This window comes from Halichoerus grypus, chromosome 5 (assembly GCF_964656455.1).
Source record: "Halichoerus grypus chromosome 5, mHalGry1.hap1.1, whole genome shotgun sequence".
In the NCBI taxonomy this organism is placed as follows: domain Eukaryota; kingdom Metazoa; phylum Chordata; class Mammalia; order Carnivora; family Phocidae; genus Halichoerus; species Halichoerus grypus.
In genome coordinates, this window is record NC_135716.1 from 170,099,530 (window position 1) to 170,170,799 (window position 71,270).

The following is a 71,270-nucleotide window of genomic DNA, read 5'->3' on the forward strand; positions in this document are numbered from 1 at the left end:
TGCCCCCCAGCTTCTGGCACTGGGGCCGCTGGGCCCACTTCAATTACTTCCAGCTCTGAAGGCACTGAAGTATGCTCCCCCTCGATTGGAGATTTAATGGGATCCACTCTCAGGGACAGAATCCAGAGACTGGGGTTACCAACTCTGCAACAGGGCCAGGAACTGCAGCCAGAGGCAATCTCTTCAGCAAGATATTTACATACTGTTAGCCCAAATTCTTACAACCCTGCAGGAAACAGAGGCTCAGAGAAGTGAAATTTGCTCAATGAATGGCAAAGCTGGAATGCAAACTCAGGAATCTGACGCTAATACTGATTCTGCAAATTCATAGGCTTTAAGCACCGTTAAGAGTTGTGCATGAATTACATCATTTAATTCTCACTTCAACCCTGTGAGATAGGGACAGTCATGATCTTCATTTGACTTGTGAGAAAATGAAGCCACAGAAGGGCAGTGACTTGTCAAAGGTCACCTAGATAGTAAGAAGAACTGGGACCGAGCCACACGGCCTCAATGTAGAGCCCGAATCTCAGGGCGACATGAGCAGGCCTCAGGAGTTTCCGGGGATCAAGTCCCTGCCTCCCGAATCTCACCAGTTCACTCTTCGTGATCACCACTGTTCACACGTCAGTGCCTCCCTTTCAAGATATAGACATTTTGTGTTTGCCTTTAATACCAAAAGGGGACACCACATACCATCCTGCTAGGGCTGTCTGCCATAACAACATACTACGGAGCACTTTCCATATCAACATTGGTCCATTTCCATGGACACACTGTAATTTATTTAACTTAGCTCCTGATAAGCACTTAGGTTGTCTCCAGTGTCTTCTTGTTTTACTAAAAATTGATGTATTAAAACACCCTGTTCATCTAAATTTGTGTGCACTTGAACATTTATTTTTGTAGGATAATTCTAAGTAGAATTATGGGGTAAAGGTCATGCATATATACGATTTGGGCAGATTTTGTCAAGTTGCCCTCCAGAAAGGCACTACCAACGTAAGTTCATTCCCACCAACAACGTGGGAGAGCCTGCTTTCCACGCTCTTGTCTCCACTGGGTATAGCTCTCCATTGTTTTCTCTGCACCGCACTCAAGCTACCTCTCTACAGCTGCCTTGTCCTTTTTATAATCAGTTCAGTGTCACCAGTATGATTACAACTGTAAAAGGAACAAAACAGAATCATCTATGTGTAGTGAAGCAGGGGAGGGGCACAGGAAACACACCAACACGACTGTGGCGACTGGATTTATATGGGCCTGAACTGATTAAACTTTTTTTTCAGTGTTTCCCAAATGTTCTTACATGAGTGTTGCTTAGATAACAATAGGGGAAAACTTCTCCCTGCTGCCCCCCTATTCTTGTACCTCTTTTATTTATTACTTTTTATTTATTACTTTTTTTAAAACAGGCCCAAAGTGTGTCTTTGGGATGGCATGGAGGAGAGGAGCTAGAGACTGTTACCTGTGAGCCGGATTTTGTGGAAAAAGTGTCATCCCCTCTCCCCGAGTGGATAGAATGGGTAGTGATGGTGGTGAAGAAGAAAAGGAAGTAGCTGGAGCTATCCTCAGGGCCTGAGGCTAGGGGGAGGGGATTAGGGAAAGCCAAAGTTTAACAGCCACTCAATGAATGTTAAGTCACACTTAACATTATTCACCTAAATGGCCCAAGCCTGAGGTCAGGGGGGCCTCCCTAGATTCTTACCCAACCACCCCCAGTCACCAGATCCTGTTGATACTATCTTCCTAGACTCTCTCTAAATCCACTTGCTTCTCCATCTCCTTGAGTTGAGGCTCTCATCCTCTCTCACCTGGATCACCAAAATAAACTCTCAACAACCACCACCTTAGCACACAGCCCCATTCTCTTCCCGTAGTGTTGTCAATTCAGAGCATTTCTAACATGCAAATCTGATTTGGAGTAAAACCCTTCCATGGCCTCCTGTGGCCTGCAGCCCTGATTATCAGCCCTGGCTGCACATTAGAATCACCTAGGGAGTTTTTAAGATGATCCCAAGGAACCAAGTCCCCATATGCTGAGATTCAGACTAAACTGGTTTGGGGTGCACCCAGATTTTTAGTTTTGAAAACCTCTCCCAGGTGATTCTAATGTGCAGCCAGGATTGAGAACCACCAGTCTCCGGGATATAGAGCACAGCTTCCTCGGCATGGTTTTCAGGAACTCCATGTCACTCAATCTTTCAGCAAATATTTATTTTTTAAAAAAGATTTTATTTATTAAAAAATAAATAAGTAAAAGTAAAGATTTTATTTATTTATTTGTCAGAGAGGAAAGGACAGCACAAGCATGGGGAGCTGCAGGCAGAGGGAGAAGCAGACTCCCGGCTGAGCAAGGAGCCCGATGCGGGACTCGATCCCAGGACCCTGAGATCATGACCTGAGCTGAAGGCAGCTGCTTAGCCGACTGAGCCACCCAGGCGTCCCTCAGCAGATATTTATTAAGCACCTGCTACACACCAGACACCGTGCTGACACAGAGACTAAGCGAAGAGTAACATTTAGGGCTATGGTCTATCAGGGTCAATCCAGCTCTTAGTATTTTAAGCCTTATTTCTGCCTCCTCTTACCCCCCCCCTCTGTTCTATGATCATGACCCAAAACTTGCCGTTCTGCAGCCCTATGAACATGCCACTCTCTCAACCCAAATTCCAGCCCTCAGCCTCCTGGCCTAGACAAGACTCAGCTTGAGAACCACTTTCTCTGAAAAGGTTTGACCTAACCCCAGCCCTGGATCTGCCCTGATGATCATCACACCTGCCACTATAACTACTGTTGTCCCTGTCCATTTCGTTGTCTGGTGCCCTCGCTAGACTCTTAGCTCCTTGGGAACAGGGATAGTGACTAAACCATCTCCCGATCCCCAGTGGAGGTGCCAATTGTCGGGTCTGTATAAGAGGTACTCACATGGGGCAATAAATGGTATGAGCAGCCTGGAAACTAGTTAGAGAACTGCAGCCTCAGGAGCTTCACAAAGCCAAGCTCTGAATGGGAGATTCAAAAACAGGCAGCCCTGTAACCACCAGGGAGGTAGAGAGATAAACACAGTATTACAAATGAGTAAAACAGGGGCGCCTGGGTGGCTCAGTGGTTAAGCATCTGCCTTTGGCTCAGGTCATGATCCCAGGGTCCTGGGATCGAGCCCCGCGTTGGGCTCCCTGCTCAGCGGGGACTCTGCTTCTCGCTCTCCCTCTGCCCCTCCCCTTGCTCATGCTCTCTCTCTCAAATAAATAAATTCTTAAAAAAAAAAAACAAAAAACTGCGTAAAACAGTGGTAGCAACCTGTTGCCTTCCTTCTCTTTGTGTGGTGGAAGTCTGTGTTCTAACTCGTACACTTGCCATGTGACTTTAGGTTAGGTCTCCCCCTACTATATGCAGGGCTGGTGGCAAGAGTGCAAATGGAGACCCATACGCTGTATGTCCAAAGAGCTAAAAATTATAAACTAACAAACCATTACATATAGTTTCTATTCTATTCTCCTACTTTAATAAATACACCTTCATAATGACCTGGAAGGCTAGGTTTGAATTTGGACTTCTCGGAGTTGTTGGGATTATGGTGCACAAGGAAAATTAGTCCCTGACCTAGCCACTTCTCTTCCCACCCGTGGTAGGCAGAATAATACCCCCTTTGCCCGAGATATCCACAGCCAAATCCCTGAAGACTATGAGTATGTTATTTCACACAGCAAAGGGGAATTAAGATTGCTAATCACCTGACCTTGAGATAGGGAGATGATCTTGGATTATCCGGGTGGGCCCTGTGCAATCACAAGGATCCTAACAATTGAGAGAGGGAAGCAGAAGAATCAGAGTCAGGGAAGATGTGACGCACAGGCAGGCTGGAGTGATGAGATTACTGACTTTGAGGAAAGGGGCCACAAGCCAAGAAACATCGGTGGCCTCTAGACACTGGAAAAAGCAAGTAAATGGATTCTCCCGTAAAGCCTCCAGGAAGGAGTAGAGCCCTGGCAGCACCTGGATGATAACCCACCAAGCCCCAGTTCTGACTTCTGACCCCCAGAAATGTAAGAGGGTAAGTCTAGGAGACTAGTAAACTGCCCTAGGCTCTGCCCTGCATGAGGGCCTCAGGCTCACCTGTGGGGCCATTTCAGCCACAAATCCAAAGTCACACTCCCCCAAATAACTGCCCCTTTGCCACCCCTTGGGCCTGGGGGTACACATACTAGTGTTCTTGGGAGAAGGGATGCACGGAAGAAGGTCTGGAAGAGGGCTGAGGCTATTTGAGCAAGGAAAAGTGGGGTTTTGGCACTTATAGTATGATCTGGAAGAGGTACGGGCTCTGGGTTGGTACAATTTCTGGGCCGCTTGGCTTTCTCAGCCTGTAGGGAAGAGCACAGCTCCTAGAGGAGGTCCAGGGAAGGACCCTGTAATGCACACAGCCCAGGATCCCACACGCAGCACTGTCAGGGGTCAAAAGGCTTTACCTCCCCAAGCCTCATCTGTATGGCCAACCATCCGCATCGTTACTGAGTACCTCCTCTGTGCCAAGTGTAATGCTTAGTGACAGCTGAATGGTAGGTAAAGCAGCTAGCTGATACAGAGTAATCCCTTGATAACATTAATTTGCTTCCCTTCCTGCTTAATCTCAACTAAATCAATGGGCTTGCAAATTAGAAATAAAAATCCCTTGCTCAAACTTTTCGGAGGACTCCGTCGGCTCCTGGGAGGAAACTAAAATCCTTTGCAAGGCCCTGCAAACCCAATCTGCCCTCCCCACCCCACTTCCTCCTGTACTCCACTGCACAGACCTTGCGTCCCCAATGGCACCAAGGGCCTTTCCTGCTCCTGGCCTTCCCTTGCTGTTCCTTCTGTCTGCAAGGTTGTGCCCTCCACACATACCCACTCCTCTTCCACCAAGCTAACTCTTTCAGGGCTTAGTTTAAACACCATTCTCTTGAGGAAGCCCTTCTGTTTCCCCAACCCCACTAACCAGAGCAGGTTTACCTGCTATCTTCTCTTCCAGCTCCAGGGAGTGCCCTCTCTGGCCCTTACCATGATGGCTATCAGATGAACATCTGGGTTACTTTTTTTTGGTTAAATATAAGATGAATCTATTTTTGTAACTTTTCATTTTTTTCAAGACAGAGTCCCAAATGTATTACTTTTTTTTATTGTGGCAAAATAGACACAACATAACATTTACCATTTTAACCATTTTTAAGTGTCCAGTTCAATGGCATTAAGTACACTCATTGTCCAGGGACCAGCCCCTCTAGCCATTTCCAGAACTTTTCCACCATCCCCAACTGAAACTCAACTCCCATTAAACAATAACTCCCCAATCTCCCCTCCCCTCAGTTCCTGGGAACCACTGTTCCACTTTGTCTCCATGAATCTGACTACCCTAGGGACCTCGTATACATGAAATCATACAATACTTGTCCTTTTGTCACTGGCTTGTTTCACTTGGCGTAATGCCTTCAACGTTCCTCCAGCTTGTCACCTGTGTCAGAACTTTGCTCTATTATGTTATTTTATTTTACTTTATTTTACTTTATTTATTTTTCACTCCTTCTTAAGGCTGAAGACTGTTCTGTCGTTAACGGATGTACCGCATTTGTTTGTATGCTCATCCATCGATGGGACACTTGGGTTGCTTGACCTGTTGACGCCTGTGGATAGTGCTGCCATGAACACGGGCGTACAGACATCTGTTCTCTTGTTTTCAATTCTTTTGTGTCTATGCCTGGAAGTGGAATTGCTGTATTGAATGGTAATTCTATGATTAATATAAATTGCTTTTTATCCATTCTTCTACACTCTCACAGCTCCCTTCCTCCATCACAGCCTTTAGCCCCATGAGGGGAAGAACCATGTCTGTCTTTTGGGACGGGCACGAGCCGGTGCTTCAGTCAAATGTTTGTTAAGTGAATGAACAAAAGGCAACTTAGCTGATTTGGGGGAAGGGGAACCCCGAAGCAGATGGAAACAGAAGAAAAGGGGCAGCGGTCCCTGACAGGTTTTCTGTCCCAGAGGGTGCCCACAAGGGGGTCTTGTTTGCCCCAGTTTTTTTTTTTTAAGTTTTCATGCCTTTTTGTGGGGCTCACCCTCCCTCTGGTCTCCTTAAAGCTATTAGGAGGAATCATATAAAAGGGAGTCCAAGTATCTTTGTCTCTCTTTTCTTCTGGAGGCAACAGGGCACAATGTGAAAGTTGTTTTTTTGTTTTTTTTTTTTTAAGATTTTATTTATTTATTTGAGAGACAGAGAGCACAAAGCAGGGGGAGAGGGAGAAGCAGGCCCCCGACTGACAGGGAGCCCGATGCAGGGCTCGATCCCAGGACCCTGGGATCACGACCCGAGCCGAAGGCAGACGCTTAACCGACTGAGCCACCCAGGCGCCCCATCAAAGTTGTTTTGAGTCAGAGGAATGAGGTCAGAATTCAAGCTCCCGCACTTCCTGGTAGTGACTCTGAGCCTGTCTTTCATCATCTGTAAAATGGTAACATTATACAATTCATAGTGCAACTGTGAAGATTATCTCAAATACGTAAACGGCCTGGAACAAAGGAAGTGCTGTCAATAAAATGTTGGTTCTTCCTTATCTCCCTTTCTAAGCACCACCACACACATCCTGTGTGCTCAGCTGACAGGCATGATAAGCCCTATTTGAAAGCCATTATGGTTTTGATCACCATGGGGCAATTTCTAAAACAGAGACCAAAGGAACGTATTCTGGAGCACAGAGGGCTCATTATACACCATGTGTTCTCTCCACGGAGGCTGAGCCCACAATTAGAGCTGAGCGAGTCCTTACTATTCTCAGGCCAGCAATGTGAGGCACGTTGACAAACACTGAACACATCTGAAACGATGACGGTGAGAACAGCTCTCAAGGATGCACCGTGCTGGAGTTGCGTGGCACTTTCACACAGGTTATCTCTTTTGAGCCTGGCAGGAAACAGACGGGGAGCTGGAGGATGTGTCTCAGGTCACACTGCCTGCACATGGGCAGCGGGGTATGATGCACAGCTTTCAAAAGATCTGGGTTCAAATTCTGACTCTGCCCTTCATTCGTGTTGTGATTTTAGGCAAGATAAAGTAAATGAGACTCAGCTCAGAAATAATCATTACCAAGGCATATGACTTTCAATCATTTGTCCTCCAAAGTCTGGTATTTTGCTTCTTGGAGAGACAGGAAGGAAAAACTGAACACACAGGGGGAAAGGCGAGCATCAAGTTCTACCCAAAGTATGTTTGGAAGTCCAGCAGCATCAGCATCACCTGTGAAAGGCAAAGTCTCAACACCACCCCAAATCTACTGAATCAGAATCCTTGGGAAGTCCAGGGATCTATGTTTTCATAAGCCCTAGGAAATCTGCAAGCCTGCTAATGGTGTGAGAAGCGCTTTGCTATACACAATGCATAAATGAATTCATTTTGTATCCTGGTAACTCCCAACTTTATATTTATTTCCTCCACTTATCTAACTGCTTACCTGACATCTTCATTTAGACATCTCAAATCTAATGTGTCTAAAACCAAACTCTTTTTTTTTTTTTTTAAGATTTTATTTATTTGACAGAGAGACACAGCGAGAGAGGGAACACAAGCAGGGAGAGTGGGAGTGGGACAAGCAGGCTTCCCAGAGCAGGGAGCCCGATGCGGGGCTCGATCCCAGGACCCTGGGATCATGACCTGAGCCGAAGGCAGACGCTTAACGACTGAGCCACCCAGGCGCCCCTATAACCAAACTCTTGATTTCTCTCTTTACACCTGTCCCTTTTGCAGTCTTTCCCCACTGGGAACCGGCATGGCGGTCACCCAGCTGTTTAAACCAAGAACCCAGATGCTAATCTTGATGACACCCTCTCTCCAGGGCTCCTTTATCCAATCCAATTCGTCAACAAATCCCGTCAATCATTTTCAAATAGATGCAGAATGAAATATCCAGAATCCTTCCCTGCTCTCCATGGCTTCACCACTACCAAGCTAGTCCAAGTCGCTCACACTCACTGAAGGGTCTCCAATCCATCCTCTGCCCCTACAACCTGGGCTCCTCACTGCTAATCTTGTAAAAAATGCATGATGATGTTGGCTCAATCTTGAGACCCTGAGAGCCTGACCTGAGCCAAAATCAAGAGTCGGACACTTAACCGATTGAGCCACCCAGGCGCCCCGCTCTCTACTATTTTTTAATCAAAAATTTTATTGAGATAATTGAAGACTCACACACAGTTGTAAGAAAATAATACAGAGATGCCTTGTACATTTTGCCCAGTTTCCCCCAGTGGTAACAGTTTGCAAAATTATAGTGTAACATCACATCAGGATACTAACATTGATACAATCTACCCATCTTCCTCATTTCACTTCTAATCATTTGTGTGTGTATGACTTCTACTTTTTGCAACTCTGTAAATCTAAATTTATTCCAAAATAAAAAGTTAAAGGGGTGCCTGGCTGGCTCAGTCAGAGAAGCATGCAACTCTTGGTCTCAGGTTGTGAGTTCAAGGTCCACACTGGGGGAAGAGATTGCTAAAACAAAAAATAAACAAACTTTAAAAAATAATAAAAAGTTAAAGAAAAAAGGTAGTTCATGAAATGTTACAGTGGGGGTACCTACATCAGACCTCTTCAATCCCCTTTCCAGACCCACCCTCTGACACCCTCCCACCACACAGCAAATCCAAAGTCTTTTCTATTTATTTTTTTTTTAAGATTTTATTTATTTATTTGTCAGAGAGAGAGCACAAGCAGGGGGAGCAGCCAGCAGAGGGAGAGAGAGAAGCAGGTTCCCTGATGAGCAGGGAGCCTAATCTGGGGCTTAATGCCCAGACCCTGGGATCATGACCTGAGCTGAAGGCAGACACTTTTTTTTTTTTTTTTAAGATTTTATTTATTTATTTGACAGAGAAACACAGAGAGAGGGGGAACACAAGCAGGGGGAGTGGGAGAGGGAGAAGCAGGCTCCCCACTGAGCAGGGAGCCCGATGCGAGGCTCGATCCCAGGACCCTGGGATCATGACCTGAGCCGAAGGCAGACACTTAACCGACTGAGCCACCCAGGCGCCCTCCAAAGTCTTTTCAACCACAGCCTCTTTTCCTTCCATTCTCTCACTCCCTTGCTGTGCTTAGCATACTAGCCTCCTTGCTGTTTCTCAAAGCAGCCAAGTCCTTTCCCATATCAAGGTCTTTGCCAGTTCCCCCAGTCGAGAATTAGCGCTTCCCCTGGATATTCACAAGGCTGCTTCCTTCATGTCCTCCCTCTGCTGGAATGTAACTCCCCTAACTTCCAAACACCTTCCATCATTCTCTACCCAGTTACCTTTCATACCGCTTCATCAATGTTGGATGTTATACATTTGTTTACTAAACGTAAGCTCCACAAGAATATGTATACCCGGAGCTTAAACAGTGCCTGAAATATAGCAGCCTATGATAAATATTTGTTAGATGAGTAACTAGATAGATGTTATCTGTTCTGTTCTATTCGACTGAATTTGATTCTAAACAAAGGCTGTTTAGAAGTTGCTGATGCAGGGCGCCTGGGTGGCTCAGTCTGTTAAGGTCTGCCTTTGGCTCAGGTCATGATCACAGGTACCTGGGATCGAGTCCTGCATCAGGCTCCCCGCACAGCAGGGAGTCTGTTTCTCCCTCTCCCCTCTGCCCCTTCCCCTTGCTCCTGCGTGTGAGTTCTCTCTCTCAAATAAATAAATAAATAAAATATTTTTAAAAAGTGTTTACCTTATGCTGATGTTTGTTGTGGACCTACTATATGTCAGACACTGTACAGGAATGATCTTACTTAGTTCTCAATGATCTCGTGCAATAGTATTTTCTCTATTTTTCGGACAAGGAAACCGAAACTCAAAGAGGTTAATGCGCAAGCTCAAGTTCAACAGTACATGGGAAGTCTGAATTTAAGGTCCCTTTATCTCAGTTCTAATCGCTATTACAGCCCAGTAGGAGTCAGTCTAGGCTGAAGCCACCAGTTGGTACAATTACGTGCTTCTAGTTTAGACGAATGAGGTATATTTAAGATTTCAGACAGTCCAGACACCTTTTATACTTTATACTTGGAGGCCCTCCTTGGACCTTACTCTAATATGTCAACTTCTCTCTTAAAATATAAACCTTCAAACTGACCAGTCCTCCAGATGTTCTCTAATCAGTGGCAAATACTTTGAAAGATTGGACCAGGGTACTAGATTAATGTGTCTCAAGCTAAGCTCCCTGGCCTGTAATTGCTTTTCAGACCTACACTCGATGACTTCATTTGTTGTCACCACCTTTGATAACATGAGAAAAATGGAGCCTTAAAAATTATAGACCAAAGCCTATCAATTCTATAGAGAACTCCTGATATTCTGGAGGGATAGAAGACTTTTGAGAATTCTCCAAATTTATACTTCCATATAACTGCCTCCAAGATATGAAATAAAGTGTACTGGGAAAAAGGACCGTCAGATAACTGCTGATCATATAAATCCAGGGCTACATTGTTTGTAAAGCTACATTCATTGTAAAGCAATGAAACTCTTTCCAACATTCGCTTGACTTGTTCCATCTCCTCGGATGTGTAATTTGTACACTGGATGAAGATCCTGAAGACAAATGGCTTTCCCTCTTTGCTGCAGAGTTCACAGCGCTGCCTACACAGAGGCCGAGCCACATCAAGATCCAACTGTGCTGAATGGGACCTCCACTCTTCATCCCCAATGGGTTTCTGTCTCAGAAACCATTTTCCTGAGACCGCAGCATTTTCTGTTCACCTCCATCACCCTCACCAGCAAATGACTTTCATGAAAAATACCTCGTAGGGTATCTCAGCAAAATTACAAATTAAAGTTTGCTATGGACTTTCAGGGTTACTTGGAAACAGCAGTAATTGTGACTAAAATTTGCCGACACCAGGTATCACTCAGCTATCCCTACTTGACATCCCCTCTCCAACTGCAATTCAGGTTTCATCATCTTCCATCAGGAGTACGACAAAATACTCTGCTTCTGCCCAGTCTTTTTACTTTATTTTATTTTATTTATTTGACAGAGAGAGAGCAAGAGAGCACAAGCAGGGGGAGCAGCAGAGGGAGAAGCAGACTCCCCGTTGAGCAGGGAGCCTGACACGGGGCTCGATCTCAGGAACCCAGGATCATGACCCGAGCCGAAGTCAGACACTTAACCGACTGAGCCACCCAGGAGCCCCTGCTTCCGCCCAGCTTTGATGCACCCTGTACATTGCTGCCAGCATGAGCTTCTAAACACAGAGGTAACATATAATAATGACCATTCATGCCATAATAACTTTTAAAAAAAGATTTCATTTATTTATTTATTTATTTATTTATTTATTTATCTATCAGAGAGATGGGGCACAAGCAGGGGGAGCAGCAGAGGGAGAGAGAGAAGCAGGCTTCCCGCTGAGCAGGGAGTCTGATGTGGGGCTCGATCCTAGGACCCTGGGTTCATGATGTGAGCCGAAGCAGACGCTTAACTGACTGAGCCACCCAGGCACCCCATGCCATAATAACTTCTTACATTATTTTTATTCCTCATAGTAACCATGTCAGATAGGAATAATTATCCCTATTTACCAAAGAAGAAACTGAATTCAGAGAAATTAAGAAACTCACCAACATTAGGAGATTATTAAGAGCCAAGATCTGGGATTTTATCCCAGATCTCTGTGGCCCCAGAGCCCATGTCCTCCTCATTATAGCCGACTGTCTTCCCAAGGCTTTCACATCATGCCCCCAACAGCTCTCTCAGCTCCAGACATGCCAAATAACAACATCCTTTGTCTTACAACCTTAGTCATCACCGTTGTCTTGCTTGAAAAGACTTTCCTCAACCCTTTTCTTTGCCTGGTTCACTCATGACACTGAGATTTACTTCAAGTGAGTTTTTTGTCATCACTCCTCCCTGCTCCTCACCCCGCTCCCCTACACACACACACACACACACACACACACACACACACACACACACACTCACACACACGCAGTGTTCACAGAACAGCCTAAGCAAACCTCTGGCCCACCACACATCAGTCTTCTGATCTCCTGTATCTGGAAGTGTGGGGTGGGATACTACGGTAGCATACAGGATTTCAGATGGCACATATAATATTAATTAATATTGAATCACAAGGTGAGGACGTCATTCCAATTCTCTTTCAATCACTGACTACAAGGGGGAAGCTTCAATGTGGGGGTGGTGATCAGGTGGTGCTTACGAACATGGGCTCTGGAGCTAGACTGCCTAGGTTCAACCCCTGCTGTGCCACGTAGGGGCCGATTGACTTCTCTGTGCCTCAGCTTCTTCACCTGTACTATAGAGTAATACTGTGAACAGGGTCACGTGAAGGATCAAAAGGGCTGCTGGTAGCTTGCCTGCACATAGAAGTGCTCAGGAGTGGGGGCCATCACAGCTCTCTCTAGCACCTCTCTAGCCACTGCTATTTACTCTTGAGCAGAGCAAGCCTCAGGCCCAGAGCCTTTAGCAAGCAGCAGAATCTAACCAGCTAGTGATGCTGATGTTCCATTTATAGAATATAAAGAGATATAAACAAGAGTCCATCTAGGGGCACCTGGGTGGCTCAGTCCGTTAAGTGTCCAACTCTTGGTTTCGGCTCAGGTCATAATCTCAAGGTCATGAGATCCAGCCCCATGTCGGGCTCCACACTCAGCACAGAGTCCGCTTAAGACTTTCTCCCTCTGGAACCCTCCTACACTGTTGGTGGGAATGCAAGCTGGTGCAGCCACTCTGGAAAACAGTATGGAGGTTCCTCAAAAAGTTGAAAATAGAGCTACCATACGATCCAGCAATTGCACTACTGGGTATTTACCCCAAAGATACAAATGTAGGGATCTGAAGGGGTACATGCACCCCAATGTTTATAGCAGCAATGTCCACAATAGCCAAACTGTGAAAAGAGCCAAGATGTCCATTGACAGATGAATGGATAAAGAAGATGTGGTATATATATGTGTGTGTATACACACACACACACACACACACACACACACACACAATGGAATACTATGCAGCCATCAAAAAGAATGAAATCTTGCCATTTGCAATGACGTGGATGGAACTGGAGGGTATTATGCTGAGTGAAATAAGTCAATCAGAGAAAGACATGTATCATATGACCTCACTGATATGAGGAATTCTTAATCTCAGGAAACAAACTGAGGGTTGCTGGAGTGGTGGGGGGTGGGAGGGATGGGGTGCCTGGGTGATAGACATTGGGGAGGGTATGTGCTATGGTGAGTGCTGTGAATTGTGTAAGACTGTTGAATCACAGACCTGTACCTCTGAAATAAATAATACATTATATGTTTAAAAAAAAAAAGAAGAAGATAGCAGGAGGGGAAGAATGAAGGGGGGGGAATCGGAGGGGGAGACAAACCATGAGAGACTATGGACGCGGAGAAACAAACTGAGGGTTCTAGAGGGGAGGGGGGTGGGGGGATGGGTTAGCCTGGTGATGGGTATTAAAGAGGGCACATTCTGCATGGAGCACTGGGTGTTATACGCAAACAATGAATCGTGGAACACTACATCAAAAACTAATGATGTAATGTATGGTGATTAACATAACATTAAAAAAAAGACTTTCTCCCTCTGTCCTCCTCCCTGCACTTTCTCTCTCTCTAAAATACAAAAACCAGGTGGGGGGATGGTAACAGGGTGATGGGCATTAAGTAGGGCACATGATGTAATGAGAACTGGGTGTTATATACAACTGATGAATCACTGAACTCTACCTCTAAAATTAATAATACACCATATGTTAATTGAATTTAAATAAAAAAATAAACTAAAACAACAACAACAAAAAAAGCAGGAGTCTACCTAAAGTAAACATTAGGTAATAATACAGGTCATACCTGGATATGGCAAACATAAAAACACTAAAAGCGGTGTGGAGAAGCACACTCTAGTGTTCTCAGCAAAAAAAAAAAAAAAAAAAAAAAAAAGTACCTATGTAAGTTAATGGCTGTTAATGAACTTGATTAACATCATGGCTGTTAAATTGATGGTAGGAACCATTTCAGAATACATACATATATCAGATCATCACACTCTGTACTTTAAATATAAACAATTTGATTTGTCAATTTTACCTTAGCAAAGCTGGGGGGAAATGTTGAAGTATATTCTTGATTTATTCACTTGTCTCCCTCACTAAAATGCCAGTTCCTTGGGGACAGAGACAGTCTTCCATTGCTGTATCCCCCAGATCCCAACACATAGCCAGTGGGTTTTCAATATAAATTTGTTGAATGAATGAGCTCAGCAAACATTCTTAGAACACAGTCAGTGGGAGGTATTCCTAAGACACAACAGAGGACAGATGCCTTCCAAGCTCACAAACTTAAACCCCACGGAGAAGCGTATGGTCTAACTTGTGGTTCTCAAAGAATGGCTCTTAAATCAGTAGCTTCAGCATCACCTGGGAATTTGTTAGAAATGCAAATTCTCAGACATCACCCCAGATGTATTGAATCAGAGACTCAGAGTGAGGTCCCAGCACTCTAGGTTTTACAAATCTTACGGGAGATGCTGATGCACTCTTAAGTTTGATCATCACTGATCCAGAGGACAAAGAGAGCAGAACTAGAAGACAACCAAGACAGAATCTAGAGACCAAGAGCAGAGATGAGAGAAAGCTGCTCACAGGGCAGCTCTCTATTATCAGAACAGTCCTATAGGTTGAGACGCTTTTAGGAAGAGCCAAGAGAATCCTATATTGGAAAAGATTAGTTCCACGTGGATCTATCAAGTACCAGGCCAGGAGACTAGGCGATTTGGGTTAGGCTTGGCTCTGCCATTAACCAGCTGTGTGATCTTGAACACAGCCCTTTACCTCTCAAACCTGTTTCGTCACCTATGGGTGCTCCATTGTGAGGCTCCTGCCCTTCGGTAGTGTCCCCCATACCTGGTGGACTCTCCCACATGGTCTTTCCCTCCTACTCTAATCCCTAACACCTCTTCCTCCACCCTTTCTCTCCCACTTCACTGTGAAAATCAGAAGAGAACCTCTACAGATCTTCATCCCACACCCACCACCCACCAACATCTGCACCCAGAGATTCAGCCTCTCAGCTTACTACCACACCCCAGCCACACTGCCATACAAATCTAAGCCCTCCCACGTATTCAAGGATGTTGCTACAACAAGTCTCCCCTCTCCCACATCAATTTTTCTTTCTAGTGGATTTTCCCAATCACCGGAAACAGCTGTTTCTCCCCTTTGTCCCCTTTGGCAGCAGAACTTCTCATAAGAGTTGTTTCTATGAGCTGTCTCCAGTCACTGTCCTGCTCTCCCTCAGCCCACTCTACTCGGGCCTTCATGCCTGTCACCCTCCAGCACTGTTCGTCTGGGTCACTAGGGAAACCCAACGGCCGATTCTCAGGCCTTGTTTTACCAGATGCATCAGCAGCAGCCCCCAGTTTATTATGCCCTCCTCCACCACACATGCTCACCTGACTCCCAGGAGACCAAACGCTTATCTTTTTTCCTACTTTCCTGGTCACTCCTCCTCGGTCTCCTTTGCCAATTCCTTTTCTTTTCCCAGCTGTCCTCATGCCGTAATAACGGGAGGTTCAGTCCCAGGCCTCTTCATCATGCTCACTCTTATGATTCCACCCAGTCTCGAGATTTTAAATATGTGTAGCTCTATGTTGAAGACTCCCAAACACGTATCTGTAGCCCTAACTCCAGACTCCAGGCTGCCTACTCAGCATCTCCCCTTAGATGATTAATAGCCATCTTAAACATGTTCAAATGGAATTCCTAGTTTTCTGTCAAATCTGCTTTATATACTGCCTTACCTGAATTAACAGCAGCTCTGTGTTTCTAATGCTTATGCCAGAAATTTTAGTCATTCTTGACTTTTCTTTCTCTCCCGTTCCTCAACCATTCATTCAAAGACATTTTAATGGTTTACCTCGAAAACATATCCATTACCTTACCATTTCTTACCACCTCCAATGCTGCCACCCTGCCAGAGCCAACATGACTGCTTGGATTACTACAAGACTTTCTAAGAGGTTTTCCTGCTTCTACCCATGCCCCCCAAATTCCAGTTCAACATAGCAGAGTTAGTTTTATTTTTTTATTTATATATTTTTTAAAGATTTTATCTATCCATTTGACACACACAGAGAGTGCGCACAAGCAGAGGGGAGGGGCACAGGGAGAGGAAGAAGCAGGCTCCCTGCTGAGCAAGGAGCCCCACGCAGGACTTGATCCCAGGACGCTGGGATCATGACCCGAGCCCAAGGCTGATGCTCAACCGACAGTGCCATCCAGGTGCCCCCCAGATTAGTTTTAAATGGAAGTCAGATCATGTGATGCCTCTGCTCGAAACTCTGTGAAGAGTGATTCATTTCATTGTAAAGGACAGGATCTTTATGATGGCCTACAAAGCCCTACATAAACAGCTCCTCATCCCTTCTCACCCTACCTAACCATACTGGTCTCTGTGCTGTATGCTCCTCCAGCTGTCTGAGAGCCTTTGCACTAGCTGATCCCTCTCTGGGGAGCTCTTCCTCATGGATCCATTTGGCCAACTCTTGCCTCCCTCCAATCATCTCAAATCTCACTTTCTCAGCGAAGCCTACCATGACCAGCCCTCCCCTACCCCTTACCCTATTCCTTCTTTCCTCCACAGCACAGATCATCTTAATGATGTACTTTACAATTTACTCATGTCTTGTTTATTGTCCATCTCTCTCCATTAGAATGTAAGCTCCATAAAGGCAGGGGTCTTTGTCTTTGTTCACTGATGTATCCTAAGAACCTTCAACAGTGCCGAGCATAGAGTGGGCACTCAAAAAATTATTCAATAAATGACTTTAGCAGGACAAATTTTTTTAGACAGTTACAGATTTATTTTAGCACACTAGAAAGTCCTATAATAAACATGCAAGCCTCTAAGTTCAGTAGCGACAAATTCTTTTGGGACTTTTAAAGAAAACATCTGGTGAATAATAGTATTTCCTTTAAAAAAAAAAAAAAGATTTTAGTTATTTCTTAAAGAGAGCACGAGCGGAGGAGGGGGTATAAGGATGAGCATAGGGAAAAGCAGACACCCCGCTGAGCAGGGAGCCTGACAAGGGGCTCGATCCCAGGACCCCGGGATCATGACCTGAGCCAAAGGCATACACTTAACTGACTGAGCCATCCAGGCACCCCAAATAATAGTATTTCCTAAGTAACCTGAAGGTAATATACAAGTTGAGAAACCCTGCCCTCTATACAGCAGAGACAGGCAAATCAAATCCTTTGCCACTCTAGAGGGACAGAAAACAGGGGTTGTATCCTAGAATCTTCAAATTTGGCCGTGCATACAAATCATCTAGGAAGCTTGCTAAAAATAGATTCCTGTGTTCTTCTCTAAGCTTTCTGGGGGTGGGGCCCAGACTCTATATTTTAAATAAATGTCTCAGGTGATTTTCCTGTAATAGTCCAGTACTGGGCAAGGATTAGTTAGGTCTTAGGGACTACTAGATCAGATGACCTCTGAGGGCTTTATAACTAAGAAGTTCTGCCTTTGTTATTGAGACATGATTGACTACACTGTAGAGCAACGTTTCTCAGACTGCAGATTTAATGGGTCAGAACCAGCATTAGGAAAAAATTACACATAAAAGACTATAAAATGCGAATGCATGGCCTATAGTAAGGGGTATCATTTCTTGAACCATTTTTTCAATGGTGAGTATATGTACAGGGGTAACACAAAATACATTTAGTTTTTAATGTGGATCGTGGTTAAAAAAAACTTTGCAAGCCACTGCTGTTGAGAGAATAATGAACCTTAACCTTCTTTGTAGTAAGAATGTGAATTTCTGAGCCCAAGTTCAAGTCTCTGAGTTCAGGAATCTGCATTTTTAACAGGTAACTGATGCAGATGGCCCTAGACCACATGTGGACTACTGTGCTCTGTGAACTCAAACCTGTCCCCAGGACCCAACTCATCCAGTGCTTTTCAATACTGGGGGCTAGGGTGCGGTATGGAATGCCCTCAGGAGGAACAAATCCAACCCCTCATTTTTGTGGAGGCAGTAAAGGATGATTTGGAAAAGCATAATTAATATCACTCTACTGTTATATTGGGCAGGAATCCTATTTTGCTATTTATAACAGGGCAGTGGATTTTTTTTTTCTACCTGAAAAGTGGGGGGAGGAGGAGGGACATGTACTTTTTGTCCACTTAGCAGCAGACTGTATCTGTTTGGTTCAAGGACGTGCTTTATATAGGTAAGCACTCAAGCACATGTTGAATGAAAGAGACAGAAATCCTGAACTGAGCAGACAGAGAGTTATAAGTGGTCCCTCTCCAAGTTGCTGTCACTCCCAAAGCCTGTTTTTTTTTTTTTTAATTTTTCAAGTAATCTCTACATCTAACATGGGGCTCGAACCCATAGCCCTGGGATCAAGAGTAACAAACTCTACCATCTGAGCTGGCCAGGCGCTCTCCAAAGCCCGGTTCTTCATAGATTTTAGGGACTTCTTGAAAGAAGGGGAGTCCAGCAAACAATCCCCTGAATCTGAGCTTACTCAGTAACATTATAGGGAATAATGCCCATCCTCATCTTTTTTGTCTCAGAAGAGTAGCACTCAAGCCACAGAATAAAACTTACAGTTAAGCCTACCAGAGAACACATACAATGTGTAATCAATAAATGCATAGTATTTACATATGACAAGATCTCCTACTATGTCAACTGACTTACATATACTACCTCTAATTCTTGAAAATAACCCTGCAAGGCAGCTATTGACCTATTTTATTTATTTTTATTTATTTATTTTTTAAGATTTATTTATTTGACAGGGAGAGAGAGAGACAGCGGGAGAGGGAACACAAGCAGGGGGGACCTGATGCCCAGAGAAGCTGGCTGATTTGCCCACGGTCTCACCTAGGTAGCAGGTGGCAGTGCTGCTGTGTGTCCAATCTGAGCAACCAGCTGCTCTCAGAGGTCAGACACTGGGAACAGGGAGATGCAGTCTTCTGAGACATTACACATCAGCTACAAAATACACACACTTCCCATTTTGACGAAAACGGTCTTTAATTATAATTCAGTGGCTACTTGGGTGTTTGGCCCCTTAGTCAACTGCTGACAAGTAAAGACCAACTCCAATTCTGACTGCTGACCCTCTTTGGAGAATTGGGGTACATAAGCTACAGTGGTAAACAGCATTTTGTAGGTTGGTCAACTGAATTTCAGGGAAAAACTGATGGAAGCATATTTCAAGGGGAAGATGTGTGGTTTAGCCCTATTACTTAAGAGCTATAAACCTGTACAAAAAGATAGGTCTGGAGAGGCTGGAATCTGCCTGCCTTTGAAGAATGGCTCCACCACCACTCCTGTGACTGGAAAATTCACTTCCTCCTCGGTGCCTTTCTCTGGGTCCTAATCATTGTAGCACCTCACAGAGCCATGAAAACGAAATGAGTTCATAGGTGCCTGTCAGAAAAGAATCCTGACCAACATCCAAGAAAGCATACCCCTCCCCTGGAGTTTGCCTGGATGACCACACTGGGTGCAACCACCATTGTGTAGCTATCTGCTATCAGTAGAGTTGGAAGAGGGGCCGGCTGGCAGCTAGCGGAGCTCTTCGTGGGAAAGAAGCCTACGCTATCCGTCAGAGACCTGCACGATATCTGAGATGCTTAGAGGCACCTGGGTGGCTCAGTCGGTTAAGCGTCTGCCTTCGGCTCAGGTCATGATCCCAGGGGGGGAGTCTGCTTCTCCCCCTGCCCCTCCACCCACTTGTGCTTGCTCCCTCTAAAAATTAAAATCTTCGGAAAAAAAAAATAGTTGAGATGCTTAAAATCAAATTCTGTGCTCGTATACACCATGATATACCATGTTTAAGCAGAACAAATCTTGAAAAGCAAAAAACCGAAATACACTGTAGAAAACACTTTCAGAGGCAGTCACCATGGTATTAAAAGGGTTAAAAGTCTTGCTATCCAAGAAGTACATTCAGCAGGGTAACTGAGGGGAGTCTAGAAGAGCACTGTTGAATGCCTTTGCCTTCAACATTTAGTGCTCGCTGCACAGATAAGGCAATATAACCTATACATCTAACAGATGGCGTATTAGGGCACCTGGGTGGCTCAGTTGGTTAAGCGACTGCCTTCGGCTCAGGTCATGATCCTGGAGTCCCGGGATCGAGTCCCGCATCGGGCTCCCTGCTCAGCGGGGAGTCTGCTTCTCCCTCTGACTCTCCTCCCTCTCATGCTCTCTCTCATTCTCTCTCAAATAAATAAATAAATAAATCTTTAAAAAAAAAAAAAGATAAAAGATGGCATATTATGCTACTTTCAGACACCAGGTAACTGTGGACATATTTGTCTAAAAGCAAATTAAATCAATAGTGATAAATATAATTACATAACACCTTAAAATCAAGTTATATAAGGTCCTCAACTGATACAATCACAACTCATCATTTTTGTTCAGATTTGTGAAAACACAAACCTCTGCATCTGTTTCCTAAGCCTTCCTGCACCTCGAGCAGAGTGAAAGTTCTGTCCTCCTGGTGGTGCCCCCCGGGTGCCTTACGATGGATTCCCCCTGACAACCACACTGTGGTTTCCACAACAAGCTGCTGTGCAAGTGGTTCTGTACCCCAGGCACCAGTTAGGTCCCTGGTGACTGGCAGCTTAAACTATCTGTGGGTGGTTCCTGGGCCCTGACCTCGCCACTCACCTAGAAAGCCTGGGACTTAACCCTTTAGGACTCAGCCACTGGCAGCCTACTCACTGAGGCCTTTACCCACCAGCTGGCTGGAGCACCTCAACCTACATGTGGAGTTTAACAAATTGGGACTAGCAGGTGGTTAAATTGCACAAAAAGGCAAAAGCACAAAATCAGAAGATAGACAAAATCTAGCAGGTCAGTCCGCCCTGGAGGGCCAGAGGGCTTGCAATTTGCCTGGTTACTTGTCTTTGGGTCACGAGCTAACAGGAGAAGCAGAGCAGAAAACAACACAGATGACGTCTCTCCAGCTTAGTGTTCTTTCAACTACACCACACCATCAGATAACTTGAAGATACTATGCAAGGACCTCACAGATACTATACAGAGGGCCAAAACAAGAGAGCCTGTAGGGCGCATGGGGCAGTCCTACTGAACTAACACTCCTGATATTTAGTGCGGGCTGCATAGATAAGGCAGTATCACCTATACATCTAAAAGACAGCATATTGTAAAGCCACCATAATGACATGAAAATATACATAAAAGCACAAATTAAAATTACATCTAGTTTCTCATTAAAAAAAAAAAAAAGCCTAGAAGGGAACGTTAGCCCTGTTTGCTAACTAGTGTTTCCAATAGAGGAAAAGCACCTACTGTCCTTAGTCCTGGGATCATCATGTATTTCTAAGTTATTTGGCGTAAACACAGCCCTGTGGATTGATATTTCCTACTGACCAGCTCAAAATAGAAACCTATCCATGTACACACACTATTCTGAAAAAATTTGATCCCATCTTTAAAAAGAACCCAACTACTCTTATCTGGATTCTGATCTCTCCCCTTTGCCCATCCTACATGGATGAAAATGCCAAGCACTCTGGAACAACCTAAGCGGTTTCCCCATTTCTGCCCCAATTTCCTTTAAAAATCTTACTGCAGCAGCAGCAATGGTAGGTTGTGGCCTTCAATGGTGGGTTGATGTGGCTCTCACTAGCCTGATCTGATCTACTCCAGACTTCCACCCTTGCTCTCTAGTCTCCCTGCAGCTTCTCAGTCAGAATGGTACCTCCAAGCCTTTGCACAGCTGGCTGGCCCCATCACGTTACCTGCTCACATGAGTGACCATCCTGTACCCATCTACATAGCAACTCACTACTTGTGTCATCCTGAATCGTAGAATGTTTGACATTCCTGACCTATAGGCACTAATACGAATAGCAGCCCTAGTTAAAGTGGTAACTGAAGGGCCATCCACACAAATTTTCAAATACCCCAGACTGAGAACTCTGTTGTAGACGATAGTTGTGGAACTAGAACATTCACTCAGCAAAGTAGCATCTAGTATTTCTGGGCCTGGTATTGGAATAGACAGATGCCTGCTGGAACACTACCTTATTCTGAAGACAACCAGTGTGACATGGGGGCAGAGGGTGACCTAACATTGATCTAAGTTTTCATGGAGAGCAGCTGAAGTAATGAGAAAAACAACCACACAGCAAGAACTTCACAAAGCTAAATTTATTAAAGAAATCTCCTTAGGTATTGGGTCTTTCCCCCGTTTTGGCATTAGTATGTGGGTAGTTTCTAGGCCTTAGTGTGTGTACACAAACCACCTATGGATCTCGTTAAAAGGCAGATTCTAATTCAGTAGATCTGAAGTTGAGGCCCAAGAGTAGTAACAAACCCCCAGGTGACTGTAACCACTTTGTAGCAAGTGAATGGATGTCAACTCAAAACAAATATACTTCAGACACCAGTGTGACATCTGTTTGGAACCCATGCTTCTAACCAGGGCAGGAGGCAAGCTTTCCTGGCCCTCACCACTCTAATCTGGTTAGGGAAGTCTCCCCATTTGCTCTAGGCCCCAACATGTTTCAGAACTCACCCAGACTATCTGAGAGGTGGGACTAAAATCCAGTCAGATCACCAAACTCCCAAGAGTCCTTTTTCTACTATGCCAAGAGCTCAGGCAGTTTACTTTTAAAAATGGGGAGTCAACTCAACTGAATACACGACATGGCAGAACCAAATGAAAGGTAGACAGGTTTATATTGTTAAAATTAAATAGGAACACAAACATAAAAACATACAGGTAACAGCAAACGGCTAACAGTAAAGTACACAAGGCCAGTGATTGTATTCGAGGGCCCTTCACTTTCTACACTTCAGTTCTGAAATGCTTTAAACAAAACGAGCATAACGCGGTCTCCTCTATACAATATACTGACTCCCCACAGCAGCTAGCACCCACCAACACAAATTATGTATCTTCACCAACAATTTGTTCTGTGTATATTCCAGTTGTAGTTGTTACTGTAATTATAGAAGTTAAGACAAGTCACCGCCCCCCCCCCCCAAATGAAGCTGAACAAGAATCACTCCTTCACAAGTTTCCCTGTTTATAACATGATCGTCCTGGCCCTACTGTCAGACTGGAAAGTGAATGCACACTAATATTTTAAGTGAAACAAAAAGTACATGGTAATACATTCCAGGATTCTCCCCTTTAACCAACTGTATCTGATCTCACTGGCTAAGACTTTATTATCAGGAAGACAAAAATGTCGTATTTCCATAATAATGAAGGCACACCAAAGAGATTTCTGGGTTTTAAAATAACTACAAAGGTAGCTAACAAATTAAGAGAACCATTTAATGGCAGTGAAAAGGTGGCCCAAGAAAAACTGAACTCATTAGTCACAAGTGGGTAAATTGAACTGAATTAACATGTGCTCAAACTGTAAACTACACTGAAAACTATCAACCACTGGCCAACTACTGTGTCTAACGGCCAGAGAAATGGTGGCTTTTGAATGTCACTGGTTCAGTGACAAGAAAAGGCAAGAAAGTTCTCCTTTCACACCAAAGGAAGAGCAAACTGGTAAGAGTAACGTTTCTCATGTACCAAAATACAAAATTAACCCCTTTTGAGCACTATGTGCCTGGTCCAAGTCTAAGTATTCTGCAAGTATTAACCTTCTGAGGGCTATCACTTGCCTCCATGATACAGAAGAGAAACTGAGGCAGAGATTAACTTACTTAAGGTAACATATCAGATAAAAAGCAGGACAGGGAATCAAATCCAGGCAATTTGCCTCAAAGACCATTCTCTTCTAGGCTTATAAACTGCCTCAACAATCCTATACATTCTCATTTTAAAGAAAACGGAGTCTGAACAGTTAAACCAAAATTTAATCCCAAACATGACACACCAAAGCCTGTGACTCCCTTCATCAGACACGAGTGCTGGTATAATCTCTAGAATTGGTGAATAGAGGGGAGCCTCCTGGAACATGGGAACACTGCACCCCACCTTCACCTTTCACCAAGGCTCTATATTCACCCCAGGCCCAATCACACCCTCCCCTCTAAAATCAGTTTCCGTGTGACTACTGCACCACCACAGCCTAACCACAAGGGTGTGGGGAGCACAGGCAATGCTGCGAAGCTCAGGCTTCAATCTGCCAGGAAACACTGGCATCCAGAGGACGACAGGGTCGTTACCAGCTATTCCCATCGAAGCTTTAAGTGGCTTGAGGTCCAGGGACTTGAATATGGCCAGGCTCCTTTCACAGAACACACAACAGTAATATACATTTCACTGAAAAGTTTTTATTGGCCTTTTGGATAGAAACGGGAATTTACTTGCCAGGAAGGATGATCCCATCATACTGAAAGAGAAGAGATTTTATTTTTTCACAACAGGAGGCAACAGCAAAGATGGCAGCAATGGCTAACGTTTGAGAATTCACATCTGATACGTGAATTCAGCTCTGAACCCCACATCCCTTCTGGACTAAACAGGGAACTGGCCAGTTTTAACAACTGCTACACTGTGTTGAACTGCACTATACCTTGAGAAAAGGGGGCTCTTATTAAAGCCATATTCCTCCCCTTCCTCTACCTGCATGTATGGGGGTGGGGAGAAAGACTGACTCTGGGTGTTCAAACCACCAACCCTGGAAACCCACATTTGCCAAGGTGCCCAAATACTCTATCTTTAAAGAAACTACCCACCAAATGGTGCGGGATTTTGCACCCCCAAATCCCAACTCTATTCACCAACACCACATTCCACCAGGTCACCTGAGATAAATCAGCTTTACCTTCTGCTGGAACCAGCGCATGGCCTCCTCTTTGCTGATTCTGTGTTTGGCCCCAATGCAGCCTGTCCTGCGCTTCTTGTCTGCGATGCTGAAACCTGGCCTACCCAGCACCTGTCCCAGGAATAACCAACAGTCACCTAGCCAGCTCACAGTCAAGAGTAGACGGACAAGACTCACACATTGGAGATCTATCTTCAAGAGTCACGTGGTGGCCCAATGATTTCCAGAGCAAGAGACCCATGATCTCAGGGTCTGATAAACTGGTTAGCAGCATCCTGGACAACATACCATACTACAGGTCTGCTCTGGAGGCTGGAACTTACAGTACCTCCCCCCTTCCCTGCCCAACTTCCAATGGTAGCTAAGGAGTCTCCCTCACGGCTCCCCAGTCTCCAAAGTGCATTTTTAAAGTAATGTTAAAAAAAAAAATCTTACTATAGTATGTGCATTATAGAAAACTTAAGATTCTGAGAAGCACAAAGAAATAGTTCTTCTTCTCTTCTGCTTCAGTTCAGAAGTGCTTCTTAAAGGCTTGCTGTTCCCAAACTCCCTGTGAGCACCTAATTCTCCTTAGTGTTTGGATACTCAAATCTAGTGAGGGTGCTGCCATGACTCAGGTTCCACACTAGTCAGGACTTCCACTTTTTGCTGTGTGGTTTCATGGTTGGACAGACACATGCAGTAACACAAATGGTCATTTCTATATTGAAATCCCTACTATCCTGACTGAGCAAACAGCCACATCACCAAACTCACCAAACTTCCGTCCTCTGGATGGAAGCCACTCTATCCCCAAGGTCTAAGGGAAGGAGCTGGGAAAAGAGCGGCCTCAGTCCGGCCAACCCACACACCAAATACAGCACCATAACTCTCTCAAACTTTCAATTCAGTGGGTGGAAGAGTTCCTTCTTCCACCTCTAAGCCCTACTGGTGCTTGCTAGATCCTAGACTATAAGGTTCGCAATAGCAGGATCTTGTCCGTCTAGTTCAGTGCTGTATCCTGACCCCTGCCACAAACGAGGCACATCTTCCCAAGGGGCAGAACACAAAGGCAGACAACACTCAAAGCTTTAATCCAACACCTGAACATCAAGATAGCACACACAAAATAAAGGAGTAGCAGATCCACTCTCCTCACATGCCAAGAATAGAAATGATTAAATATTCATACCACATAGAAATCCAGGCCGTAGATACCAATGCTAGGGTCATATTTGATCCCCAGATCGATGTGCTCCTGGATCCCAAAGCCAAAGTTTCCAGTATCAGAGAAGTTATTTTTTCTTAACTCATACTCTCGCACCTAAGGAGAAAAATGCAGCAATCACACTCCTCGTCAACTCAAATCCCCCCGCAAATTCCTAGCTTAGTCCTCAACACTCAGCACCCCAGAGATGCAATTCGATATAATTTGATCCCGAACAAAATCTCATCATTTCCCCACAACACCAAATCACATCCCAACGATGATTTTCATAGAATTTTCCCAACATTTAAAAGGCATGGAAAAACCCAGAGAAATCATTAAGAATGGTTTAAGCCTTGCTGAGCGCAGGAAACCCCCTTTAGAGATTAAAAAATAATAAAAAAATAAAAATTAAAAAGCCAAGGCACCAGGGGCGCCTGGGTGGCTCAGTCGTTAAGCGTCTGCCTTCGGCTCAGGTCATGATCCCAGGGTCCTGGGATCTAGCCCCGCATCGGGCTCCCTGCTCCGCAGGAAGCCTGCTTCTCCCTCTCCCATTCCCCCTGCTTGTGTTCCTGCTCTCGCTGTGTCTCTCTCTGTCAAATAAATAAATAATCTTTAAAAAAAAAAAAAAAAAAAAAAAAAGCCAAGGCACCAAAGACAGTACATGAAGTGTAACCACCACCACTGTTATTATCTACTTGTGTTAAGTTGCCACTCTTTATTATTATCCCATGAGGGGATCAGCCTCACCTTTAGACCTTTCTCCAGGATTTCTTCTGCCTTGGCCCCACGGACTGTGCAGTGGACAGCAATCTTTTCATTTCTCCTGATACCAAAGGATCTAACCGTGTATCTAGCTGCAGGCAGGGGTAAACAAGGAGTCAGGTATCACACTCCCACTGCACTCACCTCTTACCCAGATCATCTCCGTAACTCCTAGGAGACATTAAATATCTACCCACATCCCAAATGGTGGCGTTCTAACCAGTGTCACCTACATCTGGTTTCATCCATAACACAGAAAACATATTTTTCAACTTCCAAGTCCTCAGTCATACTTAGGCAATTAAGAGCTCGAAGTGGGACACTTGGGTGGCTCAGTCGGTTAAGCGTCCGCCTTTGGCTCAGGTCATGATCTCAGGGATTGAGCCCTGGAGCCCTGGAGCCCTGTATCAGGCTCCCTGCTCAGCAGGGAAGCCTGCTTCTCCCTCTCCGTGCGTTCCCCCTGCTTGTGCTCTCTGTCAAATAAATAAATAAAATCTTAAAAAAAAAAAAAAAAAAAGTGCTCAAAGTCATAATGTCTGAGTCTCAGGATGGGCCAAGTTCACAGCCAGACTAGGCCACTAGAAAGAAATAGGATCACTGTGTTCTAAAGAAAACAAAACATTATTGAAAATAGCTAAGATTCTCTAAAGCGTTATTGTAATGTTATCCTCATATTACAGATGAAGTTCTGGGAAGTTAACTTGCCCCAAATCACAGTTGGTAATAAAAGGCAGGATCTGAACCCAAGAACTTGCCATATTCCACTATCCTAAAGCAATGGAACTTCAAAAACAAAAAAAAGGCAACAAAACAATGGTAACATCTACACTGAGCTTGGTATATAGCAGGCACTTCATAGAATCCATCTAATCCTTCACAATCTTATTAAGTATGATCATCCCCTTTAGGTAAATAACGAAGCTGAGACCCAGAAAGGCCAAAGTCAGACTAGCAGATGATGGAGCCAGGATGTGAACCCAGCTGGTCTAGGCACACAGCTCTGTTCTTAATGTAGCCTATAAATTCCAAATGTGAATCAAGCCAAATACCATTTCCTGCATTCCCAACCACATTTCTAACTTTCCCCGGAAAATCTCTACTTGGGACTAGTCCTAGCTTAATTTCTGCTAACTTAAAAACCCGGTATTCCAACACCAAACCCAATCTTGAAAGGAAGATACTTCTTGGGTAGCTCAGGAAACTGATGCTTTTAAGGGACACCAAGTGTCACTTTCAAAACGGGCACTGAACAGGCTGGACGCCAGGTAAATTAGGAAAAACGCAGGCATACGCAGCCGCCGGTCCCCTCCCCCGACTGCCACCACTCACCTTTGGAGAACACGGGCGTCTGGCCTGTGAGCTGCTCCAGCACCTTGGCTGCCCGGGTCAGTCTGTCTCCACTCTCCCCCACACAGATGTTGAGGCAGAGCTTGCGGATGCGAAGTTCCCGCATGGGGTTCTCCTTCTCACCTTGATCCTGCTGCAACAAGGGGAGCGCCGCAGTCAACACACAACCCCGCCACAGCCCCGAGTCCAGCATTAGCATACACAGCATACCTATTTCTGCTCATCCTGGCTCCTAACGAAAGCCCTAAAGGGTTTAAAAAGTATCACGGCGTTTGTGTGGGAGGCACCAAGGCAGAAGACAGCTCGGGATCTGGTTTCCTCCTCCACGCACGGAATGGGCGATCGGAAACTGAGGACAGGTATCGGGAGTTAAAGTTACAGGCAGAGGGTGAACCCCAACGGGCTCAGCGTGTAAGGTGTCGGAGCGCGTCCGCACTATAAAGCCGACGGGGGAGAAAACAGAATTTAAACTGCTGGGGAAACGGGAATCACGTGGTTCTGCGACGTCCCCCATTCCATTCCGAAGCAGCCGGGTGGCCGCGGCAGGAGGCTAGCGCCTTCCCCAAGCGGAGGAACAAGCTGAGGCTCCCTAGCCCGCGGCAAGTCTCAAGTCCCCGGGACGGGTAACAGGTCCGGACACCGTGTGCCAGCCCCTCCGTTCGCTCCACTCGCCCTCCCTGCAACCTACGGGCAGCGCTTCTGAGCCCTCCCAGCGGCTGCCCCGAGCCCGCTCCTAAGAGGGCGGAAGGGGAGTCGACAAGGTTCAGCTCTGCGCTCTCGGCCCGCATGGCTCTGCCAGTTTCGGCACGGCCAGCCTTGCGGGCTCCCCTCTTCTCGGGCCGCGGACGAGACAGCTCCCGCGGCCTCGGCCCGCCGTGGATGAAGGCGGATGAAGGGAAGCAAACCCGGGCATCAGCTACTCACCGCCATGGTGGAGAACAGGAAGAGAAAGTGAAGCTTCCGGCCCAGGGCCTTATGGGTCGGGAGGCGGGCTCTTTCCGCGGGACACCCAGAGAGCTGCGGCGGAGGAAAAGGGGTGGGGGCGGCGCGGCGCAGCGCGGGCCTCGGCCTGGTGGGCGCCGCCCACCAGTGTGAGCCGCGCTCGCCGGCCGCCGGGACCCGGTTTCCAAAATTGGTTTTTAAAGCTCCCTGAACGGGCTTTTCCTTGAACTTCCGGTCTCTGTGGGCGCCCTTCCCTCCCACAGTCTCCGTACCTGGTGGTTCTTGGCGTGATGAGACTTCCAGGACTATGTGAAATCAGTTATGCAAACTGTAAGTGTATATAATTTACTCGGTGACAATGTAAACAAATGGAATTTATAGTTAGAACAGTGATGACTTAAGAGTCCTGAGCTGTGGAGACAGTATGCTCCTGTCTTGGCTGATAGACACGCGACCCACAGCGGGTTACTAATTAGACCTCTTTCAGCCTCAGTTTTCCTCAGCTTTAAAATGGGTACCGATATCATAGGAGATCGTTGTGAAAATTAAACGAGGTAATTGTGTAGAGCACACAGTTAAGCTCGCAATAAGGGGTTACTCTTAATATAAACCCACTGTATCCAAGCAACCCTTTACCCGCCCCCCCAAAAAGTGTTAGACATGGTGTACAATCAACAGAGTCATCCTGCATGCACAAAAATGGCTTGCAGATTAGTCTGACAGACAGGCTCCAATCGCAAACAAGAGTAGGGCTTCCTGGTTTACACTAATCCTCAGCAGCAGGACCCGAGGGGCTGCCAGGATCCACATCCCAGGCAGAACTTGGTCTTGAATCTGCCGTTTCTTTAACAGAATAAATGGGCAAAGGGCTTGGGTGGAAAAGGAGACAAGCCTCTCACTTCTGCTGCCGTAATTCCCTTCTCCCGCTGCTACAGGGGAGATAAAAGCCCCCGGGCTCTCCTGGTTTCATCCAGTAGGGATGCAAGGGACTTCTGGAAAGCTGGGCTGATGGAGGAGAGCAAAGAGACACCCCCTCCTACCAACCCGCACCTCTGAGCTTCCTCCATCACGCAGCAACTAGCTAGCCCAGAGCAGATGTCTCAACCAAACCTCTGGGAGGAACAGAGCCAAGGGAGGGGCTGCTCCAAAACTTGCAATAAAGAGACAAGACTGCTGAATGAAACACATGATCCTGGATTTTCTTTTGCTATAAAGCATGTTTCTGGAATAATTGGCAAAATCTGAATCAGGTCTGCAGATTTCAGAAGTGTACCCATGTTAATTTAATGTCCTCATTCTGATTACTTGACCTTGATTATATCAGAGAATATTCTTGGACTTAACAGTATTCATTGTAAAGGGCCACCATGTTTGCAGCTTACTCTCAAATAATTCGGGTAAAAAATGGTAAATAAGATTTGGGGAATCTGGGTGAAATTGCCTCTTGCAACTTTGTGACTCAAATTGTTAAACTGAAGTTAAAAAAGTAACCTGAGGGAAACATATACCTAGGAAATATAAAGCAGCTCATCCTACCAACCTCAGGCTCATCCCCTTCTCCTCAAGTTTTTTCCAATAGAACGTCCCCATAATAGGGCTCACTTGCCTCCAGTGCCCCCACCATGTGAATGAAAGTAGCTGATTACCATGCCCAGCAGGTACCAGCTCACTCAAACTTCAACATCCCTGTGGAGGCAGATACTATTATCTTCCCATTTTACAGACGAACAAGGCACACAGAAGATTCAGTAACTTTTATAGACACTATTTAAGTCAGGCAGTTTAAAACACCAGAGTCCTGTTCTGGGAACTGATGAACTTGGCCTGGGCCAAAAGCTGCCCTACACTTTCCCCTTTACACATTTTCCTCACTGTGACCCTAGCTCTCTGGTTCTTGCTCAGGCAGGCACCAGAAGAAAGGTGAGGGGTAGAATTAGACTGAGCACCCCACCTGCTTCCTCCTTGCAGTCAAGGTCAGGAGAGGCAGAGGCAAAAAGACTTGCTGTGCTTTATTCCCATGCCTCAGACTCATCAGCAAAAAGAAAAGTGCATTAGCAGGGGCGGGTTTAAGACCGTCAGGCAAGAGAAGAGTAAGCTAAGGCTTCTCCTTGAGCCGTTCTTTTCCAGCTGTGGCTCCTCCTGGGCTGCCCCTCTCCCAGAAAGTCCTAGAGTAGCTGTCACCACTCACTTCCTGGCTGCTTTCATGGCAGACTTGGTGACTTTGCCACCAGTCGCTGCTTTTTTCTCCACAGCCTTGATGACCCCAACAGCCACGGTCTGCCTCATGTCACGCACAGCGAAGCGACCTAGGACACAGGACATGAAGAAACAGGTGGGGAATGCTACCACAGGGCACAAGCTATAGGACACTGGCATGGGAGGTCAAATCAGTGATATTCTGAATTATACATAGGAGTGCATTTAATTATCTCAACAACTCAAAGTAGATCTCACTCTATTTTACAGTTGGGGAAACTGGGGCAAAGAAGTAGAAGGTCACTTTGCTGTGACGGTTGAAAACCCAGAAAGTCTCACACCAGCACTTATATTCTTAGCCACTGGACTGTCCTACTTCCATAAGTAAAGGTCACAGGGAAAACTTTGCTTTTGGTGCACCCACCACCCTACCATACATACTAATGCTCCCAGCCTCCAAGCAATTAGCACCTTCTCTGTGCCCATCACAACAACCCATAGGATAGATCTCATTTACATTCAACTGTGAATCCAGCAATTGCTTCTCCTGGGGGCTCTTGAATGCTCCTCTGACTCCAGACTGTGGAGGGCAAGGCTTTGGCATCTGGCTTCAAACTCACAGTGTTTTTGGCAGAGGTAGAAAGAACTAATCCAGCTTTGCAAGATTCATGTGGCAGCATCTGTGGCCCACCTCTAAAATTAGCCTTTTGAGGGTGGGGGGATGGGTTAGCCTGGTGATGGGTATTAAAGAGGGCACGTACTGAATGGAGGAATGGAGCACTGGGTGTTATACACAAACAATGAATCATGGAACACTACATCTAAAACTAAAGATGTAATGTATGGTGATTAACATAACATAATAAAAAAATAAATAAAACTAGCCTTTTGAAATTCGCCCCCCCTCCCCATTAACTGGGAGGCGCTGAGGGCAAGAACCTGTTTGTTTATAAATATCTATCATCTAGCACAGAGCAGGCACTGTATAAAAATGCCTACTCCCTATATATTTGAGGTCAGAACTTTCTAGGTTAATTGTTCAAACCTAGCCATGCAGAATATACTTGGGGAAATCTAAGAAACAGACTCTTAGGCTGCAGCCTTGATCAGGTGAATCTGTCAGGGTCTGAACCTCTGGGTTTAATAGGGTCCATCAGTGGTTCTGATTATCCACCAGGTTTGAAAACGACTGCACTGAAGAATAAGAAGGAAAAAGAAAATCCCTGCTAATCTCTGGTTCATTCACCTCCTCTAAATCAGGGTTTCTCAAATTGATGTGCATCCCGATTACCTGTGGATCTTGTTAAACTGAAGATTTGAGTTCAGCAGGTCTGGATAGAGCCTGAGGTTCTCCACTTCTAACCACTTCCCAGGGGATGCCCATGCTGCTGGTCTATGGACCACACTTTGAGTAACAAGGCTCTAAAATGGCCCTGCCTTGCTGTGTGACACTAGGCAAGCTACTTTCCTTTTTGGGGGCCCTTCTAACCTGGAACTCCAGTCCTTCTGACCAGGTTCTGCAATCTGGTTTGGGTGTGACCCGTTGGAACACTGGCTCCCTGGAGCCAGGAGGAGGAAGGGGCAGCTCCAGGAGCCAAGTGCTATCAGGACTTACCGAGGGGCGGGTACTCTGAGAAGCTTTCCACACACAGGGGCTTTCGTGGAATCATCTGAACGATGGCTGAGTCCCCAGACTTCAGGGCTTTGGGATTGTCTTCCAGCTTCTTGCCTGAGCGCCGGTCAATCTTCTCCCTGAGGTCTGCAAACTTGCAGGCAATGTGGGCCGTGTGGCAGTCCAGGACTGGTGAGTAGCCAGTGGTAATGCTGCCAGGGTGGTTGAGAATGATTACCTGGAACCCAGGGTGGGATGGGAGCGGGGGAAGGCATTAGCCCAGCATCCTCCAGAGGAGGTAGCCCTAACCAGCTAAGGGGTCAGGCACCTTGGACACACTTACTTACTTACTTACTTATTTATTTGGATCTTATTTATTTGTCAGAGAGAGAGATAGCGCGCATAAGCAGGGGAAGCGGCAGGCAGAGGGAGAATCAGGCTCCTTGCTGAGCAGGGAGCCCGACTCGGAACTCAATCCCAGGACCCTGGGATCATGACCTGAGCTGAAGGCAGACGCTCAACCGACTAAGCCACCCAGGCGTCCCACCTTGGACACACTTTAAATTATAGTGAGCATTTGAACATTTATAGAGTATACCAAGTTCTGTGCTAAGCATATCTCATGCATTTCAATTTAATTTTCATAGCAAAGAGCCTGGTTAATTTACCCATGATGAAATAGCAGGGATGTGGCAGAGCTAGGGATGAGTGATACTAAAACCTACACACATACATGTTATTTATGTACTACTTTTCCCTGCCACTTAGAAAAATGCATTACAATAGCAGCTAACTAACTTGTTAGATGACCTGTTGGCCCCAGGTCAGCTGTTTTACATATCATCACCTCGTGTAATGCTCCCAAGCTCACTGCGAGGTAGTGCAAGCCTCCACCTGCAGAAGTAAGAATGTGCCAGACGTTGCATTCAGAACAGCCTCCACATTCTAACTCTGGGCCGAAGAAACACCTGAGAGCTCTAACATACAGATTCCCAGCTTCCACCCATGTCTACTGAATCATTCCGCAGAACCACTGGGAAAAATGTTAGGAATCTGCATTTTTTTTCTAAGATTTTTTTTATTTATTCATTTGAGACAGAGACAGAGAGAGAGAGAGCATGAGCAGGGGGAGGTGCAGAGGGAGAGGGAGAAGCAGGCTCTCTGCTGAGCAGGGAGCCGGATGTGGGACTCGATCCCAGGACCCTGGGATTATGACCTGAGCCGAAGGCAGAGGCTTAACCATCTGAGCCACCCAGGCGCCCCAGGAATCTGCATTTTTGAAATGCTTCCCAGGGGATTCTAATCCACCGGGTTTGAAAACAATTGCTTTAAGACCATACTGTGGGGGGCGCCTGGGTGGCTCAGTCGTTAAGCATCTGCCTTCGGCTCAGGTCATGGTCCCAGGGTCATGGGATCCAGCCCCGCATCGGGCTCCTTGCTCCGCAGGAAGCCTGCTTCTCCCTCTCCCGCTCCCCGTGCTTGTGTTCTCTCTCTGTCAAATAAATAAAATCTTAAAAAAAAAAAAAAAAAAAAAAAAAGACCATACTGTGGAAACTAAGAAGACCATTGAACTGCATTGTTTTGTTCAAGGGCAAAGTAGCAAATAAGGTGCAGTCAGGATTCTAATCCGGACTCTACCTACACTGCTGGTCAAGAGCCCAGCATAGAGCATATGCTCGGTGCCCACTTCCTGAATGACCCAGTGAACCATTCTGCATGTAGGACAGTATGGCTGTCTCAGAAGACACCCCTTAAATGGGCCTCCTCACCTGGGAGACGAAGCTTGCCACTTCTAAGGGCGGGTCATTCTTGCTGTCTCCCGCCACGTAGCCCCTCCTGATGTCCTTCACCGACACATTCTTCACATTGAAGCCCACATTGTCTCCAGGCAGGGCCTCAGCCAGGGCCTCGTGGTGCATCTCTACAGACTTGACCTCTGTGGTGATGTTGCAGGGGGCAAAGGTCACCACCATGCCTGGCTTGAGGAAGCCTGTTTCCACCCGGCCCACGGGCACGGTGCCGATGCCTGGGGGGACAGAGCAACCAGAATGGTCAGCAGCCAGCCTTCAGTGAGCCCCCAACCCCAAGCACCCCCACATAGCACATACTCACCCCCAATCTTGTATACATCCTGCAGAGGCAGCCTCAGGGGCTTGTCTGTAGGGCGGGCAGGGGACATGATGGAGTCCAGTGCTTCTAGCAGTGTCATGCCCACCATGTTTCCTTCCTTCCTGGTGATCTTCCAGCCTTTAAACCAGGACATCTGGAAAAGCCACCAAATATGCAGCTTGCTTAGGCTCGAGGGAGCCTGTCGCAGGTGCCAACCTGGATTTAACATGGCACCTCAAGCAATTTTTTAATGCATTCTGAGCCTCAGCTTCCTCATCTGTAAAACAGATACCATCACCTACTTTGCAGGCTCAAGTGAAGACACAAAAGACCACACACAGTCCACCAAGCACAATGTTTGACATGTACTACACACCCACTAAATGGTGGTCATTCCTCTAAATCTTGTAGGTCATTCCTCTAAATCTTGCACCACATCCTCACTTGAGCCAATATTTTTAGGGGGCAGAGATTCCTTGAATCTGATTAGCTCTTAGGTCTTATTCCATCTGCTTATTACACAGGAGGAGCAGAGAAAACATGCGGCACAGTTAAGTAAGCATCAGGAATGAGAATGAAAACAAGACTCAAATACTCTAACGCTTATACCTTCTAAAGACTAGATGTTCCCCAACATCTTAGGCAAGGAAGGGCAGCATTATTGAGCATAAGGCTTTCTAGAAGGATAACCTTAAAGATGACAATGATTGTATACACGCCTTTTAAGTAGATACTACATTTACTTCTCTAAAAACCTTGGCCAAAGCTCATCAAAGACATCATCTTTGCCTTCAGAGATGTATCAGTTAACTGGAATTCCATTTGGCTCCTTTCTGTGGGCCAACTTCCCACTCAAACACCAGCCTCATTGGTAAAGATAAGCTCTTCTATTAGTTTGGTGAACTTAGCAACTAATTTGTCTCTGTGCCAACTCAGAGGCCTGAATAAGCCTATGAGATCAGTATCATCCCCATCTTAAAAATGGGGAAACTGAGGTCTCCGATGTCACAGTTATTTCTTGAGAGCAAAGGCTAAACCCTAAATCTATCTAGTCCACTGAGTGCATGCTTTGTTCTTTTAGCATCTAGAACATACTAGATATGGGGCACCTGGGTGGCTCAGTCTGTTAAGCATCTGCCTTTGGCTTAGGTCATGATCCCAGGGTCCAGGGATCAAGCCCCACATTGGGCTCCCTGCTCATCGGGGAACCTGCTTCTCCCTCTCCTTCTGCCTGCCCCTCTGCCTACTTGTGTGCGTGCATGCTCTCTCTCTCTGTCAAATGAATAAAATATTTTAGAACATACTAGATGCCTAATAAATAACCAAAGGGACAGGAGAATGAAATCCCCTTATTTCACTAGCTGAACTCTGTGGTAATACTTGGGAAGTGGGGAAATGGGCAAAGCTTCAGGTTTCTGTTCTACTGTCATTTTAGAAGAGACCCCCTTCACCACCCAATATAGAGTAACACTCTCATATCATGCCTCCCTCAGCCTTACATTCTTCTTAGCACTTGTCATCATCCACTATATTACCACTACCCCCAGAAGACCATAGTGCTACGAGCAGGGTTGCCTATCATTTGCTACCACAACCTCAGCACCAAGGACAGTGCCCAGCATGCAAATATTGAAGTACCATTCAAACGAACACACTGCCCAGTGGTAGCTCTAATCTTTCCCAAGGACAATTGGGCAATATGTGTCAGAAGACTCCAAGATAATGCCTACCCTTTGTTTCACTAGGAGCTTTTTCTAATTAAATTAATGAGGACACATGCAAGGATTTATTTAGCAAGATGCTTATGGCAATTTTTAATAAAACTAGAAACAGTATTCTTAGAAGCTTGTGACCTTGGGCTGTTACTTAACTATACTGTGTCCAAGTTTTCTTATTTTACGTGGGAATAAAATGTCTTCTTCATGAGGTTGTGTGCATGTAAAGTATTTAGTCTGGTGTCTGGCACACAGTAATCTCTCAATACCATTTTTACTTAATAATGGATATGGCTACACAATCTAACGTACCTCTGTGATCTATAATATAAAACACCCACTAAGTATTCAACATGTTTAAATGGCAAAGGAAATTTTAAAAATAAAGAGTTTTATAGAAAATTATGTACAGTTTGAGTCCAGCTGTGAATATCTAGAAAGAACTGCATGAAAACTAGGTTATCTATAAGCCATGAAGTTTATGCTTCATATCTGCATGAAAGGCTCATTGTAAAAATGTTAGGCATTACTTTTATAATCAGAAAAAGATTATGCTATGTACATGTGGAAGAAAAGGCTAAGGATCCTCAAGTCAGTTATGGAAAAGTTAGGCTTTAGGCAATAAAGTAGTAAGGGATAGCAGTTATCATTTGAGCACCAACTGTATGCATGAACCGATGCCCGTGTGGAGTCTCTCATTTAATTCTCACAGTCCCATGAAGTAAGTCCTAATGCCCAAAGCATTAATTCCTCTCTTACCTCTTTACTGTGGGCAAGGGAGAAAGCTGGGGTTTGACCCCAGGTCTGATGCCAGAGAACTAGACTTCCTTTGTAGGGAGACACTCATTTAAGAATTTTAAACCCTTCTAGATTCTGGGATCCATGAGCGCAGTGACTATATCTTAGACACATTTATATTGCCCCCACACTTCCTAACCTGCCTAGAGAGGTAGCTTAGATGCTGTGAGCATGGACTAGAATTACAGTCTCTGCCTGCACTGCTCAACCGAACTTTCTGCAATGATGGAAACATTCTGTAACTTCACTGTCCAACATGGTAGCCACATGCGGTTGTGGAACACTTGAAACGTAGCTAATACAACTAAGGAACTGAAATTATTTCATTTGACTTAAATTATTAAAGTTAATAGGCAGGGCGTCTGGGTGGCTCAGTTGGTTAAGCATCTGCCTTCAGCTCAGGTCATGATTCCAGGGTCCTGGGATCAAGCCCCTCATCGGGCTCCCTGCTCAGTGGGGAGCCTGCTTCTCCCTCTCCTTCTGCCCCTCCCCTCCCCTGCTTGTGTTCTCTCTCTCACTCTCTCAAATAAATAAATAAAATCTAAAAAAAAAAAAATTACCACATGTAACTAAATGCTACATTGCACAATGCAGCTCTATGCTTACTAGTTGTGTAGTCTTGAATAACCTCTGTTCACCTGTAAAATGGGGATCATTCACAGTGATTGGCCCATAAGCATATTCTCGAAGAAGCTCAAAGATTTGAGTGGGAATGTTGCATTTAATTAGCCCCATCCCAGTCAGTTCTCACCTTGGTGCTGGGTTCTATCATGTTGTCCCCATGCCAGCCTGAGATGGGCACAAAGGCGACAGCCTCAGAGTTGTAACCGATCTTCTTGATATAGGCCTTCACCTCCTTGCTGATCTCCTCAAAGCGTGCGCTACTGTAAGGAGGCTCCGTGATGTCCATCTTATTGACTGCCACGATGAGCTGCTTCACACCCAGCGTATAGGCCAGCAGTACATGCTCACGGGTCTGCCCATTCTTGGAGATGCCAGACTCAAACTCACCTACACCACTGGCCACAATCAGCACAGCACAGTCTGCCTGGCCCAAGTGACAGACAGAAGAAGGCCCAACTCAGACTTGGCCGGGGACACCCACTGCCCACCCCCGCAGCAGAGCCAAGACGACTCCGGTGGTACCTGTGAGGTCCCTGTGATCATGTTCTTGATGAAGTCACGGTGACCTGGGGCATCGATGATGGTGATGTAATATTTTTTGGTCTCAAACTTCCACAGGGAGATGTCAATGGTGATGCCCCGTTCCCGTTCTGCCTTCAGCTTGTCCAGCACCCAGGCGTACTTGAAGGAGCCTTTGCCCACCTGGGCCGGGAGCAGGAGGGAAAGCCCCAGGGTCACCCCTATATCCAAAGCTGCCCATCAACCAGGAAGGAAGTTCCGAAAGGAGTTGAGAGTCAGAGGGATGGTAACAGGACTGTGTATGGAGAGACCTTTGAATTTTTCAAACAACATAATTTATTACTTGTATAATTAAGTTTGTCTTTCAGCGCTGGTTTGGGAGTCAGAGTGACCCAGGGCCAAATGACAAAGTGCCTAGGCAAGCATGTGGATCTGGCAGAGGGTCAGCAAGCCCTCAAATCAGTAATAGCGAACATGTAAGTAATGCTGACCTTGAACTTGGTGCTGTTTTAAGCACTTAACATGGGTTATCTCATTTAATCTCACAACTTAGTGGAGTATTATCCTCATCTTGCAGATGAAGTAACAGAGAAATTAACTGACTAGCCCAAGATCATAGGATTAATAAACAGCAGAGTCAGGATTTGAACCAAAAAGCATCAGACTCAAGTTCAAACTCTTAGGCGCTACCCTATGTTAAATGGTATCTATGACTGATAATTACCCTTGGCAGCCTGGGGAAGTTGAGCCGATGTCAGCACTGGTAAAAAGGTGACCAAAAGTCGGTAGCATATTCAAGTTAACATGCTGGTCTAGGGTATACTCTACCACTTGCCAGTTCAGGGGTCCTGAGCATATGTTCATTTCAGCTCTAATTAGAGGGCAGAGTGAAGAAAAGGAAAGACCAGAAGGGCGCCTGGGTGGCTCAGTTGGTTAAGCGACTGCCTTCAGCTCAGGTCGTGATCCTGGAGTCCCGGGATTGAGTCCCACATCGGGCTCCCTGCTCAGCGGGGGGTCTGCTTCTCCCTCTGACCCTCTTCCCTCTCGTGCTCTCTGTCTCTCATTCTCTCTCTCTCAAATAAATAAATAAAATCTTTAAAAAATAATAAAAATAAAAAAATAAAAGTAAATAAATTTGAAAAAAAAAAAGAAAAGGAAAGACCAGAGACCAGGTGGCTTCCTCAAGAAAACTAATTAGTTTACTAAAAGACAGAAATAGAACCCAGGTATCCTAACTTTTGCTACTGTAGGAACTTCTATTTTATGAAGTCCATTACAGGTTAGAATATTCATTAGATAAGTAGCTATCAAAGTGTGTTCCGGGGACCCTGATACCGTTTAGAGTTTGCATGGTCAAAACTGTTTTTATAATGCTAAGACATTATTTGCCTTTTCCCGCCCTCATTTTCTCATCATTGTGCAGTGGTGCTTTCTAGAGGTGAAATCGCAACAGGTTGATTGCAGAAGCAGATGAGAATCCAGCTGTCTTCTATTAAGTCAGACATTAAAGATATCAGCAAAAATGTCACCCTCGCAAGATTCTTTGTTTTGGAAAATAGTTATTTTTCATACACAAGAAGTGTGATATTTACATTAATATATAAGGAGTATATTACTATTATTTTTAAGTGAGTTAAGCATTTTTAAACCTCAGTTTTAATTTTGAATATCATAAATATATAGATCTCATTTACATAAACAAACTCGTTGGGGGTACCTTTAAGAATTCAAAGGGTTCCTGAGACCAGAAAGTTTGAGAACCACCCCATTGTTTTTCCATAACCTTCTTGGCTATGCTTCTACCGTATTGGCTATGGACCAGTCTCTTTCTCACAGTTCTAAAGCTTTACTTGGCAGCCCTTGCCACATAAGCGCCCCCACAACAATTCTGACTATACCTGAGGAAGCCAAGATGAGAATAGCTGATGGCACTGATTTAGGACCTGTTGCTTTCTCTTCTCCATCCTCTTTCTGTCCCTGCAGCAGCTGGTTCTACAGACTATTCCTGTCTTGTCCGGTGCTTCTTCAAGTCTCAGGTCTTCTACTCACCTCCCTGGCTCTCCCTTCTCATTCTCCTGCCTGGGCTCTTGCTTCACCCATCCTGGGGCTCTGTCCCTCACCCTTTCCAGCTCACTCCCATGGTTTAGTCCCCAATACGGGCTTCCGTCTTGAGCTCCAGACTTCACTATTCAGCTGCCCTCCTGGATATGAGCACAGAAAGCCCTGTGGACACCTCAAATTTCACACATCTAGAGCAGACCTGTTCGGACTCCAGATCAGCTCTGCCCCTGGTATTCCCTGACCTTCCAATTTCCAAAGCTGGAAACTTGGGGACCACCCTCAACTCTTCTTCCTCCCTTACCCCCTTCCCTACAGCTAACTGCTAAGTTCTGAGGATTCCCCACCTCCACGTCCCTGGATTCCACCCATTACTCTCCATGCCCACTGCTGCTGCCTGAGCCCAGGCCACCGTCCTTGCTCCCATGGTCAACAGCAACAACCTCCCGACCGGCTTTCTAGCCCCTAGCATTGGGCCCTTTGGCCTGTTCTCCCCATGCTGCAGCCAGTGTGCTCTTCCTAAAAAGATCTTGCCCGATTCCTATCATTGCCATGCCTGAAATCCTTTAGTCACTGCAGGGAAAGTGACCAGGCTCTTTAGCAGGGCATTCAAGGCCTATGTCGCCTGTCCTACCAGGCAACGACCTCCATCTCAGGTGCTCTACACCTGCTGTTTCAATCTCGTGTGGCTCATGGACACCTGCCCCATTTCCTCAAGGCTCAGAGGAGATCCATTCCTTTGGGAATCCTTCAAGGCTTCTTAGGACGTGTTCATTGTTCGTGACCTGGGCTCCTACAGCACCCATGCTGTTACCGAGCTTACTATGTGACAGAAGGGTGTGTGACCAGGAGTTTCTGGGGGGCAAGGCTTGCTTGCACCTACCATGGTACCCATGGGACTACCTTAAGATCCCTGGTAGATGCATGACAAATAAGTCCTTTCCCCTCTTTTAAATGGCAGCTTTCGTTCCTGAGATACGGCATGGCATCTGTGTCACACTGAGATTTAAACCTTGGCACCATCCTCAGGCAAGCTGTTTTACCCTTCTGAACCTCATTTGTCTCACCTGGAAAATGACAGCCATCACCTGCCTGACATGATTGAGAGGGAAAGCACCTACCAGCCCAGCAGGTGCTCACCGGACGTGAGCAGTCTCCTCCCCGACAATGAGGTATCCCTCCCTGGGAAACCACGGTTAGGAAGGAGGGGCAGGGAGCTCAGATAGAGCAGCCTCACCTCTGAGGCCTCCTTCTCAAACCTGTCGATGGTCCTCTTGTCAATGCCACCACATTTGTAGATGAGATGCCCTGTCGTGGTGGACTTGCCCGAATCCACATGGCCGATGACCACAATGTTGATGTGGGTCTTCTCTTTGCCCATGCTGGGAGCTGCTCAGAGAGAGGACAGGTATGCTCAGGGCATAAATTGGCCATCTGCTGTCCCGAACTCCTCTTCCTTGGGACTGGGCCAGCCCAACCAGCAGAGGGTGAGGCAGGAGAGGAAAACCGTTGGCCGGGGCGGGGCGGGGCGGGGGCGGGGAGAGGGGGGCTCTCCAACACCTCACACCTGAGGATGCTCTGATCTCTCCCCTAGCCAGAGGATGTGCCTACCTCCAGAGCCAGGAGAAGCCCCTCTGAACCTCCTCACACCTAGAACAGACCAACCAGGCACTGGGCCCCACCCCCTTTTTACAGACACCTTTTCCAGCCCGCCCCTCAAATCCCTTGTTCTTATTGGCCCGCTGGTCCTGGGATGTATGGGAAAAACACAGCAGCCATCTCACAGGGGGTGGGCTCTCCCTCTCCGGGTTGGGAGGAGGATGAGCCTGCTGTCCACGAAAAGGAGGCTCCTCTGGGCTTTGAGATGCTGATTGATACCCCCTTCCCATCATCCCTAGAACCAGGCTGGGCACTAGGAAGTGGCCCAAGCGTCAAAGATGGGCCTGGGGTGGGAGGTGGTCCCCGGACTTGTTGTCCCTGGGTATTCAGGCCTGTGTGTTTGTGGGAGGGGGGTGTATAGGAAAGGTGGGGAGAGAAGGAGCAAGGGGGTGGGAGCTCTAGCGTTTCACATAAGTGCCTCCTGGTCCTTTCTGGGCCTCACAAACCACATGGATTTATCCCTGTCTCCAGCCGCCTGCATCAGCCTGACCCGTGGCAAACCCTGAGTTTGGTGAATGAAGCAGAATGACTGCTGCCGCCTTCAGGGCTTGACTCGTGTACGCACCGTCACCTTTATGCCACCGCTAACTCTACCTGAGCGCTGAGGGAACTGAGGCTCAGGAGCTGGGAAGAAAGTAGCAGGACTCAAGGTGTCTGACCCCAGAGTCTCCACCAGAGCCCAGCGCTGCCTCCCAGTGAACTCATGCCCGAAGGAAGGGATGTGAGTCCGACCCTGCTCATTTCTGGGGTCCCAGCCTCCAGCCCTGGCTTGCTGAATGAATGTTTAGGGTAGGACCTGGGAAGAAGATGAGGGCGGGGAAGGGGGGGCAGTCTCCCACACGGAAGGGCTGGCCCCAGAATTGAGGACAAGCTACTGGACTGTAGTCTGAGGCTAGTACAGTGCTGGCAGCCTCCAGAGGTTCTGGAACCACCCACACATCAGTTCCTGAGGACCAGGCTCTGTGTCTGGAGAACAGATAGATGCAGGGAAAGGTGGCGGAGAGAATAGGCTTCTGAGAAGGCTGACCTAATCAGATCGGAGTCCTGGCTATGCGGCTCTCACTCAGTGGTCCTTGAGCCACTCAGTGGTCCTTGAGCCCCTCCGGGCCTGGGTGGCCACCAACTTCTTGGTGTTGTGGTGATTCAAGGAGATAAGCCCCCTCCCTCATAAATCTTGATGGTACTGATAATTAGTCCTTTAAAGAATTTATGACAAAGTGGAAACACACGGGGGCGCTCTAACCACAAACCACAGGTTAACATGTTCTTAGAACCTGGGCAGTTAGTTGGAAGCTGGGGACAGCTGGAGGGCTATTATCACAGTACTGTGCTGATCACACTGACCAGCTCTGGCCCTTCCTCTTCCGATACAGGTGGTGGTAGAGAAATGATTTGTGAGTGGTTGGATCATGTAGCTAAGTTCACCTTCATCTAAGCTTTGTTTTTCACTCATTATTTGGCATCTTCGTGGTTAACAGTTCCTTAGCTATAAGTCCCACAAGTTCCTAAGAGGCAAAGTGAGGCTCTTGGGATCGTTGTGTTTATCACGCATCCCCGGATGTTCAGCTCCTGCTTCTGTGTATCTGTGGAGCGTTGGGAAGGAAACTGGTTTTGGGATCCAAAGACCAGGTGAGTCAGCTCTGCCACTTCATGGCTTGCTCCCCCTTCCTCCACCTCCTCTTCATTCTCACCGGGCCAGCCTTGCTCTCCCTCTCTTCTTGCAGGACAGGGGAGCTTCCTCGCCACACCAGCCGGTCCGCAGCAGCCCCACAAGTGTGTATAGTCCAGAAGGTTCCCAATGCACGGAAGGGCACTCAGGAGCCAGGTCTGAGGGACAACCAGAGTCTAGAGACCCCACAGAGTCACCAGGGTTCTAAAGGAAGGGGTATAAGGACGGGGTGAGTGGGGGGAGAGGGAGAGTGCTAAGGGATCCCGAGCCATGTAAAGAGACAGCCCAGGGGCGCCTGGGTGGCTCAGTTGTTAGGTGTCTACCTTCGGCTCGGGTCATGATCCTAGGGTCCTGGGATCGAGCCCCGCATTGGGCTCCTTGCTCAGTGGGAAGCCTGCTTCTCCCTCTCCCCCTGCTTGTGTTCCCTTTCTCACTGTGTCTCTCTCTGTCAAATAAATAAATAAAATCTTAAAAAAAAAAAGAGACAGCCCAGAAGAAGGCTTTGGAGCCAGAGACACCTGAGTGTGAATCCTGGCCTCAACACTTAACAGGTGGGCAATTTGGAGCAAGTTGGTTGCCCTCTCTGAGCCTCATGCAAGATGGAGATACTAATCTCTGCTCGCATATACTGAGCACCTATCACATGCCAGGTACTGTGCTGAGCCGTTTACATGCAGTTTTCCATTTGCCCCTAGAAAACACCCTCTGAGGTAGGTAGTAATATGAATAACAGATAAAGAAATGAAGGCAAAGTTGTTTGTCCAAGAACACACAGGTCTTAAAGGGTGGAGGCATGATTGGCCCAGGCATTCTGAGAACACTCAAAATTATTATTTCACAAGGTTGTTGGGAGATTAAATGGTATAATTTACAGCTGTTAATTATTTTTACCTGTTTGATAGGCAAAACGGAGAGCTTAAAGCAATTTTGTTTTACATTTCCATAATTACTAAATACTTTTACAAAGTAATAGTTTTCTCCATACATCTTCTTGCCATGAATTCTGTTTTTATCTTTTGATTCTTTAGCTACTGGGGATTTGATGTCTACTCCTTTCCTGAGCGATCAGAAGGCTTCAAGCTGTAGGACTATCCTGTCCAATATGGTAGTCACTACCCACATGTGGTGACTTAAATTTAGATTAATTAAACTTAAGTAAAATTTAAAATTCAGTTCCTCAACTACGACAGCCACATGTGATTGGGCCATGGTGCCAGGAGCTCTGGTTCCAGGAGCTCTGGTTCCAGCTCTGTCACTGATTGCCCAGACTGCCTCAGACAAACACATACCTCTGGACCTCATTCCTTCTCTATAAAATGCGGGCAGAGGTTAAACGAGGTAATGCATGAAGGTCTTTTAAGGTCTGACCTTCTGGGGTCAGTTCTGGGAGCTCTGGATTCAATTTCTGGTCACCTCTCCCCTACTCCCTCTGAAAACTCAAGCTTCTCAGCTGGCGCTGCTATAAAGAGGAGTTTTGGTGAACTCATTGGCCCTCTGGCAGTTACTGTGTATTTCTTAAGGGACAGCATCTGATTGGATGTGGCCAAATCTGGGCCAATCAAAATCTCCCTAACCAGATCCTGGTTTGGGGATTTAGGGTCAGTTAGTGAGTCTCTACATGTGGTAGAGACTGTAATGGGGAGAAGTAGTTGGTGGTGGCTACAGTGGTGGAGAAAGCCGGTCTAGAGGGAGATAGGGACACAGCAGACCTTCAGGGAGAAACAGGGAGAAGGATCCCCATTTCAAGCTCTTGGAATCTTTGAGACATCACTGAATCTTTGTAATAAATTCTCCTCACTTCCTTCTTTTCTATTAAGCTCCAGTTAATTTCTATTGCTTGTCACCAAAGGCTCCTAACCCTTGTGGCTTAAGGTAAAGGGGCTTGGTTTATTGTTGTTCTGAAAAGTTGAGTGATCTTTCAGCTGAAAGAAAGAGAAAGCTAAACAAGGACACCTCCCACACATAGACACCAAGAACAAACTGAAAGAAAAACGATCATCAGTTATTAGTTTGACACATGCTTGTTGAGCTCCTATCCTGTGCCCAGTGCCTTATATGGATTACTTTATCTAATCTTCACAAAAACCCTTGAGAGGTAATGCTTTCCCCATTTCAGAGGGAATTGAGACACAGAGAGGTTAAGGGACTCATGCAAGACACACAGCTGGTCAGTGGCAGAGACCTGGTACATCAGGGCTTGGTGAGATGACAAGTGGGGTCTTATCTGCATAAGCACAGCTTGTGAGTGAGGAGGTTTCCTGGGTGGGGACCCACTTGGCCCAGAGAGTAAAGCCAGAAAGATCATATGAGGTGTGACTCAGTTTTTCTGGCTACAAAGAACACAGCAACCTTTCTACAGTTTGAAGTGGGGAACGGTAGATTGGAGAGGAAAATCCTCTAAAATAAAAACACTTGTATTCTCAGTATCTTTTGTTTTCCACCTTCTTTTCTCTTATAAAAAGCCTTCCCAGAATGAGTAAAAATTATTCCTCTCTTAACTCCGTGGAAAGCGTTAGAGGGGGTAGGAGAGGGAAAATCAGTCCCCAAATCTGTTCTGGAATCCAGATGTTTACTTTGTAGTTCCATCACCTTCATATACAAAGATCTGTTATAAAACAGTAAAAAGAGGCCCTACCAACACACAAGTAGGCAAATAGCCAATAAACCAAGAAAGAATATCCAACATTTTGAGGAATGAAAGAAAAGCAAATTGAAGCAACGTACCATTTTTTTACCTTTCAGGTTTTCAAGCAAAAAAAAAAACAACAACTATGAAAAACGTTGTTGGAGAAGATATGGAAAAATGGTCACTTTCATACTTCGTTGATGGGAGTTTCAGTCAACGTATACTTTCTACAGGGCATTTTGAAAATATGAATCCAAAGCCTTAAAATATGCATTCTTTTTATTCAATTTAATTCTAGGTATTTATCAAAAGGAGGTACAATTATGGGGGTATTCTTTCTAGAATTATTTATAACAATGAAAGGGTCTCTGGTGTGCGCTGAGGCTGCCAGGGTGCTGGGGACACTCACAGGGTTTAGGGCAGCTGCTATGTATCAACTGAAGGAGAAATATTTCCACAGTTTACCAGTTGTACCATCATACTGCCTACCTGTAATGCTGGTTTTAAAAACTAAAAAACAAATTTAAGTAATTTCTATGCCTACCGTGGGGCTCGAGTCACAACCCCGAGATCAAGAGTCACAGACTCGAGGGTTGCTGGAGGGGTGGGGGGTGGAGGGAATGGGGTAACTGGGTGATGGGCATTAAGGAGGTCACGTGAGGTACTGAGCAGTGGGTGTTATATGCAACTGATGAACCGCTGAACTCTACCTCTGAAACTAATATATGTTAATCAGTTTAAGTAAAGTAAATTTTACGTTTAAATAAAATAAATTTAAGCAAAATAAAATTTAAAAAAAGACACAGGCTCTACTGACTGAGCCAGCCAGGTGCCCCTAAAACAATTTTTTAAAGATTTTATTTATTTATTTGAGAAAGAGAGAGGACAAGTGAGAGGAGGAGCAGAGCGAGAGGGACAAGCAGACTCCGTGCTGAGCTCAGAGCCCGACTCAGGGCTCCATTTCAGGACCCTGAGACCATGACTTGAGCCAAAAGCAAGAGTTGGGTGCTTGGGACGCCTGGGTGGCTCAGTCGTTGAGCGTCTGCCTTGGGCTCAGGTCATGATCCCTGACTCCTGGGATCGAGCCCCGCATCGGTCTCCCCGCTCAGCAGGAAGCCTGCTTCTCCCTCTCCCACTCCCCCTGCTTGTGTTCCCCCTCTCGCTGTGTCTCTCTCTGTCAAATAAATAAATAAAATCTTAAAAAAAAAAAAAAGCAGTCATAGGGGTGCCTGCGTGTTCAGTCGTTAAGCATTTGTCTTCGGCTCAGGTCATGGTCCCAGGGTCCTGGGATCGAGCCCCGCATCGGGCTCCCTCCTTGGTGGGAAGCCTGCTTCTCCCCCCTCCCACTCCCCCTGCTTGTGTTCCCTCTCTCGCTGTGTCTCTCTCTGTCAAATAAATAAAATCTTTAAAGAAAAAAAAAGTTGGACGCTCAAACGACAGGCGCCCCCCTAAAAATTTTTTTAAAGGTTGTTTCTGCTTCCTCATAAAGTTGGAGCTCGGAGCTGGGGTTTTGTTTCTCACTCTTCTGGTTGAGCACAGGTCCTGGGGCAAGATTATGTCATTACTCTGATGGGAAATGGAATGTATGTGTGTTCTCAGGTTTTTAGCACGTCTTAGTTTCAATTTCCAATATGGTAAATACTGAAAGAAATAACCCACATAAACAAAAGATCTGTAGGGGCTTCAATAATGCTTAAGAGTGTACAGGTTCTCAAAAAGTTTGAGAACTGCTAATCCCAACAGGTGGATGTCAGGGTCATTTTCAAGGTAAAACAAGTGGGGCATGCGGATTGCCCAGGGTCACCAACTAATGAAGAGCGAAGCCGGCATGCAAATCCAGGCTTGTCTGATCTGAGTCCTCTCTTTCCCACGACTTGCCAGGGAGACCCTCTTTCAATACAGTGTGATGTCTGGTGTCTGTGTGTCTCCTGGTGGGGACTCAGGCACCTTCTCAGCAGCATCCAGCACCTGGCCCGGGGCCCCGCCCCACCTGGGAAAGCAATGGATGTTTGTTGACCCAGTGAATGAATGACCCATTCCAAAAAGACACAGTTGAAAATTCTCCCTTGGAGGAAGGTGAGTGCAAAGTTAACTGAATTCTCCTTGCGCCCTTGGCCCTGCTCCTTTGGCCCTGTTCTTCGGCCTCAAGCTTTCTGAAAGGCTGCCAGGGACAAGAAGCCATGGGAGCAGCAGATGCTGGGGAATAAGGTCCCTGTCCCCAGGAGCTCCTGAACAACAGGCAAGAGAAGCCCAAAATATGCAGTGACACGAGTAACAAGTGCAACCGACAAGAGGGGGAGCCTGGAGGGGCTGTGGGGGCAGGGAAGAGAGGCCCCACCTTGATTGTGCAGGGGTGGAGAGTGTCAGGGATGTTTCATTTCCAAGCTGGGGTTGAAAAGGGAATAGGCGTTGGCCAGCTGAGGAGGTAGAGAGGACAGTCCCCAGGTAGAAGAAGAGCATGTGGAAGAGCCAGGGGACAGAGAGCCTGTGGAGCCCCCAGAGACAGGAAAGAAGATGTTCTGGCAAGAGCTGGAGAGGTAGGTCCCAACCACGCAGGGCCACAAGGACCAGGAACAGAGCTTAGGCAGTGGGGACTGTATTCATTAGCTCAGGCTGCTATAACAAAAGACCACAGGCTCCATGTCTTAAAGAACAGAAATTAATTTTCTTAGCGTTCTGGAGGCCAGAAGTCCAAGGCCAAGGTGGCAACAGATTCAGTTTCTGGTGATGGTCTCTTCCTGGCTTGTAGATGGCCACCTTCTTGCTGGGTCCTTGCCTAGCATTGTTTCCTCCGTGCCCGTGCTGGTGGGGGCCCGCTCACTCTTGTCTCTTCCTATAAGGACACTAGTCCGATCAGATCAGGGCCCCACCCTATGACCTCATTTAATCCCAATTACCTCTTCAAGGCCCTATTTCCAAATACAGTCACCATTAGGGCTTAGGGCTTTACCTCGTGAATGTGGGGGGAACACAGTTCAAGCCAGCGCAGGTGCCACTGGGGCTGGCTGGGACGTGCCAGGGTCGGGTTGGCCTGTAGAGAGGGAGCTCTCTGGCTGCGCAGGGAGGATGGGCCAGAGCAGGCAAGGCTGCAGGCTGTTGGAATGGCTGCGATTGTCCAGGGGTGAGAAATGCTGCCCAGATCGGAGGCACGGCATTTGGGGTGCAGAAGGGGCAGCGTGTAATGAGCTCAAATCCACAGGACTCGATGGACGGGGTGGGGGGAGGGAGAGGCAAAAGATGGCAGCCAGGTTTCCAGTGTGGGTAATGGGTGGTTGTAGGGCCAGCTTCATGGGCGTGTGACCTGCACCATCCCACACTCAGAAGGGCTCAGCGCCTCTTTAATGCCCGGCTGTCACTGTCCTGAAGTTACTCATAACTTTTTTTTTTTTTAAAGATTTATTTATTCATTTGAGAGAGCGAGAATGAGAGAGAGAGAGTGTACATGAGAGGGGGGAGGGTCAGAGGGAGAAGCAGACTCCCCGCTGAGCAGTGAGCCCGATGCGGGACTCGATCCCGGGACTCCAGGATCATGACCTGAGCCGAAGGCAGTCGCTTAACCAACTGAGCCACCCAGGCGCCCACTCATAACTTTTTAAGAAGGGAGCCCGGCATTTTCATTTTGCACTGGGCCCTGTGAATTATGTAGCTAGTCAGTGTGGTTGGGAGTTCATGGGCCAAGATGGGGAATCTGGAAAAGGAGGAGGTTTGAGGAGGAAGATGCAGAGTTCAGAGTGAGCCCCTTGTCATGCCAATGTTCAGAAACTTTCCAGTCTTTTCTGCAGGCCTCTTTTTCTTGGGCAGCAGGGAAAGGGGACAATGTCCCCTGGGGGGCTTTCTCCCTTGAGACCTTTCTCCTAAGGGGTTGCCTGGCCAGGAGGGGGCCCCTCTTTTCATCCTCCATCTCTGAGGTCTTGTTGTTCTCCTCCAAACTGGGGTCCTCCAGGGGGTCCCTTCCTTCTCATGAGCCACCTCTTCTCCTCCACAGGACCAGAGCAGGGAGGGAGCTGGCCTCCGGCAGTCCCAGGAGGAGGCCCACCCTCTACCCTCTCTCTTGAGATAGTTGGATGACACCAGCTTATTTATCCCTGCCTCCTAATTCGCAACCACCATACTAGCAGGTGAGGACAAGGGCTTTAGAACCTCAGGTGGGTACAAATCAGGTGCTAAATGTATTCCCTTCAGGACACTTTAAGACCTCGGTGGCCTTATCTGTGGAGTGATCACACAGTTTATTCAGACTTCTGAGAACAAAAGGGCAGAGTGGGCAAGAAATACATATTCGTCATCCTGGGACGATGGGCACAAACTGACATCGTCCCAGGTAAATTGGGACGCACCATCCCCCTACTTATCCATAACATGGGATTAAATGGAACCACACACAGAAGGCAGGTGCTCAAGGGACAGAACCCATTATCATTTCTACCTTCTGCGTTCACCCTCAACCCATGTCTGAATCTCATTCACTCATCACTCTCAGTCACTCCTCATTCACTCACCAGCCTGACACCCACCGCATACCAGGGCACAGCTATTCATCCATTCAGCAGCGTTTCATGAGCAGCTCACAGAAGTCAGGCCCCAGGGCTAGGTTCTGGGGATCCAAAGATGAGGGACACCACTGGCCCCTCTGGGGCTTGCAGGCTTGTAGGGTGTAGTGAGTTGAATAGTATCCCCCCCAAAATTCATATCCACTCAGGATATGACCTTATTTGAGTCTTTGCAGATGTAATTAAGGATGGAGATGAGATCATCCTGGATGATGGTGGGCCCTAAATCCATGAGAATGTCCTTATGGGAGACAGATGGGACACAGAGGGACACTGAGGGAAAGGCCTTATGGAGACAGAAGCAGAGACTGGAGGGCTGTCACATTCCAAGAACACCAGCGAGTTTGCCGGGAGCCACCAGAATCTAGGAGAAAGGCATGGGATGGATTCTCCCCGTCAGCCTTCAGAAGGAACCAAGCCTGCAACCAGCATTTTGATTTGGACTTCTGACCTCCAGGACTGTGAGAATATAAATTTCTGTTGTCTTAAGTCACAATTTGTTGCAGCAGCCCAAAGAAAACCCTACGTGGGGGGCTACAGACACTATCTACATCGATAATTAAAGAATTCTCAAATGGCAGCTGCCTCTGGGAGAGGAGGTGACTGGGGGGCCAGAGAAGGGGGCTTTCTGGGGACTGGTCATGTTCACTTCTTGATCAGGTTATGCATGTGTATTCACTTGTGACAATGAACTGAGCTAGGCACTTAGGACTCGTGTGTATTATATTTCAAGAAAAAGTTAAAAAGATAAATCGCACACGTATATAACTGTAGATTACAGTGCTTTGAAACACTTTGAAACAAAACCCCAGGACTATTGGAGACATTGGGTTTCTTCCCATGTTTCCTGCTTCTGCATACTCCTGGGGGTTAATATAAAACTGTGAACTTTGCCTTTAAGTTTGAGGGAGGGAGATTCTGTGTAAATAATTCAACTTCATTAATTCAGCATGTGCTGTCTGATCTCTTAAATTCCTTGTCCACTTCTGGGAGTCCATCTGAAAAAAGGAAATTTGCTTGTTGCTTTTTTTTTTTTTTAAGTGACGGCATATTTTTAAAGTACATATTCGTAATAATTGTTCACAATAACAGTGACCACAGGTGGCTAGCATTTAGCAAGCACTTACTTTGTTTCAGGCACTTAACAGATATTATTTCATTTAACCCTCACTAGAGTCCTTTGAGGTAGTTTATATTATATTCCAATTTACAGAAAAGAAAGTAGAGGCTCAGAGAAGTTAAGGAACTTACTTACCTAAGTCCACACAGCCAGCTTTTATTTATTTATTTTTTTAAAGATCTTATTTATTTATTTGACACACACAGAGAGAGGGTGAGAGCAAGCACAAGCAGGGGGATCAGCAGGCAGAGGGAGAAGTAGGCTCCCCGCTGAGCAGGGAGCCCAACTTGGGGCTCAATCCCAAGACGCTGGGATCATGACCTGAGCCGAAGGCAGACGCTCAACCGACTGAGCCACCCAGGCGCCCCCTCACAGCCAGCTTTTAAAACACTGCCCTGTGGCATGAGTAAGTCACGGGGATGAGAGGTACAACATAGGGAATACGGTCAGTGGTACTGTAATAAAGTTGTTATGGTGACGGACGGTGCTACATTGGTGGTGAGCACAGCCTGAGGTATAGGCTTGTGGAATCACTGTGTTATACACTTGAAACTAATGTAACGTTGTGTGTCGACTATACGTCAACAGAAACATAATTTGAAAAAGTAAAAATCATATTCACATACATTTTTATGATTAAAGAAGACAAGAATTTGGGAAATACAGAAATATGCCAAAAAGGAAATAAAAGTCACCAGTCGGAGAAACAATAACAAAAACAAAAAAAAAACCATTGCTCTGTAGTGTCACTGTTAACTACACAGTGAAAAAATACCCTGATACCTGGAAACATCCACACCACCTCCTCCTCTTTATCCTCCAGTTTTACCAAATGATTGTTTCCCTGAACCTGCTGTGGTGTTTCACGCCCCCTCGCTTTTGCACCTGATGTTCCTTCTCTCTGGAATGTTCTTTCTCCCTCTTCACCTATCAAACTCCTATTCATCCTTCAAGACCCTGCTCAGCTTGCAAACACTCATTCTCTTTCAGCCAATCGTTCTGCTTTTGGTCACCTGTTCTAAGGTTTCTCTCTCCCTCCTCTGTGCCTTGTAGAGGCCCTGCCATGGAACCGATCACTTGCTAGTGTGGGTTTTCTTAAAGTGTCTGTCTCCCACTAGAACCAGACAGAGCTCTCTGTTGCCTCCTTTTCTATCCCAGCACAGGGCCTGGCACCAATGAGTGATCAGAAAATGCTGAACTGGACAAACAGCAGCGAGGTAAAAGGGATGATCATTCCCGATGACCGAGTCACATGAAAACTGCTGACAGCCCGACAGTGGCTAGGGACACCCATTCTGGAGCCAGACCGTCTGGTTCAAACGCCAGCTCCACCCCTTACCAGCTGTGCACCCCGCCGTGCCTGAGACCCCCATCTTTGTTCTCAAACAGGCACAACAGTGTAGTAGGGATTAAATGGCTTGGTGCAGGTAAAGGGCTAAGAATGGTATCTGGCATATAGTAAGTGCTCAGTAAATGTGAGGTATTAACGTTAGTGAGGGGTGAAATATGAAGGAGGACTCTTCACTATTTAGTATCGGTAGTGGGGACATCTACCATTTACTGGACACCCAAGTGTGTTCCAGAACTTTATGTAATCTTCACGGCAAACTCTACATACTAGTATCACCCCGTTTCCGTATGAGGAGGCTGAGGCTCGCATGCCTCTGCCAGGTAGGTAGCAGAGTCCGTCTAAGGCTCTCCTGTGCCCTCTCCCCCCATGTCACTATTTCCAAGCCCTGTTTCTGGATGAGGCCTGCAGTTGGGGGGTAGAGGGGCTGCGGGGGAGTTTCCTATTTCTGTTACCCCTGTTCCCGGGGATGCTGAGGGTGACAGTGTTGAGGGGGGTGTCCAGTGGCAGTCCTTAACCAGGTGCCTGGTGGGGTGGTCTGGCCTGGCTGTCCCATGATGGTTTACTTAGCCCCCTTAGTTCCTAGAGAAGGAGGGGGTGGGAAAAGAGGAGCCCAGCCAGCTGGGACAGTGGTTGGGAAGGTGGGGGACATGCTGACTGTCTTCTTCAGCCTTGTCCTCCTTTCTTCCTGTCCCCTGGGTCTGGTCTCAGTGCCCACCTCCCGGGACAACCAGGAGAACGGGTCAGAGAACCAGACTTACCTGATTCCTGGCTGAGCCAGAGCAGCTGGGCGACGGAGAGGCAGGCCTTAACCAGCCTCTGCAGGGTCAGCTTCCCAGGGGAGGTGACTTCTCGGCTGAGTCGGGAAGGATGACTAGGAGTCAAACCAGAAATGTGGGGGACAAGAAAGGCCGCTCACCAACCCCGGCTTGCTCAGCCACAGCCCAACAACTCAGGCCATGGCTGTTACCAAGACATGACAAGAGACTCTCAGACACTTTCCCTGTGACACATATATATTCATACACTCCATGACAAGACCCCCCAGCAGCAGGACCCCTTTGCTTCCGCCCCACACCCAGCCTGATCTCTGTTCCAATAACTTGTTGCCCCTTTCTCTCTGCTTTCCATCATTCCCTCTCTCTTGGGAGTCTTGCTTCCTGGGTTTAGATGCCAGCTTCATATCTACTTGCATGTGACCTTGAGCACATTATTCAAACTCCCTCATATTGCTCCTCAACTGTAAATGAGGGTAATAATCCTTCTTGTCTGTCGGGGTCATTGAGAGGGTTAAGGGTCATATCCCTGTAAAGTACCTGCCTCAGTGCGTGTCCCTCAGTAGTGGTGGCTCAGCTTAGGATCCTGGCTGTCCTTATCATCCGTCTTGGCCTTGCTCTGGCCCCACCCTCTCCCTTCCTTAGGGGTCCTGCCTCTCCCTCTCCCAGCTCATTGTCCTCTCTTCTACCCGGGCCTCCTTTTTTTTTTCCTCCCCTCCCTCCTTCCTGAACCTGAGACTCACAATACCTGAGGGGTTATGGAAGGAGAAAGGGCAGCCATTTCTCCAAAGAGCAATGCTGCCCAGCTTAGGTTCCCTAGTGGAGAGAGAACCTGAGAACCCAGCATGCTCCCTGTCAATCCTGAAGTAACCTCTGCAAGCCAAACCCCCACACAAAGACACACCTTGGTAGGTCAGGCCACTGCCTGAAGCTGTTTTTGCATCAGTAAAGCAGAAAGGGAGGGACTTGACCTAGATGCCCCTGGATGCCCTTGGGGATACTGTGGGGATCAAACCCACACTGGGGACAGACAGGATGTGGAGAGCCTCTCATGGACATGGACTTGAATCCTGGGTCCTCCTCTACTTCTCTAGTCATCTTCTCCTCTCTAAGCCTTGGTCTCCTCATTGGTAAATTGAGGCCAGACAATAATCCCTGTCTACTAGCTCTCAGGCCTGGTGGGAGGAAGCAATGTTGAGGAGAGGGCAGAAAAACAGAACTGTGCCAAGTTGGGGAATGAACACCTGCCCATCGCCGGCTAAGCTCCACATCTGGGCCAGCAGATGGCGCCATTGTGGCGCCCGTGTCTCCGCCCCGGGTCTCCGGGCAGTGGGCTCCCAGGTTCCAGGCCCACTGCCTGCCTCTTCTCAGATGGGGCATTTGTTATATGTGGCAAAACTTGGTCCAGAGTGTTAATTAAGAGTCTCATGCTCTACCGACTGAGCTAGCCGGGCACATCAGAGTGTTAATTAAAAGCCCAAACTCTGGAACCAACAGACCTGGACTGAACTGATTCTACTCCTTTAATAAAGGCAATGTGACTTTGGGTAACTTGCTTAACCTCTCTGAACCTTAGTTTCCCCAACTGTAAAATGAGGATGGCATCCCGTTTCTGGGGTTGTCAGGAGGATTGATTCAGTCTAGGAAGCAAAGGCTCCCGCAGCACCTGCAGGGGGCCGGTGCTCAATAGCCTGCGAGCCAGGCCCATCCTTCACAGCTGCCCAAATTTAGCCACACCGTGGTATAACCCCAGCCCCCCTCGTGCCCTCCCCCCTTCACTCCTGCCCTCTGCCTTCCCCCTGGAATGTTCGCCCCCTCCCTGTTTTCATGACTTTTTGAGACTTGTTGGGTTTTTTTTCCTAGTTGCATGTTTGAACTTTATTGGGATATAATTCATGTCACAAAAATTAACTCATTTTAAGTGTACAGTTCAATAATGTTCAGTAAATTTACCAAGTTTGTGCTCAAGACTTGATTTTCTAAATCCTATATCTCAAATGTGCCTCTCTGCTGAGTCCCAGATCCCTTATCCAATGCCCCTTGGATATTGCCACAAAACTGTCCCCACCCCTCCAACTCAGTACATTCCCAACCAAACTCATCACTGTCTCCCCCCTTCCTTCTTCTCTTCCTGCGTTTCCCATCTCCCTTCTTGGCTTCCTACCAATTTCATCTTTTTTCTCTGTGTTCTCAGCACTTTGCTCGGCACCTGGCCCTTAGTAGGTGCTCGGTAAAAGTTTGCTCTATGCATGAGTAAAATAAACAGCATCTTCCTGTGACCCAAGTTTGAATCCTCACCCCTCACTCCTGCCGGCCAACCACCCTGTTGACTCTATCTTGGAACCGTCTGTCTGGAATCCACCCTGCCGCCGGGAGCCCTGCTGCTCCCGCCTCACAGCCTGCCCCCCACTGTTGAGGTGGCCTCTTCCCTGGACACCCCCATGCCCTTCCTCAGTCTCTCCCCCTCTGATCCCCCTATCTGGTCCCAGAGTGACTTCTCCAAAAAAGCACATCTGACCTCACCACCTCCACCCTAAGAAGGTGCTACCCATTCTGCCACAGCCAAGTCCAGAACCCCTAACCTGACACGTGCAGCCCGTCAGTGTTTGGGGAGTCCATCTCTCCAGCCTCCGCCTCACCCCTTTCCCCTTCTCCAACTCTTCCGGGCTCTAGTCACCACAAACCACAAGAGCAGTATGACTGCACAGCGAAAAGGTGGGACTGGGCTGGAGTTCACATCCCAGCTTCAATGCCTCTTTGACCCTCAGTTTCCTCCTCTGTAAAATGGGAGTTGTAATAGCACCGATGTCCGAGGATTGTTGTGGGGACTAAATCCGGCGATGAAGGTAAAGCACTTGGAACAGGGCCTGGCACACGGCCAGGACTCAACAAACCTTAGTTTCATTTCTCTGCGAGCTCGGAGCTCCGCAAGCACACGGAGGACTGTCTTTGTGGAGACCGACCGCGGAGACTCTTTCCCCTTTGTCTCCACTGGGGGACGCTGCAACCCCTTCCACAGCCCCGCGGAGATGGGCTCCATCTGGGAGGCCTGCGCCGAAGCCCCTCAAGTCAGCTTGAATCAGACCTTCCTTCTTCACAGAACTCATCACACTAAGACCCCTCCTGCCACCTCCCCCAGGGCGAATCCAATGCCAAGTCTCCAAACAGCTCCCAAATCTCTCCCCATCTCTGCATCCCGCGGCCACCCCTTTACATCAGCCACATTGTGCCCACCCTGCTTCCATCCTGCCCCATCAGCATTCATCCCAGAATGAACAACTGTTCTCACCGGCCCTCCCCTGCCACGGTTCATGGGCTCCCGAGCATGGTCCGGCCAACCCAGCGGGCTCTGCCCCTTCCCCAGCCATGTAGCAGACCCCATCCCTTCTGCCTACTGGTTCTAGCCACAGTGGCCTCAGGAGCACTTGTCTCCCTCCCACCTGGGCCCATCACCCCTTATTAAGCCCCTTCAGATCCTGCTCTCCTCAGAGACATCATCTCTGACCCTCCTACTCCCATTATTAAATCAAGATCTCCCATGACATGTCTTCACAGCACTCGGCTTCCTCTTCTTAACCCTTATCACACTTTGCAATTATATATTCGAGTGGCTATTTGATGAACATCTGCCTCCCCGCTTCCTTTGGAAGCTTCTTGAGAGCAGAGGCTCTCTTGTTCCACTGTGTCCCCAGTGGCCAGGCGTATACCAATGGGACATTGGCATGGAGCTTGCCTGTTTCCTTATGTGTCCCCTCTGTTCCCTTGCCAGGATCCCAAGGGGAGGACTGTAATCCGGGTCCGTATTTCCAGACAGAACCCTACTCCCCCTTGGCCTGGAACATCACAGGGGAACCATCTCGTGGGTGGATGACTACATCTTCTTTTGGTTTCCCTAAGGTTGGTATCTTTTTTTTTTTTTTAAGATTTTATTTCTTTGTCAGAAAGAGAGAGAGCGCGCGAGAGTGGAGCAGGGGGAGTGGCAGGCAGAGGGAGAGGGAGAAGCAGGCTCCCCGTGGAGCAGGGAGCCCCATGCAGGGCTCCATCTCAGGACCCTGGGATCATGACCTGAGCCGAAGGCAGATGCTTCACTGACTGAGCCACCCGGGCGTCCCCTAAGGTTATCTTTTTTTTTTTTTAAGATTTTATTTATTTATTTGACAGAGAGAGACACAGCGAGAGAGGGAACACAAGCAAGGGGAGTGGGAGAGGGAGAAGCAGGCTTCCCGCGGAGCGGGGAGCCCGATATGGGGCTCTATCCCAGGAGTCAGGGATCATGACCTGAGCCGAAGGCAGACGCTTAACGACTGAGCCACCCAGGCGCCCTCCCTAAGGTTGATATCTTAACTATGCTTAAAGAATCCATAATGCATTGTGATAAAATATGAATAATAATATCTATGGTAGGCATTGGACTGACTCTCACTACCCGATTATTCCCCCACGAACATCTCTGCAAGCCTTTGTAGTGCACTTTCCCAGCTCTGGCCACCCCTGTGCTTCCTCAGGGCAGTGTCACTCCTTTCTGGCTTTTATAGAAGAGAAAGTGAAGGTTTAGGGAGATTAAGTGGTGGCCCCAAGGAGGCCACGCTGGAGCTCAAACCTAGGCAGACCTCCATGTCCCAGCCCTGCGACTTTCCACTCTGTAACTCCCCAGCCTGTCCCACCCCGTCTCCACGGGATGCTGATATACACATCATTGTCCCACTGTCCCCTCTGCTAGCTCAGTGCCCAGCCAGGAGAGGGAGGGCTCACAATGACTGTTGAATGAATGAATGAGCGAATGAATGCATCCTTAGAGGCCAGGGCCAGACCCCAGGACACTCTCCCCGCTTCCAGAGACCATCCAGAGATGCTGCCTCTCGCCAGGGCTCTATCTCAGAGCCCAGGAGGGAAGGGCGAAAAAGGGGCTGGATGAGAGGACGAAGAGTCAGAGATGGCAGCACCTCCTCAGTACAGCACTTCACAGTTTGCAAAGCCCTGACACTCAGCGCCTCTTACCAAGATCTCCAAGGAGCTCTGCCAGTAGCCGAACAAATAAACAAACAAGAAAAAAAGAAAGAAAAGCTCTTTTTTTCCCTCTTTGCAAAGCCACTGTGTGTTCTCTGTAAACAATTCAGAACCTCACTGCTCAGCGCAGTAAGTAGTTACTTGGTACACACGGCCATTCACATTTACATTAAACGCAATTAAGTAAAATGTAAAATTCCACTCCTCAGTCTCACTAGCCACTCTGAAAGTGCTCAGGAGCCACACGTGGCTAGGGGCTGCCCTACTGGACAGAATAGATACAGAACATTTCCATCACTGCAGAACGTTCTATCGGACAAAGCTGATTTATGACATACAAATAAGCAAAAGGAAGGGGGAAACCAGCTGCACTGCCATTTCCCAAAGAAAACCACTGCTGACATTTTGGCGTGGATGTTTCCAGTTTTTTCTAGGGGTGGGCATTATGCATTGTTTTTTTTCCAAAAATGGGTTAATACTGTACAAACTGTTTTATGGCCTGTTTTTTTTTTTTTTTACTTATCAAAGTACTACAAATATCTTTTCGATAACACCTTTTTAAACAGTAGCACAGTATTTGTGTGACTACCACAATTAATTTACCCAATTCTCTATCCCCAGGTGTCTGCATTGCCTCCCCCTGCCCTTTTTTTTAATCTATTAGGGCAACTATTCTTTTTTTTTTTTTTAAGATTTTATTTATTTTATTTGAGAGAGAGCAAGAGAGCAGGAGCAGGGTGGGGGGAGGGAGGGAAAAGCAGACTCCACACTGAACAGGGAGCCTGACTTGGGCCTTGATCCCAGAACCCCGGGATCATGACCTGAGCTGACGGCAGATGCTTAACCAACTGAGCCACCCAGGGGCCCCTCTTTTTTAAAGGGGACAACTATTCTTTTTTTTTTACACTTATTTAGGGGTGCCTGGCTAGCTCAGTCTGAAGAGTATGCGACTCTTGACATCAGGGTTGTAAGTTCAAGCTCCGTGTTGGGGGTAGAGCTTACTAAAACAAAACAAAACAAAACTGATTTAAACATTTTTCTAACAAGAGCTGCATTTTATTTCGAAATCACTTAATGATTTTTGTAAAAGTGGTAGTTGGGGCACCTGGCTCAGTCAGTTAGGCGTCTGACTCTTGATCTCAGCTCAGGTCTTGATCTCAGGGTTGTGGGTTCAAGCCCCACACTGGGCTCCATGCTGGGCATGGAGCCTACTTTAAAAAAAAAAAGGTGGTAGAGGCTCATTATAGAAAATTAAATTAAATATATAAAGTACAAAGAAGAAAAAAAAAAACCCTCCCCAAATTACTCTACTCAAAAATAACCACATTTTCTTTCAACTTTATGTTGTAAGATTTTTTTTTCGAACATACAGAAAGGTTGAAAGAGTAGCATAGTAAACACCCGTACACACATCACCTCGATTCAGCAATTGAAACCACCACATTTTAAACATGTGGGGGCCCTATTTCTGAACATCTTTCTGATCTAAACAGATACAAATGTGTATATGTAAGAATGACATCACATTTTACATGTTGTTCTGCAATCTGGTTTTTCGGTTTTTTTTTTTTTTTAAAGATTTTGTTTATTTGACAGAGACAACACAAGCAGAGAGAGTGGGAGAGGGAGAAGCAGGCTTCCCGCTGAGCAGGGAGCCCGACGTGGGGCTCAATCCCAGGACCCCGGGACCACGATCTGAGCCGAAGGCAGACGCTCAACGACTGAGCCACCCAGGCATCCCCTGCAATCTGGTTTTTAAAAATTTTTCACTTGTGCGGCGCCTGGGTGGCTCAGTCGTTAAGCATCTGCCTTCGGCTCGGGTCATGATCTCAGGGTCCTGGGATCGAGCCCCGCGTCGGGCTCCCTGCTCGGCGGGAAGCCTGCTTCTCCCTCTCCCACTCCCCCTGCTTGTGTTCCCTCTCCACTATGTTTCTCTCTGTCAAATAAATAAATAAAATCTTAAAAAAAAAAAAAGTTTTTCACTTGTAGTAATAATATATTGCAAATATCTTTTCAAGTTTCACTAAATATTCTTGCACAGAATCATGTTTAATGGTCCCTTAGTATCAGCTGGATGGATCTATCATATTTTTCATAACCAACCTCTTATGGTTGGGCATGGGTGTTTCCAATTTTTCACTATCATGGGAAAAAAAAGGTCAATGAGGATCCCTGTGTCTTTGTGCCTTTGGGTGGTAATCTCCTGAAAGTAAATTCCTAGACTGGAAATTCAACACCAAAGGGACAAGCCATCCACAAAGGTTGTGCCAATTTACCCCTTCCACTGATAATGCATGAGACTCTCCAATTACCACATCCTCACCAATATTTTTGCTTTTAGGGCAATTGTGTATTTAAATTATTTATTTTCATATCTGCGTCTCTCCAGAGACGATCTTATTTTGATTGCTCCTTTTTGAATTTTAGACCCTAGCACAATAGTTGGCACATAATAGATGCTCAAGAAATAAATGTTGAATGTGTAATTGCTCCATCTCAGGGCTGAGCGTAGGGAGAGGCATGGCACAGAGAATACAGTGGAAATTCATCTTAGCATGACGGGTAGGTTTTAAAGTTGGCACATAAATAAAATAACCCATAAAATGTTTGTTGCATAAGCAAATGCTTGAAAATCCTTTAGGGAAGATGCCACCATGGATACCAACAAATAACTTCTCAGTTATTCAAACACTTGCATGCATTTTGTGTATATTTACTCAGCAACTACTATGACCCAGGAACTGTTATGGATAATACAGCAGAGGATGAAACCAAGTCCCTGCCTTTGTGGAGCTGACATTCTAGTGGGGAGACATACAATAAGCAAATAAATAAAATGCTGAGAATGTCCCTTTGATGGTGATGAATGCCAGGAAGAAAAGTAAAAAAAAGAAAGCTAGAAAGTGGCAGAGGTGAGGGAGGGAGGATGGGGTGCTTATTTATGAGGCGTGGCCAGGGAAAGTCTCCTTAATGATGAGAAGAAGTGAACCCTGCGGTTGGATACAGAGTAGTCTCCTTCAGGCAGAGGGGAGAGCAAGTGCAAAAGCCCTGAGGTGTGATTGCGCTTAGCTGCTCCAAGATCAGTAGGGATGCCAGAGTGGCTGAAGGGAGGGAGGGGAAAGCAAGCGAAGAATAGGTGAGGAGGGGTATGCACAGCTCAGGTAGGACCTTCTAGGTCATGGAAAGGTGCTAAGATGTTCTTCAAGTGACAAGGGAGCCTTTGGAGCATTTGAAAATAGGATGGAAGTGATTTGACTCATGTTTTTAAAAGATCCTGCTGGCTACTGTATGGAGAATAGAAGGTGGAGGGAGGAGCAAGGGCAGAAGAAGGGAACCCCAAGGCTTTTATACAGATCTGGGCAGGAAAAGATGGTGCCTCAGTGCAATTAGTAGCATCAAGGTGGTGAGGGTCAGATTCTGGACATCTTTTGAAGGTAGGGCTGGAGGTATTTGTGCTGGGTCGGGTGTGAGTATAGGAAAGAGGAGTCAGAGATGACCTTCCCCAAGCAATGGGAAGGATGGAGTTGCCATTCACTGAGATGGGAAGCCCAAGGGAGGATCAGGTTTGGGGGTAAAAGAAGACTTCAGTTGTGGCTATATTGAGTTTGGGTTTCTTGTTAAATAGCTGAGCAGGGATGTGTGATTTTAGAGTTGAGTGGGAAGGTCTGGGCTGGAGAAACAAATCTACAGTCATCAGCACGTAGGATGCATGTAAAAGCCTCAGGACCAGAGGGGAGCACCCCAGAGTGAGCTGGGGAAGTGGAGTGCTCCAAGGGCTGACTTCCAAGGAACTCCAGCATGTGGACATTGGAGAGATGAAGGAGAAGGAGACCGAAAAGGGGTCCCATGAGGTGAGAGGGGAACCATGACAGTAAGGTCTGGGAAGTTTCAGGGAGGATGTGTTCAACTAGGGGGGCTCAGTCACCTGGTCAGATGCTGATGATGAGGAGCAGACATTGACCATTGCATTGGGCAGTGTGAGGTCATCAGTGACCTTGACAACAGCACTTTCAGTGGATCAGAGGGGATGAAAGCCTAACTAGAATGCACTGAAGAAAGAAAGGGGGGAAAGCCAATTAAGACTGTCAATTGGAAAACTCTTGGAGAACTTTTACTGTAAGAGGGAAGCAAAAGAGCCTGTGTGTTTGTGTGCGTGCGTGCGTGTTCAGATTGGGAGAACGATGGCATGATTGTGTGCTGATGGGAAAGGGCCAGCAGGAGAGGAGGAAAACTGTTACTGCAGAAGACACAGGAGGAATTGCTGGATGAGCCCCGGAGACAAGAGAGGATGCAGTATGGTGCCCACCTGGAGGGTGTGCTCTTGGGAGTACACGCAAGGGCTCCTTGCGACAGGGAGACACAGAGAACCGGCCCAGATGCTGGCAGGTGAGCAGGGGGTGAGGTGGGAGCCTGGGGAAGTTTCCCCCTGATTGCTTCTGTTTTCCCAGTGAAACAGGAAGCAGGGTCATCCATCGGTGGACAGTGGATAGTGCAGGTTCTTTCCCCCGTGTTGCTGCAGATAGCCATGGCTTCCGCGGACCACCAGATGATTAGATTGGCTTGTATTTAGGGCCATGCAGTATAAAACACCTTTGAACGCCAGGATCACACTGGGCATGGTGAGAGCCCACACTCTGCTGGGTGGGGGGGACTTGGGGCCGACTGGGGGCAGGTCCCATGAGGTCATGTCCCCATCAAGGTGTGAGTGCCCACGGGGCGGGATGGGAGTGTAACTGCATAGTAGTGATTTGTGCCTATGGTGCATCATCTGGGCCAACACCCTTATTTTACAACATCATTATTTCGTTTTCTTTCCCAGCTCAGGGTGGAGAGGTTCAGTGACTCGCCCAAGATCACGCAGCAGAATCCCCATCGCCCCCGCCATCATCATCTTCATTTTCATAGCCGCTGCCTGCACTGGCCGTTCCATGCTGCCGAGTGCACTTCCTCCTTCCAGCCTCTCTGAAGTGGCCACTCTCATTGTACAGGTGGGCAAACATCACAGCGCAGGTTAGATGCAACCTGGGGGACCATTCTTTCACCCCTTCTGTAAAAAATCTTGGGCAGAGACTGACTGGGGCTGGTAACCCTATGAGACAAGGCAGAAGCGGGCTCCCCTTGAAACCTGAGAGCAGTAAATTTAAGACCAATAAGGGGAAGTTTTGTTTTGCACAGAGGGGGTACTGCTAAAAATACTAGTGGCTACAAGAAGTATTTAGGTGAATTCATAGATAGTTGATCTTCACACAACAGTTGGAGTGAGCTTTTAAAAACATAAATCATATCACAACACTTTACTGTTTAAAACCTCCCACTATACTTAGAGTAAAATCTAGACTCTCCCCCATGGGTGGCTTCCCCACCGTTCTCTCATGCCCCTCAGCTCCCTGCTTACTTGGGTCCAGCCATGCTGCTCTCCTTGCAGTCTCTTGAGCATGCCAAGTGCTTCCTGCCTCAGGGCATTTGCATGTGCCCTTCTGTCTGCTGGACTACTCTCCTCTCTGCTCTTTGCCTAGGTGACTCTTTCTTATCCTCCACGCCTCGTCCTAGGTGTTACCTCCTACAGGGGGCTTTCCCTGCATGACCTCTTTCTCATCCTCTATGCCTCATCCTAAATGTTACCTCCTACAGGGGGCTTTCCCTGCATGACCACCCAGCTGAGTCAGTACCTGGTCACTCGGTCTTGCCACTTTGTGGTTTCCTTCCTTGCCCTTATCACAAGACACATTACATTATTTATTTATTTTGTGTCCATTTCCTTCTGCGGAACAGTGGGTTCCATGAGGGCAGGATCCTTGTCTGTCTTTTCATCCCCGTGTCCCCAGAACAAGAACCCTACTGACATAGCGCTTGGCATGTGCTGGTTATTTATTCAGTACTGACTGTGCTGGACATAGTCCTAAACCTGTTATTTAAATTACCTCACTCAGTCCCCGCACATCAACCCTGTAGGAGAGGTAGTGTTAGTATCATTCTTATTTTATAGATGAAGAAACTAAGGAACAGATTGGTTAGAAATTTACCCAAGGTCACAGCTAGTGAGTGGCAGAGAAAAGATTAAAATCCAGGCAGGGGGGCTCCAGAGTCTATACTCTTAGCCACAACTCTCTGCTCCCTCTCCAATATTTATTGAGAAGATCATCAGTAAACATTTCAGGAATGAATGAATGAATGAGAGCCAAAGGGATTGGTACAAAAGCCCTTGGAATGTGAGTTTGGTACCCAGCTCTGTCCCTGTGAACTTGGGTCACTGATCCTAACTCTATTATGAAACAAAAACACAGGTGCCTGGCTGGCTCAGTTGGTACAGCATGCAACTCTTGATCTCAGGGTTGTGAATTTGAGCCCCACATTGGGCATGAGATTACTTAAAAGAAAAGGAAAGAAAAGAAAGGAAACAGAAACACAAAACCTCCCTGAGAATGCCTCAAAGTAATAAGAAAAACCTAACGACCTCATAGAAAAGTGGACAAAAGGCTCGAACAGGCTCTTTACTGAAAAAGAAGCCAGGATGCAAAATGAACAAATAAAATAATGCTTCATCTGATTAGGGAAATGCAAACGAAGACTGACCTATTAGGAACAATGAGGGAGTCTGATAATAGTAAGTATTGGTGAGGATGTGGAGCAACTGGAACTCTCCTTCATTGCGGTAGACGAAGCGAAAATTGTTCATCGGTACTTAGGAAAACAATTTGGCAGCAGCTGTAAAGCTAACCATGTGCATACTTGATGACCCACAGTTTAAATCTTAGGCATGTTGCTTAGAGAAACTCAGGTGTGTCTACACCAAGAGACATGTCTGAGAACCATCATGGCAGCAAAAAACAAGAAACACCCTACATGCCCATTGACTAGAGAGTGGACGAAGTAGCTGAGGTCCATGTAGACGATGGAGTACTAGACAGCAGAGAAAATGAATGAATGACAGCTGAAATGCAAAGTCATATATTTAGAAACATAGTGATACATGAAAAAATCAAGCCAAAGAGAAATGCCTGTGCGTTGTACTATTTACATAAAGGTAAAAAAGCAAACAAAACAATATGTTGTATAGGATCCATCCCCATATGGTGACACTATTTTTTTTCAAACCAAGTGAACGGTGACCACAAAATTCCGTACTGTATTGATTTCTGGAGGGAGGCAGGGAACAGAACTGGGAGGCACACAGAGGGGCTCAACGGTGCTGGTGAAGTTCTAGTTCCTAAGTTGGGGCAGTGGGTCCACAGATGCTTGTATTCATAAACCAGACATTCAACACACAAATTTTGTACTCATCAAATTTTACATAGTAACAAAAATTGAGAACTTCTGTAGATCCCAGAATTGTTATAAGGATCAAATGGGAATGTGGATAGAGTTGTTCATTCATTCCACAAGCATCCACCAGATGCCAGGCACCCTCTCAGATACAAGGGAAGACACAAAAAGAGAGAACACGATCCAATTGGGGAGAGGTGGCTCAAGACAGAGTAGTGAAGAGGCCAGCTCTTTGGAACCAGAGAGACCTGGGTATGAATCCCAGCTCTGCTACTGACTAGTTGTGTAACCTGGGACAAGTTACCCAACCTCTATCTTCCTCAGTTTTCTCATCCATAAATCAGGAATCACACTCTTGCAATGCTATGAGGCTCAGTTAAAGCTCTAAAGATATGGCTCGCCATGGTACTGAGCACTGAGCAAGAACTCAGTAAAGGTCCCTGTTTGTATGAAGTGCTGAGGAGTTAGCGTGGAGAGGAGAGTTTCACTCTGCCCAGGTGAGCACTGAATGGGAGGAGAAATTTGCATTGAATACTGATGGCTCTGAGGGCTCACTGAAGGTTGGAAGCAAGGCAGAGACAGGATTTGTGTCTCAGAAAGACCCATCTGGCAAAAGTGAGGGGCAAGACCAGAGCCAGGAAGTCTGTTTAAGAGGCTGTTAAAATGGGGTGCCTGGGTGGCTCAGTCGTTAAGCGTCTGCCTTCGGCTCAGGTCATGATCCCAGGGTCCTGGGATCGAGTCCCACATCGGGCTCCCTGCTCGGCGGGAAGCCTGCTTCTCCCTCTCCCACTCCCCCTGCTTGTGTTCCCTCTCTCGCTGTGTCTCTCTCTCTCAAATAAATAAATAAAATCTTAAAAAAAAAAAAAGAGGCTGTTAAAATAATCCAGGTGAGAGATTAAGGAGTCCTGAACTAGCAGGTCTGGAGTGTACAAGGACAGGAGGAGTGGAAAGGACAGATTCTAGAACAATTGGGAAGGTAAAACTGATTGGACCAGAAGACTATGTGTGGGGGCAAAGGAGACAAATCACCTGGGACAATATCCAGGTGTGATACCCCGAGACAGGAACCCAGAAGGACAAGCAGGTTGGAGGGGAGAGCAAGATGATGCATTCAGAGTTGGTTGAATTGATTTGGGGTGTGTGTGGGGGGTCACTAAGTGGAGATGCTAGGAGGTGCTGCATTTACATCTTGGGCGTTCAGGCAGAGCTCAGCTTGGAGAAGGTAACTGGGAGTGGGTGAAGTTGTCCAGGAAGGGTATGGAGGGCACGCAGTAGTGCGAGGTGCTCATGATCCCAGGGGCAGGAGGAGGAGGAGCTGGGGAGACAGCAAAAGAGCTGATGGTGAGGTGGGAGCACAATAGGAATGTGGGGTTTTCCTGAAGCTGAGGGAGGTGAGAGCTTGAAGGAGAAGGATGTGGCCCAGCCCAAAGTCAGAGGTTGCAGAGAGCCACCGAAGAAGCCACCAGGTCTAGCCATCAGGGTTTGTCAGTGCCCTGGGCAGGAACATTTTCCCAGCACGGTAGGACTCAACTTTGGAGAAGCTCCCCAGTGAAGGGCTTTTCTTTCCCAATGTACCTAGAGTGAATTATGGCCTTTCCAATGTCCCCTCTAGAGCTCCCGTTCACCCCACCCACCCCCTAGGTCCTCAGCATATTAGCTCAGTGTTTATTCCTGGTGGGACTGTAAACTTCAGGAACCACCACCAGAAGTCCTGCTAAGCGTTTTATCTCATTTGAGCCTGTTTCAGTCCAAGAAGTCTGTATTGTTTTCATACCCACGTAACAGATGAGCAAACAGAGGCCCTGCGGTCAGGGACTTACTTGTCCAATACCGGGGATAGGATCCATCCCCAACTTGTGGGTGGTAGTCGGGAAAAACAAACCCAGGACATATGAACCTACGACATCTGAACTGCGTGGTTCTCAAACTTGAGCCCGCATACAAATCACCAGAGATTGGTATGAATTCGCAGACTCTTGGGCCCTAACTGCAGAGATTCTGAATCAGTAGGTGCAGAGCAGTGTCTGGGGACCTGTTTGGTGAACCAGCATCCCAGGTGATTCTCCTGCCGGTGACGGAGGGCCACTCTGGGGGTAACCTTAACCCAATCGTGCACCGCACACACGGAATTTCAGGCAGCAGAGTGGTCCTGGACCCTGAAGCTACTGGTTTCTGGCCATCGGTTAGGGCCCTGGCTGCAGCTGGGAGCTGGGCCGGGGCTGGGGGAGGCAGAGAATGGTAATAAAGAAACAACAGGAAGCTCAGCTTTTATTAGCCCTGGGTAGTCGCAGCTGCAGGTGAGTAATCTGATTTCTGCGGCGTCCTGTTTTCTCCGCTGCCTGGCGGTTCCTCGACACCCACTCACCTGCCACCAGCCACGGGAGAAAGGGCGGGCGGGAGGATGGGCGTGGGGTGCCTCCCGCCCGGGTCCCTCGCCCGCGCCCACGCGGACACAGCCGCCGCGCCGCGGCCACCGGAGCGCACCTGGCGCGCTCGGCTGCGGGAAGCGGGGCTCGCGCGGCGGCGGGGAGGTGGCGCGCACGCGCACTCGCGGCCCCGTCGCCCCCCGTCGCCCCCCGCGCCCCTCCCGCGCCAGCGGCGCTCCTGCCCCCCCCCCCCGTCCCTGGGGGAGTCGGTAGGCCTGGTACCCTCCTGGCGTCGGGCTGGTGAGACGGGGAAAGAGATGTGGAAGTAAGTGCTGGACCAATACCCAGGCATCAGGAAGACCCTAGAGGCAAGTCTCAACTGCTCTGGGCCTCAGTTTCCTCATTTGTAAAAGGAGCCCGTAACGCTAGCGAAGCGCCTAGAACACTCGTGCACAATAAGGGCAGAAGCTGTCATCGTGACCATTAATGTTGCTGTTGGCTCCATCCGGAAACCGCATTCTCTCTTCTTATCCAGGGATGCCGGCCTTCCGTGCTTCGCAGCCCACATCTGGGAAATCGGGAGGTTGGGGAGGGCTTGGATTAGAAAAGTCCGAGGCGGTTTGAGAGAGTCAGGGACTTGCCCAAGACTGGGGATTGGTTCCATCCTTAACTGAATCAAATTTCCCATTGTGAAATGGGGTTAATAACACTTTCCCTGACAATCCATAGAGATGTGAAGACCAAATGAGAAACCCAGAAACACTTGCTAAACTATAAAGTGCTGTCCATGTGAAAAGAACTGAAATTATTATTTTTTTCCAGGTGCCTCTTTGTCCTAAAGGGTCAAGGATTAATCAGGACCAAACTAGATTTAGCCAGTGAGTTTTCAAGGAGCCCCTTGAGAAGGGCCACTTGGCATTCACCTTCTCTGGCCAAGCGCACCGCATCCTGCCTCATCGGCACAAGGGTGGAGATGGAGATCCTACCCTCAGGAGGTTCATGGTCCAGTCAGCCAAGAGGCAAAGGTGTCGGGGGAGCTCTGAGTGTGGGGGGAGTGGACCCCCCTGAGGGGGTAGGTGATACAGGGAGGAGGACTTCTCAGAGGAGTCAGTCTTGAGGAATGGTTGTAGTTCAGGTGGGGAGAAGGGGAGGCACATTCCGAGCACAGAGAGTTCCAGGAGAAAAGTCTGGGGACAAGAAAGTATGTAGTGTGTTCAGGGAAGGGCATGAAATGTCCGAAATGCAGCGTGGGAAGAAGAGAAGGGTGTAGGATGAAGATAATTGGGCAGGGCTCCATAGGGAGCTTGACTTTGTCCTGACGTTGATGGGGAGCCTTGCAGGGTTCAAAGCAGGGGAGCCATGTGGTCGGGTGTGGGTTCTAGAGAGATCACTGTGGTAACAGGTACGGAGGTTGGGTAAAAAGAAGAGGAAAGATGGGACAGTTTGAAGCTGTTGCAGTGAGTTGAAAGTGGCGTGAACCAAGGTAATGGAACTTTTTTTTTTTTTTTAAGATTTTATTTACTTATTTGACAGAGAGAGAGCAAGAGAGGGAACACAAGCAGTAGGAGTGGGAGAGGGAGAAGCAGGCTTCCTGCTGAGCAGGGAGCCCGATGCGGGGCTCAATCCCAGGACCCTGGGATCATGACCTGAGCCGAAGGCAGCCGCTTAACGACTGAGCCACCCAGGCGCCCTGTAAAGGAACTTTCTGAAACAGAACAGCAGTACTTATGGTAGAACAATTTGAGGGAGAGGAGGTAAGGACAACTGGATTTTCTGTCTCTGGAACCCGGGAAAGGAGCAGGGGGAGGTCACCTTCAGGGTACATGTCAGACATCCATTTCTTCAAGAGCCATCTGCCCCAGACCCCCAGATGTGGGAGGAGATGAGATCCGACATTACCAATGGGAGGCTAGAGAGAGAGAGAAGAGAATATTGTATTAGGAATCTTCGGTTGTAAGTGACCCAAACTCTATTTGAACCAAGTTAAGGGGGAAAATTTTTTTAAAGGAAAAGGAGAGATTGAGAATGTAGTGGCTCATTTACCTTGGAGTTTCAAAGGGTGTGTCAGCTTCAGGCACTGCTGGATCCAGGGTTCCTAATAGTGTCTGTGTTATTTCCCCACCACCTCATCGGTCAGTTCTGTTGGTTTCTGCCTATCTTGAAGAATAGGCCTTCTTCTGTCCCACGGCA

The 71,270-nt window shown here is 47.2% G+C and overlaps 2 protein-coding genes and 1 long non-coding RNA gene across 3 annotated transcripts; 1 reads left to right on the forward strand and 2 right to left on the reverse strand.

Moving 5' to 3' along the window:
• Positions 1 to 24,311: 24,311 nt before the first annotated feature.
• RPL11 (ribosomal protein L11) lies at positions 24,312 to 29,156 on the reverse strand. The gene is made up of 6 exons (XM_036089020.2): positions 29,048 to 29,156; positions 28,106 to 28,256; positions 26,762 to 26,868; positions 25,997 to 26,128; positions 24,826 to 24,936; positions 24,312 to 24,390 (listed from the first exon to the last, which is right to left on the reverse strand). Exons 1-6 carry the CDS (start codon positions 29,051 to 29,053, stop codon positions 24,361 to 24,363), a joined length of 537 nt encoding a protein of 178 aa, XP_035944913.1. The 5' UTR covers positions 29,054 to 29,156; the 3' UTR covers positions 24,312 to 24,360.
• A 125-nt stretch (positions 29,157 to 29,281) lies between these two features.
• On the forward strand, positions 29,282 to 51,904 carry LOC118533634 (uncharacterized). Its single transcript, XR_013448347.1, has 4 exons — positions 29,282 to 29,395; positions 48,532 to 48,726; positions 50,636 to 50,768; positions 51,377 to 51,904. It is a non-coding gene; the product is annotated as an uncharacterized LOC118533634 (long non-coding RNA).
• On the reverse strand, positions 31,250 to 42,077 carry LOC118533632 (elongation factor 1-alpha, somatic form-like). Its single transcript, XM_036089021.2, has 7 exons — positions 41,934 to 42,077; positions 38,642 to 38,821; positions 38,247 to 38,543; positions 34,986 to 35,136; positions 34,643 to 34,899; positions 32,877 to 33,111; positions 31,250 to 31,371 (listed from the first exon to the last, which is right to left on the reverse strand). Exons 1-7 carry the CDS (start codon positions 42,075 to 42,077, stop codon positions 31,250 to 31,252), a joined length of 1,386 nt encoding a protein of 461 aa, XP_035944914.1.
• Positions 51,905 to 71,270: the final 19,366 nt, after the last annotated feature.

Coding starts and splice junctions, on each gene's coding strand:
- LOC118533632 (XM_036089021.2), bottom strand. CDS start 42,077: ATGGGCAAAGAGAAGACCCACATCAACATTGTGGTCATCGGCCATGTG. Junction 38,544..38,641: donor TGATCACAGGGACCTCACAG/GTACCACCGGAG, acceptor CACTTGGGCCAG/GCAGACTGTGCTGTGCTGAT. Junction 33,112..34,642: donor TGGCAAGCTTCGTCTCCCAG/GTGAGGAGGCCC, acceptor CCTGGGTTCCAG/GTAATCATTCTCAACCACCC.
- RPL11 (XM_036089020.2), bottom strand. Junction 26,869..28,105: donor GACGCCCGTGTTCTCCAAAG/GTGAGTGGTGGC, acceptor CCCTGCCTGCAG/CTAGATACACGGTTAGATCC. Junction 24,391..24,825: donor TGCGCTGGTTCCAGCAGAAG/GTAAAGCTGATT, acceptor CTTCTCTTTCAG/TATGATGGGATCATCCTTCC.